Source organism: Dermacentor andersoni, chromosome 10, assembly GCF_023375885.2.
Source record: "Dermacentor andersoni chromosome 10, qqDerAnde1_hic_scaffold, whole genome shotgun sequence".
NCBI lineage: Eukaryota > Metazoa > Arthropoda > Arachnida > Ixodida > Ixodidae > Dermacentor > Dermacentor andersoni.
In genome coordinates this window covers 44,765,608-44,837,696 of record NC_092823.1, presented here as the reverse complement: position 1 = coordinate 44,837,696, position 72,089 = coordinate 44,765,608, and the positions used below count along the sequence as shown (strand labels likewise).

The following is a 72,089-nucleotide window of genomic DNA, read 5'->3' as shown; positions in this document are numbered from 1 at the left end:
AGTGATGTTGACTCGTCATTAAATGTTTCGGCATGCTTAAGTTCAAACTACTGCATTTAAAAAAAACCATTGAAGGAAATAAATACGTTTAGTTGCTCACCCTCTCTGTCTTTCTTGGAGTTAAATGTTAAATTTAGACCGAATGAGGCAGTCCGCTGACCTTTGGGAAGCGCGGAATTTAACATCCAGTCTGCGTTATCTGAAGAAAGAAATGGGAAGGCTCGTTCGAGCTATCGACTGTAAAAAGGTTGCGCCTCGAATCAGTGGTTCTGCAGCTCGTCGGAGCAGATGGGCGCGAAGTTTGAACTTTCATTGTTACGAACCACCGGAAGTGTGTGCTTCCGACACGTGTCAAAATAAAGCCTGCGGAAATTCTGTAGCAGTTTTAGTGAAGCTCCTGATTTTTTCCGTGGCACGTTGAAGAAGACGACGAAGAGCCGCGCCGTGATTGCTTGAGTGTATAGGTTGCTGGCTGACACTCACCCTCACAGACCCAAACAGAACTTTCAAGCTTACACACCACACTCCAAAGTCAGCTTTTTTTCGTGAACAAAATGTGCTGCGAAAAAGACACCGGCGGAAAAATCTTATCTCAGTTTTCAGAGACCGAGAGCAGCAGCGAAAGCTCCGTGAGCGTGGTTACTATTGCAATGTGGACATTTGGGGTACCCATTCCAGTGCTCCTTTGCGAAAAACAGCACGTAACTTCCGCCACACTCTCTCCAGTACGTTCGTGCTGGTCGGGGCCTGTCCTGGGTTTCCTTCCTCTATGTCGGATGCAGTAAACGTGTGTGAAATGAATAGCGTGCGTTTTTAATTCCTGCGTTCCGACATATGAAAGAATGAGTGGGACCACTCTAAACACGCATATACAAGAAGACTATTAAGCACAACCGCGAAGAAAAGTATCTGATGCCCTTCTTATTCTATTACGCAAAAGTGGCACACTCAAAACTGTAATCCTCTAGGCGGATCTGGATGAGTCTTTCGACGCTTCAGCATATATAATCTGACTGCCCTGGCAGATATCGCCAATAAGTGTTCTGATGTCTTGCTAAGCCACTACAGAAATACATTGTGGCTGTAGGTACCGGAAATATTTTCCCTTGAAATCTCCTTCCTTTCATTTAAAGCATATATCGTGGCCTTTTAATGCCTAAGAGACGTCATTCTAACCTTATTCTGAACATTGTTGCAAGAAGACCTCCAGGGGAAGTGCAAGCATTGAAACATGCTAGGTTTTGTGTGAAAAAAATATAATGCATCTGAGGAGGATAGGAGCGCATGTTAGGATTATAGCCGCAACCTTTTTACAGTCGATAGCTCGAACGAGCCTTCCTATTTTTTCTTCAATTACCGCACCCGGGATGTTAAATCCTGCGTTTCCCAAAGGTCAGCGGACTGCCTCATTCGGTCTGAATTTAACATTTTACTACAAGAAAGACAGAGTGGACTAGCAACTAAACGTATTTATTTCCTTCAATGGTCTTTTTAAATGCAGTAGTTTGAACTTAAGCATGCCGAAACATTTAATGACGAGTCCACATCACTCCTCTAACATCATTGCCAACATGGTCGCTAAAACACGATTGTGTTGGCTGACATTTGCTACATATTTGCCGTAACAAAGCAACAGATTGTTCTCTTATTCACAACGTTTTCGCCCATTTCTAAATCTTAGTGTACGAAACTGCACTCTGTACTCACCGGCGTAACTTTCCGATGCCGCGTGACGACGCTATGCAGGCCGTCGGTGTGCGGCGACATCCGGTTAAATGCGCTCTATTGGGGCTAGGGCTTTTTATTGACTAGGCTATTAATTTCTAACAAAACACTCAAGTAAAAGCTTGAGGAGCTGATTATCTTGCCTAGATGTCCCTCCATCGATTCAGGGAACTTTGCGTCCGCGCAAGTTCTACTTACCGCTACGGCGCTTTCCTACGAAGGGGAAACACGTGCAAGCACAGAGACCGGCATAACACGAACTCAAAAATGTTTTTCTCGTTTGATAAAAGTTTCTCAGTTTGTAGACAATGAACGTTTCTAATAAATAGACTATTTAGCGTGTTTTACCCCGGACACCTCAATACTACATTTACTGCTAAACATAGGCTGAAAATAACTTTTTTGCAACTTTGTCGCCAGCTGTACAGGCCATTTGACATTATATTCGTCCGAAGTTATTTTTCACTTACAGTACAACTTGCTGGCAATTAGTTACTATGAAATATAACCTTTCGGTAAAAGTTTTCTTTCTGCAAAAAAATCCCAATATGCACTAAATTTTGCATATTTAGTGCAGTGTAAAAAACTCACGGAAACGTAAAGATCGATAACACCTTTTTAAAGTGAAAAGCCTATCTTCATTCTCAAGGCGAAATTGTTTGCTAACCTAATTTAAGATGAGAAAAGTTTTTGACAGTGCGTTTTACAACTCATACTTTCGAGCTTTCTAAGAAGCTTAACATGTTCCTAGCGGTGCTGAAATTTTTTTCGCAAAAATGTTTTATAGTAAGACTTCTTGTTTTAAATAGATAGTCGTCAAATTGTTCAAAGAAATCGCTGATGGTCGAGCGCCAAGGTTGGAACAGTCGGCGTGGAATGACCCATGGGACAACTCTGAGGATAGCGATGATGATAGCAGTTGAGGAAGGAAGAAGTTTCAACATTCTTATTAGCAGCTGCAGTGATGGCTCGAAGCTGTATAGTCGATGGGTAGAACTGTCGAGTATTCTGCAGACTCAAAGTGATGGTACGCGCGATATTGCGAGCCTCACGTACAGCGTCATTTCTCGATAAAGGTATAAATAGTGTCGGTTCTCCAGCCTGGGCCCGTCAAGCAAGATCATTGGCGAGATGATTACAAACGATGCCGCGATCTCCCGGCTGACAATTAAAGATTATATCTCGTCCAGACACAAAGGCATATTTTGTTTATTTTGGACACCATTTGGTCATCATTTCCAAGTCGTAAAACTCGCTCGCTTTGTAGGGCTGCTTTCGAGTCCTAAAATATTGCCCATTTGCTAGATTGTTCTCTTCCAACGTATTCTACAGCAGAGCGAAAAGTGGCGAGTTCGGAACCTGCAAATGTCGTGACGTGTGAAGGCTTAACTTGATGATGACTAATCGAGATGGTATAACAATGGCGCCCGTCGAACTTTGCAGGAGTGACCCGTCCGTGCAAACATGGATTCGGTTAGCGTCCGAAATATGCAAAGCTCCAATGTGATCAGCTTGAAAGCTGCGGACGTCAGGCTAGCCTTCACAATTCCTGCAACAGCAAGGTAAACAGGAGGCTTTTTCAGGCACCACAGAGGAGACGGCGTTCTTGTTGCAGGCGAGGTTATCTCAAAGGCAAAGAGTGCTGATCTGCCACAGCTTATTTGGAAAAACGCTGCGTTGGGCCCTTTCTAAGGCAAGTGGGAGATATCGCGGTCAGGAACTCTGGATATATGGCGAACATACACCCGGAGTGCGTCGACAGCTAAATAGCTCGTTACTGGGTGGCCTCTCACGATGGGAGTTGTTGACAAAGTTGAAGCACATCCAGGTAGCCCCAGACATGTTAGAAAGGCTTGTCCTTGAATGTCCTGTAGGGCTCGAAGGTTAATTTTGTTAACAATGGACAGCACTCGTGTCCGGTATCGCAAGCATGCTAGGAAGAGCTTCCTGCGTCAGAAACAACAAAATGGGCATGTTGGTATGGAAGCATGGATAATTTGGAGCGCCAACTAATGGCACAAAAGCTAAGGCGCGAGAAAACTCAAGATACAGCGCTCTGTCTTGTCTCTTCTCATGCCTTAGCTTTTGGCCCGGTAGTTTGCGTTCCAAATTAGTCATGCGGCCTATATAGTTGAAAGTGTCGTCTTGAAAGTTTATTTCTAGTTATAACTTAGCGTAAAGTACCCATTTCTTGGCCAATCCTTTAGCGGGAGATGGTCGACTTGTATGCGCAACAACAACAAGCACTCTTCGATCGTTCTTCGAACTATACGGCGATGCACTTCATTGGTGCTGCTCAGCACTCAAGCCATCTAATGCTGAGTAGGAAGAACAGCTTCGGGCCCCACGGTCCATGAGCTCATTTACGTAGAGGAGCAAAAGGGCATGGTTATTATGGCCACACACATAAAATCTATATATTTCGGTGCCCATACCCCCGGATCAGAGCGCGTCCCCTTTGAAACCCGCCGATCCGAATAAAAATCCGGATGCAGATGTAAAACTGCTGGAGAAAAAACATGCCCTTAGTTTCACTGCCCGGAACACTGCACCAAGGCCTCAACGGATCACATATAAAGTGTTTTGAATATTAGCCGACTACCTCTGCAAGAGCTCGCGGATCTCTTTAACGAGTACTGGTAAAACTTATTAATGTTTTAGCGCGTATCTGCCAAGAAGCACACAAAGACAGGAACGAAAGAGGCGATAACTTCCAACTAACGCTATATGCCAGATGTTGTGAATATATGTAGTAAAATAGACGAAAAAGTAACGCACATATGTCGGTAAGATAAATTTATTAGTTGTGTTTGTTATTTCTAAGCCCTTGTGACCAGCTGCCCCCAATAAAACTTATTTCTTAGGCACATATGAAAAAAGACGGTGAGCTGACGCGCTCATAATCTTCACTATTCCTTACTGCAGCCTCCACAATCTCGCGCGTGCACTGATCTTTGTCTCTGAACAAAACTGCACTGTTGTCAAGATACGGAGCACACCCACAGTCAGGGCAGTGTAACACCGTGTCCCTGTCCTCCCTTTGTCACCATGCCTAAACGAGCGGCTGAAGCAGCACAGCAGGAACGTGACCTTTTTGTATTTATTGCGCTGACAATCGACAGTTTCAAGTACCGCTCCATTGAGTAGGTTTCTCTTCTGTGTGTCCCGTCAAAATGGTGCGCTATCCAACTATTACAAAACGTGAAAGATAACTTGAATTTCTCCATTTTTTTCGTGGAATAGAATCCACGTCACAACAGTTCCTCAAGAAGAGCTCGAAGCTTTAGCAAGCTGCGCCACAAATGCACTTGGCCTGTGCTACTCCTCAATAAAAGTATTTCACGCCAACGCTTTAGGGAGCAGCGTCATGAACTGCGTATATGGCGCTCGTCAGTGGACGTAAGGTCACTAAGCATGCACGACGGGGTGTGCGGCAAGCGAGGACATAGACATCGAGGTGAATCACTCAAGCAGAAAGGACTTTTTCTCGACGTCAATTCCCGTGTGCACAAATGGTAAAATGCCCGTCGCATACCTCTGACGTGTTGAACTTTAAACAAGAGATCGTCACACGACACAGCACTTCGTGGCTCGGGCGATACACGTATCCACGCCGTTCCTGACATGGACCTTTGATAATTACCGACATATCGGCGGATGAACGTGTACGACATTTGCTACCATAAGAAGCGCTATGGCTCTCTCCCTGACCGATCTGTGCACAAAGCGCTCTCGCCATTCAACTATATTTAATCATTAATGTATAAAATATGCGGTGATACTCGTAACAATTCTGACGCACGAAGCAGCACGACCTAAGAGGTAAATAAAGCATTTAGACAAGACATAGCTGCAGTAGTTAATATTAGATAGCTTAGGCCTTAAAGCTTGCGCTTAAATTTTATATATTGTATTGAGCCTCAGGAGCTTAAATGAGAATATTTTCATGGAACATCTGGTGAAGCTGAGAAGAGGCGCATGGGCACCTTGTGTTGGCATTCCCATTCCGTGGCGTTTGTTTCTGCTGCCCCCATAAAAGCCGCAACAGATTGTTAAAGCACCCGCCGTGGTAGCTCAGTGGCTATGGTGTTGGGCTACTGAGCACGACGTGGCGGGATTGAATTCCGGCCACGGCGGCCGCATTCCGACGGGGGCGAAATGAGAAAACGCGCGTGTACTCTGATTTAGGTGCAGGTTAAAAACCCGAGGTGCTCAAAATTTCCAGCGGCCCCCAATACGGCATGTCACACAATCAAATCATGTTTTTGGCATGTAAAACCCGATTATAATTTTTTTTTACATTGTTCAAGTACAGCTGCGCATGCATCCGTGAACCGCACTAAAGGAATACGCTATAAGGAGACAGAGTTTTTATTTTATAGACCTTTTCAACTTCCGTCTAAAAGCCTCATGTATAAGTGAACTTATATGCTTGAGTTCAGCGATACTTCAAAAGTACTTGCGTAGCAGCTTTGATAAAATAACCATTTTATGCGGTAACGTATAAACCCGGCCTTGTGAGTATGCGGTCTTCCTATGGACTGGGGTTAAGATAAAGTTATTTTAGTCGATAAGCATGATGACATACAACCAGCCATAAGACTACGCGTGTATGTTTGTGTCGCATGTACTCCTAATTCCTGCGTGTTTATTTGATTATCCTAGTTATGGAGCAGAGTACCATTATTGCTGTTTTACTGTAACCTGCTCTGTTATGTGACATAGGTGCGGATAACAAATAACGGTAAACGCCTTTCCAAAAAAATAAAACTGTTCCGTAGCAATATTCTTCCTGTTTGAACTTGCCGCTTTAAATCATAACTGCTTCCGAGTTGGACCATTGGCATGTACTCAAACAATGTCGCTATATTTTTTTTTATAAATGCGTGTAGTGAATGAGAGTGATGGGGCAGTTATGCTCTTGAAAGGTTCTCTTCTCGAAGTGCCTCTCGACATGAAATGTCGTGCATGCAACGCCAAATAATAGAAGCAAGAAACTCAGTTGACTGATCTATTTCTGCGCGCAGTACACGAAATGTCTGACACATTACTGTGTACAATAACCCTACACTATCAATAGCTTTCCCTGACAGTATTTATTGCAGTATGAATGCAACCTTATACCAAATCGTTCTTCCAAGAAGTGACACTTGCTGCTTTGCACAGCGAGTTCGTCGACAGTATTTAATGCAGTATGAATGCAACTTTATACCAATCCGTTCTTCCAAGAAGTTACATTTGCTGCTTTCCACAACGAATTCGTCGAACGTATTTAATGCAGTATGAATGCCACTTTATACCAATTTTTTCTTCCAAGAAGCGACATTTGCTGCTTTGCACAACGAGCTCGATGGCTTCGTATCGAAAATGTCGCGTGCGGTTCTGTTCAGCGTCAAGGGAGGTGAATGAAACAAACAGCCTCACGCGACGCTTGATAATACATAAGGTTTTAAAGCCCCGAGCATCGTCACTACGTCTCTGAGTGACATTTCAAATGCAACTAAGAACAGCAGTAAAATTCTAAAAAGAAAGTTAGCATACCGTGAATTAAATAGCATCTGACGAAGAATTAGTCGGTGGACTTCGGTAAGTGTTATACTGCTCCGTCTTTGCTTTTTTTTTTCTCCCGCAACGTTATCTTTAGAAAACAAGAGTACCCGTAAGACATGCCATGTATTATACGCTCCTAAATGATATTGAATGCTTTTGTCTATGAATATGTCAACAACGCCTTTTTTATTCCTTGTGCTGTATTGTGTTACATTATTTTTTAAGTGTTTTGTGTTCTTCCTGCGTACGCGTGACACTCTAGATATAAAGCTGCACGAGTTGTGCGATTATCTTAACAATGTTCTTTTCCGCGAAATTGTATATGTATCTATAGTATGCTTTCTCGCTGTTGGAAGTACACCATTTACACTAGAATGTGTCGAATGCAGTATTGTCTCATTTGAGTTTCAACATTCGATGTTGCTTTATGTTAGAGTAACCAAAACTGAGACCGAAGTATTTGTGTGCATGTTGGACAGAAGTTGCTTCGTCAGTGTGTATTTTCTTCAAATATGTCACTGCTGCGTGCCAATGTTGGTCAAAAGCATGAAGCATAGTAATTCTTGTAACGCGTCCGACCAGTCGTTGTGCTAACTAGAAATCGCTACGTGTCAATTTTACGTGCACAAAATTTTTGTTTTGCGACCATGACAATTATAGCGCCATTTTGCGACTGTAACGACTGTTTCTACGAAGGGGTTAGAGTATATTAGAAGTTAGCCTTACCGAAATAAATTAATTGTATTTTCGGAGACACACATCATTGGTGGTGACCGTAGGATGACGGGTTATGCGTGGTAATTGGCCGCTTATTAATAAAAAGTAGACAATTATGTTTTAAACTGTTACTTCGGCGGGGCTCCCTGTTACTGGGAAATTGAGGTGAGCTCTTCCTACTTTTGTAACGGGAAAATTGTGATTACCCACGGAAGTGCGGTACGACAAAATTTGGCTATCAAAGCACGAAAGCGAAACTGCCAAAGTCCCTCCGCTCGAAGAGACGTTTTGCATGACGTCACCCAGCAGCGCGCCGCCAGCAGGCTATGGCTCCTTGCTGTCGCAGCGCGCTGGTCGCCCGCTGCTGGGTGACGTAAGCAGAACGACGCCTTGAGGGGCGCGGCCTTCCCCCTCGCGGCGGCCTCCCTCTTTCGGTTTCAGGTGGTGTTGACAGCCGAGTTTCGCCTGAACACGGTTCTGTGGTAATCACACTATTCCTGATCCAAAATTGATAGTTCATGCACAGAGATCGCTTCAATTTCCCAATGACACTATGCCTGCTGAAATTGAACGTATGAACGGTAATTAAAGGAGTTACATAGTGAACGATTACTCGTCACCTCGTTGTCGGCAACACTGATGATATGTCACCGAGGAAACCGCCCTTTAATTTCAAAACATCTATTTTCAAATATTAATTAAGGTCTTCGTAGAAACACCCGGCATATAGTGAGCTTGGGGCATGCTAAAGGCTTGAGACAAAATTCATAGGACACTTGTATCAGCATCAAGAGCAGCGAAATCACGTTGCAGCAAGCCAACAATTGACAACTATGACATCGATTCTAGGAATAGTAGAGGAGAGATGTGGGTGGAACCCGCGAACAGAAATAGACTCGGAAAATTTAATATTTTCTTCGGAAAAAAAGCCCTAATGAAGAAACATCAAATGAAGTAGATTCCGCACTCTCTTTGAATCCCAGCATGGTGCATTACTAAGAAATGTCATGTAGGAATAAGGGAAGGAATAATAGGTTACTAAGGTATAAGATTGCCCTCAATATGAAGAAGGAGCAAATTGTCTGCCTAATGAAATCAGGGAGACGAAACATGGCATAGAACAGGACAAGACGTTTTCAGTAAAAGATAAGCAGCCTAATGTGATCAGCAATTGATCTGCACAGTACGCAGAGCAGCCACGCAAGCATCATTAGAAGTAGTGATGAACAGGATACAGAGGCTAGCGAGCAGCTATCCATCAGTTAGAGGGGCCTTGCAAGACATGCCCCGGGAAAAGCGGCAGAATGTGGAAGAACAGTCAATTTATTCAAAGGTGAAGGAGATATTATGCCTAAAAAGGTAGCGGCTCTTTACACGCAATGCTTTGCGACTTCAAAAGCACCAGACAGCTTGAAGAATGCCCAGCATTATAGTGATGCATAACAAGGGAGACGTTAACGAATTGAAGAATTATGCACCCATTAACCTGCTTTCAGTATTGTTTAAAATATTTACCACGGCAGTTTCCAATAGAATCAGGGCGACACTAGACTATGATCAGCCTTGAGAATAGGCTGACTTCAGGAAGGGATATTCTGCAGTTGCTCACCTCCATGCCATCAATAGGTGGCGCACAATGCACCTCTTTAAAGTTTTCATAGATTGATTTAGTACAGATCGAAGCAACCACGGAGGAATTGGGTAATCAAGAAGTAAAGGAGGCATACGTGAATATCTCGCAGATTATCTACGTAGATTCTACAGCTACCTGGTTTCCCCACAAGAAAAGTCGGAAATTACCCATCAGGAAAGGGATCAGATAACGGGAGGCCATCTCTTCAATGATATTTACGGCATGCTTAGAAGAAGTGTTCAGACTATTATACTGGGAAGTCCTAGAAGTTAAGATCAACGGCGAATGTCTCAACAATCTTCGGTTTGCACATTACATTGTCCTGTTCAGCAACACGGGGGATAAACTGCAAAGAATGAACGAGGATCTTAACTGACAAAGTGTAGGAGCAGGGTCGAAGACTTATATGCAGAAGACAAAGGGAATATTCAATGACCTGGCAAGCGAACAAGAATTCGTGATCGCCTGTCACCCCCTAAAGCCTGTGCAGGCGTACGTTTCACTAGGTCAATTACTCACAGGGGACCCTGTTCAGTAGTGTGGAAAGCTGGGCGAGTTGCTGATTAATCATCATATCTTGGTGGTGAAGCAGCACACTGACAAGGACGAGGTGAATACATACAAGAATACACGATACTCGCTCCACCCACAAGTACCTTATTTCAGAGCAAATACTTCACATTTATATAGCGACGCACCTTCAGACGTCAAAGATAGACAAGGCTAGATTAAAAGCAATTTCAATTTACTTGCCCGCGTGTACTGGGGCGTCAAAGATGAGCAACATGTCTATCATGGTGTACAATCCTGTCGTTGTTTGTTGCACCCTTAACCAATCTTTGTTGTGCTGTTGCAAAATTTGTTAGGAGCGCAGCAAACAGGACAGGATAGCACACCATGCTGAATAGGTTGCTCATCTTTGACGCCCGAGTATGCGCGGGCAAGTGAATTCAAAATTGCTTTTATTCTAGCCTTGCTTATCTTTGACGTGTGAAGGGGCGCAGCTATATAAATCTGAAGTATTTGCTCTGAAATAAGGCAGTTGGTAGTAGAGCGACTGTCGTGTATTTGTGCGCGTCTTCGCCTTGTCCTTGTCAGTGCGCTGCTTCACCAGCACCGTATGATGACCCTGATCATGAGAGGGAAATTTAGAGAATAAAAATTGGTTGGAATGCATACGGCTGTCGTTACCAAATTCTACATGTGATCATATAAATTCTAGAAAAGAATGTGCAATCATTACGTTCTACTGGTGCTAACATGTGGGGCAGAAACTTTCAGGTTAACAAAGAAGCTCGAGAGCAAGGACCACGCAAAGAACTATGCAACGAAAAATGTTAGCCATAATGTAAGGAGACAGGAAGAACCCGGTGTGGATCAAAGAGGAAACAGGGATAGTAGATACTCTTGTTGACATTGAAACTGGGTAGGTCACGGAATCCATGGGGCAGATAACCGGTGGACCATTATAATTACGGGATGCGTGCCAAGGGAAGAAAAGCGCAGTCGAGAAGGGCCGAAAATGAGGCGTGGTCCTGAAATTACGATATCTGCAAACGCAAGTTGGATTCAGCTAGCGCAAGCCGGAGGTGATTGCAGATCACTGTGAAAAGCCTTGGTTATGCAGCAGACGTAAAACTAGGCTGATTATGATGATGAGGAGGATAACGACGACAACTCAGAAGTATTCAAGATGTGATCCGCTGAACACAGTACAAATGTTTGGGATGGGCATCCATGCGCATTGATTACGATGACTGCAAATTAAATTATTCTTTTCAAATGGCGGCATCCGTGTGTTGTTTCCGACAAGAAATGCTTTATTCGTATTATTTTTTATTTCGCATTTCCAGAGCTATGTTTACGAGGTTTGTCCGACTTACTCAATTTATCAATTTTTTAATGTGTAATAGCGTGACTTGTTATATTTGTGAAGGAATTTTTACTATTTCTGTTCAGGCGCTAGAGAATCTTCCTGCAGAAGCTCACTTGTACTTGAGACTCGTAAGTAAGTTTCCACGTAACAAAATTATGTTTTCGTGTATATTCAATTTACAATCCGACGCTTTCATGCCTGTAGGTTGTGTGAAAGTCGCACTTAAGATTCTTTGGGCGTATTTTACCTTGAACAAATCCAACTAGTTCAGTAACTTCCTTGCGCTACGTGGAATGCTTGCGTTCTTGTCGAAAATCATTTTTACAGAAACGGCGGTCAACGCTTGACGCGGCACGTCGATGTTTGATTTTCTGCGACACGGGACTTTTAACGCTTTCGTGTTAAAGTTAATTGCACATGCGTCATTGACCGCAAGCAGAGAATTCCACTGAAATATAAGAGCTGTTCAAACGACAGTTATCACACGGGCGAGCCATTATTGCCGGCACGATTGCCCAGTGACTTCTGTTTACTCAAGGCCCTGGTAAATAGGCGTATTTATGGTTGTCGTTATGTTTAATTACAAAGCAAAACGTAATTAAGGAATCGGAAAAAGCATTTTTTTCTTGTTATATATTCCTAGGCAGAAATATACTTTTGTTTGACATTACTGCTAATTACTGCAAGTCTTAGCTCATGGGTTAAGAGGAAGCTTTAGCTCGGGCCCAACTCCGACGCGGCCTATTCATATACATGTAAAAATGCAAAAACGTTTTTCTGAGATAACCCCTGGACCGATTTTAATAAAATTTGTTGCATTTGAGAGAGAAAGTTAAATTTTAGTGACTGTTGGAAGCGGAATTTCGATTTAGGGCTTGAATTTTGTTAAAAGGATTTTCAAAAATTGAGACGTTTGAAAAAAATAGAAGCACGAAGTTTACAAGCTAATAGCTCTGCATCAAGAACAGATATCGCGATTCTGTAAACGCCATCCATTAGACCATTCAAAGCGGACAAATTTGATATGTAAGTCTACATCTTACGTGAATTTGTTACGTTGTTTACGAAGGTTCTGCAAAAGTTGTAATTACAAATTACTCCATTTTTTGAGGTTCATGTGTAACATGTCAATTTTGTCCGCTTTAGATGTGGTATCAGTTACAATTCACAGAATTGCGATATCATTTTTTCTTGCTCAGTTACGGAGTTGTAAACTTGATAGTTTCGTTTTCCGAAAATTTGCGATTTTTGCTAAATTTTTATAAAAAGTTGACGACCTAAATCGAAAATTCGAAACCAACAGTCACTAGATTTTAAGCTTTTCTTTTAAATGCAGCAAACCCCGTCAAATTTGGTGCAGTGGTTGCCGAGAAAAACGAATTCCTCTTTTACATGTATTTAGATAGGAGCACCCGAGCTAAAGCTTCCTCTTAAGTGTTAGCTGGTTTCGAGCTCAAAATTTCTTTATTGCTATTTTGTAATCATTCTGGCGCAACATATGTCCGGCCAGTGTTCCGCCAAAGTAAGCACTTGAAAGCATTCAGACTGCTGTAAGTGATAACGAAATGTTTTTTCCATTCACTATTTCTCCAGTCATGGCCAGGATGTTGTGGCACATCGTCGGTTTCGTCTCCTTCACATGCCTCCTCTTCATTCAAACTATTGGTGAGTGCTTCTCAAGTTCGCATGAAACCAAGCAGTTGTAAGTGTCAGGCAATGAATGCCTACATAGGTGCGCTAATTTTCACACGTTCAGGTGATTTTTAAGTTTGGAAAATTAGTGAAATGTGTCTTGGTTTGAGTTAGAGGAGTTACTCAATGGTGTGCCGAAAATATTAAAACAATTTCAAAAATCTGAAACTGCTCTATATCAGGGACGTTACTGCTATAGTGCTGCGTGCAGCTTTCTTATGCCGCACACCTCCGGGAACACTCTCGTACGCGGATCTCATTATAAGCAGCTGTCATCGGCCTGTCTTTGAAACAGCAGTTTAGATTTATATTTTGTTTGGCGGCCGCCAGGCTTCTGCCTGGCCACTTTCCATGCAACAACGCCCTCTCCTTTGAACTCCAGATGTCCTTCATGCAAGACGGCAACACATAGACCTGTGCGCTGAAAATGACGAAGATGGCACGAAGATTCTCTGTGTAGACACAAGAAGCGTAGCGATAGGTTCAGGCAATGCTCATACACTCGCGTGAAGTTTCAGCCGCATAAATACCTGCAAAACGCTCCTTACTTGTGACTACCGGGATCTTGCTGTCTTTATAATAATCTCACACCAATGTGCAGGCATCGTGTGGCTTAAGTTCTTTGTCGCCATATCTCGTTAGCGAAATCTTAACGCCCGGCTACGTCCTCATCAGCAATAGAGGTACACACACTGATACACAACATCAAAGTGGCCAAATAGGAAGTATTTGGTCTTCTATAGTGTCAGCCTTTAAGAAGGGCCTCCCCTGTTCAATTTATTGGAAATCAAAAGAACACTCCCAAGCAATGATTGTGATCTACGACATCATAGAGCCTGTAGAAGGCATGATCTTATGTTTGCATATTAGAAACTGTCGTATCTAGGCCCCAGCCGTATTCGCTTATAAGCTACGCTAAAAGGGCGGGTGCAAATTAGCAATTCAACGAAACTTGCGCCAATGAACACAAATTCGCGAATAAGCATTTACGCTTATTATCTTTATACCACGTGCGGTAATTGTGAAATGGCAGCTCAGAAGCAGATAGGTCGTGTCTGCTTAGCATAAATCATGTAACCAGCACCCCTTTCTAGATCTGCGAACTAAAAATGTGCTACCAGATAGGTGGGAGTTCCAGTTAACATATTAGCAAAAGTGTGTTTCTGACTGTTCAGGACAATCTTACCTGAAACGTCGAAGCATTTCTATTGCAGATTTCCGAAACACGTATCTAGAAAGGGATGCTAGCTTCAGATTTCTCCTAAGTATACAAAACTTCTCAACATCTCGGCTTTAATTTCGAGGTGACTGTACGTGCCCTAAAATTAATAAGTAAAAGCTAATTAGCATACTTAGCTAGATATGATATTTTCGTTAATTAACTAAATATTGGTAAAGCTTGTTTCTGCTTATACCCACGTAGCCACGTAGCCCACCTGCCACAGGGACCTAGATATGACATTTTCCTTTTAACAAAAATTGGTCTTTCACATAAAAAGAAACACCTCGTATAGCAGAGGCGAGCCTAGCAGCTTCGAGCGCTCCACACTCATGACATAGCGCGAGATTCTAGACCTGTCGCCATCATAATATCAGCAATACAAGAGCCGCCACACTGGTGACTTCAGATCGAATCACAATGAAGGGATCATGGTTAAGTTTAAGACGACGGCCGTGCACTGTGTCGTAGTACACTCTCCCCCTTCTCCCGTGTGCTCAGCTGACTATAGGGTATGGCCCGTGGCACTGAGCTTGAAGCTTTGACGAACGAAACAGAACTAGAAGTGGATTGGGCAGCTGAATGACGGAGGCAGTTGTGTCGATTCCGCGGGCAAGCTTCAAATTCTCTGGCTAAGACGTCAGCAAGTTGCAGAAATTCGCCTTCATCATTTCCTGCTTCACAAATAAACCGCTACTCGGAGGCGCAATGCTGGAATGGCAGTAGCACGAGAAAAGATTCTCATCTATACGACAAAAAGAATGGGGAGAAGCCAGCAACCATTAGAAATGTGGTATGAATAAAGGGAAAATCAGACATCCACCCGTTCGTAGAAATTGCTACAAAGGAAACCCATACGGGTTCCTCGAAAGAAAAGCCTGCGGGTTTCCGCAGAACTACTACGTCAAACCTTGCCTTTGCCTCGTGTGTTGTCCACAAATTCGACTTCGCCCTACCATCTGCTACCCGCCTGGTTAGCTCAGATGGTAGAGCAGCTGCCCCGGAAAGGCGGTGGTCCCGGGTTCGAGTCCCGGACCAGGACGAATTTTTCTTCAAGTATGAGGCTTTTTTTTCGAGGAACCCGTATGGGTTTCCTTTGTAGCAATTTCTACGAACGGGTGGATGTCTGATTTTCCCTTTATTCATTACTTCTCTCCACCTTGCGGGTTTCCGCAGAACTACTACGTCAGAAATGTGGTATTATAAGCATAGTTTAATATAGGAACAACCAGAAAGCGATTTTCAGCGTGTGGTGACCATAACAGAGTAGGTAGGTGGGGCTGCAAGTACGCACAGCCTCAACTACTGAGAATTTTCTGACGAGCATCGCGTTGAAGCGCGAATTTGCACAGAATAGCGAAAAGGACTTCAGAATGCTGTAGAGGAGGAAGGGCAGCTCTCTCAGAATATTGTGCGTGGTGATCAACATGAACCAAGAGTCCATTGTTTCCCCGACGCAAGGCAAGGGACGGTTCCTAAAGGTCGGTGCTGACGCTGTGAAATGACGAACAGTTCAAAAGAACGCCGCTGGAGGCCAGCGTTGTTGACACATGCCAGAGCTCAGAGGATTCAGCGATGTCGTCAAAGTAACATCAGCAGATGTTTTCAGCTCCGAAAACCGTTGTTGTCAATCATGGGCTCAAGAAATGGCAGGGACACTACAATGTCACAGAGGCATGATTCCAGCCCATCATATCTGACACACGAAGTTTGTGGATATTTATTTCAGCCGTGGCCTTTCCAAGTAGCCAGAACCCAGGCCCAACGACACAAAGCTTTAGCGCTTTTAAAAAAAACTATTAAAGAAAGCAGTTAGACTGGGAATGGTTCTGAGTGATGTCTAACGGTAAATAGCTCACAAACTTATGGTTTGTGGATGACATTGACATACTCAGCAACGCTGCAGACTATTTGCAACAAACGTTTCAGGACCTTAGGGAAGAAAGTGTAAGAGTCTGACTGAAGGTTAGCATGCAGAAGAGAAAAATAATGTTCCACAGCCTGGCGAGAGAACGAAATGTCATGATCGGCAGTCAGCCTCTAGAACCTGCGCAGAAATACGTTTGTTGAAGGTAATTACTCGCAGGGGCATCCGATCAAGGAAATTACCAAAAATAAGAAATTAGTTGGAAAGCTTACAGCAGGCCTTACTAAATCATGACCATGGAGCTTACTGCAATGATTGCTTTCTACCGTTACCAACATATGGGGCCGAAACTTGGAGGTTACCAAAAAAGCTTGGGAAGAAGTTGAGCACCGCGCAGCGAGCGATGCAATGAAACATGTTAGGGAAGACGATAATAGACGGGAAGACAGTTATGTAGAATAAAGAGCGAACTGGGATAGCTGATATTCTACATTAAGAGGAAGGAGTCGTGCTGGGCAGATATCGCAATGTGTAAGGGTGGTCTATTGGAGTTGCAGAATGGGTGCTAAGGGAAGGGAAGCACAGTCTAGGACGGCAGAGAATAAGGTGGGCGTGATGGAATTAGGAAATTTGAAGACATGTGGAACCTGTTACCACACGGCAGGGGTATTGGAGATCGCTGGACAAGCTTTCGTCCTGCGATGGACATCAAAATAGGCTGATGTTGATGATGAAGCTGTCACGACTTCTATGCTTGCTTCGTGGCATGTCATTCATGTTATGTCATGCACGTCCTGATAGCTCAATTTGCGTCGATTGCGTGGGGGGGGGGGGGGGAGGGAGTAGCGGCGTAGCCAAAGGCGGCACGCCGGGCACTTGTAACGTTCACTAACAGTAGATTTTTCGCTGCAATGGCACTGGCCCAGCTCCTTCCCCTTCTACGGTCAACTGTGACCCCCCCTCCCTCAGACGAAAAATTTTCTTGCTACGCCACCGTGAGGACACGGGTGTAAGGTTGCTCTAGACCCCTCTCCCTAACTCGTCAATGGAAACGGGGGAGGGAAGGGGAGCTACCACCAGGCCGCAAACCTTCGGCAGCCCAATTATCGGCTGCATTTTCTTTTGGTCGTGAATACTGCTTTAATGCCATTCCACAGTAGAATTCGTGGCAGTTCGAGGGCATGCGATAATAAAACAATACATACAGCCATCAGCAAGCTTTAGCTTGCGCAGGTCTTTGCGAGCTGAGCAAGACTCTCATAAAAAGAAAAGCTTCGCACCCCTTTTACATGCATTGTCAGCTCTAGATTACCACCGACTGCACCTGCGATAAAAACATCACACAGAAACTCCTCTGGGAGTTGTCTGAGCATGCGAAAGCATTGTGACACTTCCTCATCGACACGCTGTCCAATGTCGTTATCTATGTTATGAGACTTGATCCGACGTGTATAAGCGACAGCGCTGCGGCGACACGAGCTGCTGTGGTCGGCGTCGCCAAGTGAATGACACAAGCAAAGTACTGCAGGTGGCGGGGACAATTGCTCTGATGACGTTCGGATCATTTTGACCCGTTATCGCTTTTTAGCACTTCACTCATCTCCGTCGAACCGTTACCAACCGTTCTCCGGCGGCCTCTGCTTACGGCACGGCCGCGCGAACCGTATCTTGAAAGCGAAGTGCAATGCCGACAGAATGTGCCCACTGCTCAAAAGTTCAGGCGCTGTGTTCTCGCCGTTTACTTCGCTTTCAAAACAGACACGCGTACACCTGTCTTGAAAGTGATCTGCGAAAAGAGCATAGTGCGGCATGTGCTGAGAACTTCGTGAGCGCTGTGTCCTCACCGCTTCGGTCGCGTTGAAGCGAGAGCTAGCGCGAAGGTGAATTCACTCGCTGCTGCGGGTTCTATTTTGAAAGATATTGTGCGGTACGGACTGATGGACGGACGGTTTTTCTTGTTGGGTAAGTATAGAAATGCTTACGCTATAAAAAAAAACCGCAGGGCCCACGAGTTTCGCTATAACAACCAACACCAACCTACTCCCCCGTCCTTCGCTTAGCGATGCCGTCTTGGTCGCCCCCTCCCCACCCCCGCGAAAAAGGACACTACGCATCTATGTCAGTTGAAGAAACGATGAAACGCTGACGACAAGAACGGCGTTTCCTAACGCGTTGTCCCATGGCCTCCGAGATTCGCATGCGAAGCTGGCGCGCGCGAACTTGGGAGGCCATGACTGACCGCTTAATCGCATAAAAGGACAAAAAATAATGCCAAGCAACACAATAAAAAGTTTAAGCAAAGAACTAATCTTCCCCATACTGTTTGGGGAAAAGAAATAAACAATTAGCCGCCACACACGCCACTAAAGCCACCGCCGCTGGCATAACGTTGGAACCAACAGTTGGCAACAGCCATTCGCACTTTTCCGCTACACCGCTGCTTCCTCTCCGCAGCGAGAGCCGCCATCTTTTTGTGCCTTTCGTTTTGTTCTTCTGCAAGTCCGCGCATGTAGCTCATCGGTGGATGCACGGCTGCACGGCGTCGCATTGCGACCTGCATCATTTTCTCGTGTTGGAACAATCGGTGTGAGACATGCCGCATGTGAAATATTTGATAGAAGTGCCTCACGTCCCATGAAGCGGCCGTACGGGTACTATGGCAGTGTGCCCCGTTCACGGAAGCGTCCACGGGTTTTCGGCATACGGATTTCAGGTACGTGCAAATGTGTTTCGCCCTCCTATTGAGCTCCGGAGCAGAGCGTGTACTGTTTCATGTAAAATAGAACTGCGGCACTTAGCGCACACAGTGGTGGCTAAGTCAGCGAGGAAATTGTTTTACGTTGCCGTAATATATTGCTGTCAGTCTAACCTGTGGCTTGTTGACAGCTAGCCCATTGACTTTTGCTTGTGGCAGCGATAGGTATGTAAAAGTAAGCGGTAATAATTTTCCAGAGCAGACAGTTGTTTCACTCGGTGCTTGGTCTTGTTCATGACGTTATGAAGGCTAGAAAACTAACTGGTTTGATGGTGCTTAGTTCTAACTCCAAGGGGCGTAAGAATGGCGGTGTATGTGTTTGTTTTCCGTGCCGCGAGTACAACTTTCATGCTTTGGTTTGTATAAGAGTGGCAGCTGCTACTTGCCGCCTCGGCAGAATACAATAAAAGCAATTTCCTCGCTTTCATACGTATGCATGTGACGTAACCAAATTTCCAGCGTTTTATTCTGAGCGTAAATATACAGTACAGTTTAGTAGGAAACTCAAATTCTATCATAGCTTAGTAGTGGTGAGACAAGTGAAACGCACATTCCTTTCTGAATTGTTCACCCAAACCGCTGCGCCCCTGGCAGATGCGTCATCAAGGTATTTGACAGTAGCTTCGCTACGTGAATCCTTTTATGAGCAAATATTTCCCGGTTAGCTATCCCGTTAATTTATGCTGATACTCGTTCATCTTATCTTTAAGCGATTACTATCCCCGCGTACCGGACGATGCCAAATTTGTTGTGTGGTGTAGCAAACACCGGAAATTCAAAGTGGCGTGGCTGCAAGTTCCTATTTTTACATTTCTTGAATTCAAAGCCAACGCACAGAGTATCACTGATTTATTTCCATTTATGCAGTACTTGATCAAACTAATGTGACAACAGTATTTGCTCTTTAATGTTCTCCGTTTATTGTGTATTCAGCTTGGCTGCCGGAAAATGCTAGAATTTTATCAGTATCCAAGTGACCGAATATTTCACTGACGGCCGTGTGTGAAACACACAGGATGACAAAACTCATAGCAAAATGATGAGATGTTTCTTTTATGGAGTTTGGACTCGACTTATCGTGAGGATGTCGATCCACCTTGGGCCTGGTGACAGCACACCCGACATGGCCGAAGTGCAGCCTGTCAGTTGAGTGCCCCCGAATGGACCATCAACATCAGAAACTGAGGCAGAGCAGGTAGGAGCAATTTTCACTTTGTAACAGAATACTGACAGTCGCCTTTCTCTGCAGAACTAAATAACATATTTACAACAACACTCCTTTCTCTTCGTGCTGCCTACATAGAATATTTTTTGCCTGGTATAGGGAATTTCAGAAAGCAGTTCTTCTGAACACTTTTTGCATGCACAAATAAATAAAGAGGGGTGCACTTTCTCAAGAAATTGACGCACTGAAATGTTAATTCGTCACACACAGATGCACAATAACCAAAATGGTAAAGTAGTAAAAAAACAGGTTTGAAAGATGTTCTAGCAGCCTAACCCACCTTGGCATACAGAACTAAATATAACATCAACATAGGTGCATGCAGAGAAGTGTTTGTATATGTTTGCAAGATATGTAAATTGTCTAAGAAATTGTTTTTATTTACTCGGAGCTTCTTGGTGCCATGGCAGAGCAGTAAAAGCTCAAGACCATCTCCTGCTCCCAATGAAGCACCTTTAGATTTTAAAATGAAATTCTGTGGTTTTACATCCCAAAGTCACAACCTGAAGTTTTGGCTACCTGGCTTTCATTAATGTGTATCTGAATCTAAGTGCATAACCATTATTGCATTTTACCCCCACTGGAGGGCAGCTGCCATTGCCTAAATTGAAGCTGTGACGAGCATGACTGAGCAGCATGGCACCATAGTAACTAGGCTATAACACCAGGTTAGGATGAGAAATACTGCTTAGACCTAGCAACTTCTTGGCTTACAAGCACTTTGCACTAGGTTAAACGAGTATGGAGTACTGAGAGCGACCGTTTATATACCAATTTCTTTTTAGGTTGTCGACTCAGTTATTAAGGTGCGAAGCTTCAATTAGTCAAAACTACCCTAAATTACACACCCAGCTCAAAACATGCACCATGTATAGTAGGATTTGGACATTAACATGAAGTCAATTCATGTCGCCGACAATGAAGGTGGCATTCACGCTATTTCATGCATTTTGCCTAAAACATAGTCAATAATAATGAATCAATTTCTAAAATATTCTTCTCAAAATGTTTTTTAAGCCTGAAAGAAAGAGCCATGTGGTATTCAGGTACACGAGCGCTTAGTTGCACGGCACGTCTTGCATGTATTCATGGGCTTCTTTGAAGCTTGAAAAAAATTTTTGTATTGCACCTATTGAGCAGTGGAAAGCTGGATTGGGAATTTTTCAGGATGCTCTGCATTTTTCGCACTGACACTTTTGCTTTGAATATATTTGAGCAGCTAAATAATCATAATAACAAATGACCTAATTAGGCACAATGCAAAAATTGGTTTGACTTCCTCACAACGATGGCAAACGACTTAACCTTGGTACTGACCAGCTACGTGGCACTTGTACATAATTAAAGCTTGCACAAGTCACACAGACCACCTGGTACTTACAAGGCATATATAGAAGCGCCTAAGTTGTGTGAGCCAGCCATGTCTAGCGAATCATGAGAAAGAGCCATGTTTTTTCGACTTAAGGGCACGATGAGATTTACATGCTCGACACCTTGTATCAGTGTGTTCTAGGCCTGTTGGTAGTTTAGCTGCTACATAAATAATTTTTCAGCACATGTAAGCTCATATGCATCTTTCAAGTATATTGCCTCGTGTTTGCAAAATACACCATACTCGCACTTCCTTCATTATGTCTTCATCGGTTGCTGTGCAAAGTTTTCAACATGCAACTGCACAAATTTTCATCTTGTTTTGATATTTCCTCATTTGATGGCTTTATTTCTGAACAAGTTGTTTTCTTTAAACCTTGTTGCAGACAGCAGTACACAGCACTGCTTTCGAGAGTAGGAATTGTATTTTTTTTTTTGCAGATTGACATTAATACACCTTGCCTGTGCAATTTAAGGCATTCTACGTAACACGGCCCTGCCATAATGTTTTACATTACATTCCGGCATCATGCAAAATATGTTTTCTTACCATATGAGAATATGTATATGTGTCGGAAGTAACAGAACTAGAAGAAGCCTTCAGATAATGAGGCCGAGGAAAGCATACAGGATTATGTTTTAAGTTTCTTTATATGAAGTATCGATATGACAAATTCAAGGGAAATGAAAGTGGATGAAAAGACATCCAGCTGTGGGTCGGGAACAAACCCATAACGTTCGTATTACACACGTGATATACTAACCACTCTGGTACTACGGCCACATTCCAGCGATGACAAAAAATCTGAGGGGCCAATGTGGACGGTTGAATGCTGCCTTGGTAGCACATTGGTTAGAGCATCGCATGCCTAGTGGAAATGTAGGTTCGTTCTCCACTCATGGCTGGTTGTATTTTTACTATTTTCATTTCCCTTATCATTTCTACATTTCAATAGAAAATAACATAAGTTTCAATATGCGTTCTCTAGCTTCTTCCAGCTGGGATTACGAAAAATCGGGACCCTCAGCTCCCTTTCTTCTCGTTTGGAAGAAGAGGAGCCTCATTTTAAATATAATGAATTCACCCTGTACAGCATCTCAATGCGGTCTCGCAAAGAAATTTCATCACAGCATGTGTATTACTAAGTGAAGTTCTTGTTAAGATGATGTTATAGCATGGAACCTAATTAGTAGGCTTTGTATACAGAGATATGAGTAGTCTAATAAATCGGAGGATATTAAGAAGCACTTGTAACATAGTGTGATCATGTATCTAACAAACCTTTAATCTAACATGATTTCAGCCATAATTGTTGCCCCTGAAAAACATTTGGATTATCTGCATTGGCATTGTTTTTAGAGAGCACCAATAGTGCTTTGATTGAAGTAGCCTCAGGGCACATGAAGCTTCGCTTCTTACTGAGTCAAGGAAATCTTATCTGCATATCTGAGGTGCATGATTCATATGCTCGAATGCAGTTTAAAGGCTGTTAAAAGACAATTACTTCACTGGCCTTCCAGAGATTGCTGAGATTGCTTCAGTAGTCTATGCTACTCGATCATAAGCTATTTACCAGAGTGAACTTTCATCACCGTAGGCTTTCCAGTGTTTGTGCCAAATACCTCAATTGCCTACTAGACATGGGACCACTAAAACTTGGAACTAATGATCAGTAAGATTTATGGGACAGCAAAATTAGTGTATTACTCCGGAACAAAATGTCAGGCACTTCGGTTATTTCTGCACCTCGCTCGTGCAGAAGCGGCACCACACTTGCTGCTTAAACACGTACTACCTTTCTGACAAGTGCATGGAATGCTGTGAACTCGCCCTGTGCAAAGCCTGCACTAAGTAAAACGAATCACGGCGTGCAATTGCTACCTTGTTGAACCGGTGGAACGACTAGGGAAATGGAGCCCCTCCTGAACAATTTCAGGAAGTGCAGGTGAATCGAGTGGAGATTATATAGTTCACATTCACGAAATATACTTCAAGATACCTTTCCGTTTATTTCTTTAGTTATTAAGAATCCCTTTTGCATTGTTGCACAAAACTACAGCATGCCAGCATATTTTCTAGCATTTACTGGTAGCAAACATGTGAAAACTTGAGCTAGTTTCTTGATTGCCGCATTACCCTTTCATTAACTTCTAGTTAATTCCGGAAGAATGTACAAAATTTTCCAAAATTTTTTATGTACTCAATTTCTCGGTGTCATTCTCATTCTAAAATTGTATTGATTCATTGGGCTCTGGTAAAAATTAACACAAAATTAAAAGCTGCTCTTAAGGGCAGCTTTCTCTCAATGCCAACCATAACCCATCTTTGACAGTGAGAGCAGCATAACATCGGGCAGAAAGAGTGTGACTCTTGATTGCCGATATTTGTAATACCTCCAGTCACTACTACAGCTCGGGATCAAGCGTTAAAGGTTGTGACTTTGTTGCTGCCCAATTTTAATTCTGCAGTTGTTACACTTGGGTGTAGCGTGTGTATGTACGTGTGCATGCATTAAAATGACTTCATGCTCGAGAAAAGCAACTGTAGTGCAGAGAGGCATCAGTCATCTTTATATATTTTCTTTGTACAGACGCGCTAAGTTTATCTTTTGCAGTATAGACTTGGCGCTTTTGGCGAAAGATGCCCTTGTGCTATTAAAGTCTATCAATTATCTTTTTCCAGTAGCAGGTGCTTATCATTCTTTTTTCAGGATCGCTGCGCCACTTTTAATTTGTTTTTATTGAACCATGAACTTCCCACTCACAAGACTGCATGTCACCTGAGGTGTTCCTTTTTCAATAAAACATGTTGAGGGTGTTTTTGTCAAACTCTATTTCTTGTCTCGAACGAGCTTGTACAAACTGACCAAGCTGATAATTCTACCTGCTTATATATAAGATATGTTACGGTTATGAACCCTCATAATGAATTACACATAGTACAAACATTTTACGCATTAGAACAATTTCATAAAATGTCTAAATATCTTCTAAAGTTAACCATGCTTCTTTTACCACAATGCAGGGAGAAAATACAACACAAGGAGAATGCATGGTAACACCATGCATTCAGTATTGTGGTCCAAACATTGTGTTTGCAAGCAACCTCCTTCATGTGGACTGAGAAGTACCCTTCATTGTCTCGCAAAGACTTCCATGCCTTTAACATTCTCGTCTCAGTGGAATGGCTGCTCATCTATCAGCGTGTCCATCACCAAGACTGCCCGTTGTAAAGCTTCTGAACCCCTTTAAGAAAGCTTAATGATTTCTTTATTTACTTTTCAGGGTTGGCCTTAGAATCTGAACATTTTTGATATTTCTAACATTGTTACGTGGCACAAAGTGACATAATAACTTTTATACCAGTGTTTAGTGCATTTACGTGAGGCTCACTCTAATGCCTATCTGGTTGTGTTAGTGTTTAGGAAATTTGATTGTCTAATGTGTTGTAAAAGCATTTAAATTTGTCGTTGTGGCTCGTTTCAGTGAGCTGCCAGGGAATAAGACGTAAAAGTTACCACACGCCAGTTGTAGCATGTTTTTTCATTACTACAGTATGCACGTTTCAAAAGATTGAAAGTAGGAAAATAACCTCAAGAACATAATCGTCCTAGGATTGTCATGCCCGAGTAAAAAAGAGCTTTGGTAAACAATAAGCGCATATTCACTTGAGCTCAAAAGTAGTCATTCATTACTAGTCACTCTATATAAAATTATGCTGACGGCTTACAGCTCTGCAATGACTAATGCCTCATGCATCTTGGAAACACATTGGCCACAATGCTTACAGGTATATTTGATAAGAGAATAGCTTGCTCCCAGATTTGCCACACAGTTGTAGGCTGATGGCTTTTTGTCGTCTTCATGTTACTACCATGTATTCAATATCCGTTTGATTGTAAAGGACACTACAGGCAATGAAATACCAAATGGCACTTGCATTTCAGGAAACAGTGTCCAGCATGCCTGTCACAAAGCGTGTTCTAGGGGCTACATTGCCTCTATAGGTAAATGGGCACCAGATGCTCTGTGTACAATGTAATCAGTGTACTTGTCTGGAGTGCTTGAATGATGTTCTACGGGCTGTACTGGCACTGTCTGCTGATAATGCATGGTTCCAGAAAGCCTGCAGCTGAGCATCTACCCCAACACAGAAGGAACTGTCCTAAATTATTTTATCGATGAGGTTGAAGCTTCAGGAGCTACAACGAACAGTTGTGAAAGTTGCACTCTGAAAGTTTTGCTACGTGGTATCTGTGTTTGCTTCCTGACCTTATGGCACCTTTACCAGCAGTCGTAGGTGATTGCAGCTGCTGCAGCTTTGTCAACTGTCAAGGTGAAAAAAGAATGATCTGCCATTAGCGTGACTGCACATTCTGTGATGCAAGCTATGTTGAACCAGGTGTTTGGTAGATGGTACCTGTGCTGCCAAAACATGGTGTTTGAGCCCTATAGGCAACTGCGTTCACAACTGCGCACAAGTGTGCTCTCACAACAGAACGTTGAGAACCAGCAGTATTTTTACCGGTGTTTCTTCGAAATATTAGTGCTAGTCATTGTTTCACCAAGGCTGCTAATCATGCATAGGTATTTGGAAACGGGGCGTTTGTGACACACAAGAGGTTATGTGTCTAAAGTGTAATTAGACCAATTAATCTATGGGATCGAATTATAAGAGGTATACCTTTTGTTCCTCAGTGGTCTCTCTTGCAGAGACATGACCATTTCCGGCAGTTTGGTTTCACATTTTATGTCTAAATTTAGTGTGTATATTGCATCTGTAACTAACAGTCAGTGCTCTGTCCTGCCCAGTTCTTATGCTGTTTTTTGATATTTGCAATATTTTGCAGTTACTTCAGGTGAGCGAAGCCTATGTCTTTACTATTACTAGTTTTCATGTTCAACTTTTGTGCAGTGCTTACTAGTTATTACTAGTCATGTTTTGTTCACATAGACACTCAGACTTGTTCTTTCTTATGTGGCCGGTTATTTTTGTACTTTATGATAAGATGGAGTGGGTTTCGAATGAGAACATGTGATAGTTTGCAGTGAGATTATTTAAAGAAACTTTCCCGTTTAAAATTTAATTGAACAAGCCTGTACCATTATTCGGTGCTTATGTTTTTGTATTGGCATGGTTTTACTCCTTATCTTCATTTTTACATTGAAAATGTGCATAGTTTATTATATAACTATTTCCCTTTCATGAAATAATGAATACCTTTGTTCTGCCATTTCGTCGCAAATTTTACAATGATTCTGTTCAGTTAGGTAACCTTAAACTAGCTGATTGTTATTCTGATAGTTCAAATTACAATGCCTCTTGGATATTCAGTGCAAGCACAGCGTGAAAAATACACTAAATTTTTGGGTACAGGCAGGTCACTGGCTGCAAATGGAGCATACAGAAATTTAAGGAAATAATGCTGCTTCTATATTAAACAGCATGCACAGCTACAGATGCAGTTTTTTTGTACATGCGGAAACATTATCGTAAGTGGAAGCGCATTGTAGCACTTTGTTCTATGGCTTTCAGTGCTACTTTTAAGTCAGTATGTATGTGAGGGTACTAGTAGAAGCATCCCGTAGAGATATGTGACAACTTTGATGAATAGAGATATAAAGATTTTGCTTGAAACAGGGCGAAAAACTGTCTGCTTGACAGGTAAATGTATGCTTCTCTAGTATTGCACTAGTTACCGTCGCCAATCCATGCATTCTGTGCTCTATTGCATTCAATATGAGCTACAACAATGATCTGTGGTGGCTTTCCTTCCTGGTCGAGCTGGTGTGGCTGCGAAAATATTTGACCGAGAAATGTGGTTTTTATTGCTTCAGAAATTTATGTAACATCATGCTTGTGGTTGTGTGCTCTTTCCATGGAGTGGTAAGTACTGGTGCATCAAGAAGCGAGACATCGTGTGTCCTTAGTGCTGCATGCTTTGTTATCGCACTGTGTATCCTGCTGGAAGTGTACTATCACTGCAGAGGAAGATGACGAAAAGCATGAGGCGTGTGCAGTGCTGCAATCGTGAAACTTGAATTTTTTGCCTGGCAGGGCCGCGCATTATATATACTACCACATGATAGACCAGAGGCGCAATTTGGCGAAGCCTCACATTCTGGCTCATACTGAAGAAGACAGTACCATGGCTAAGGCTAGGCGGAATTCACAACAGCTAGTCTGTCCGTTAACTACATGGCTGTAGTGAACGCTAATGCTTGCAGTGATGCTACACCCCTATTGAAAGGGTGGTGTCTGTGTTACACCCATATATGAGGGGTGTTGTTTTACATCCATGTCTTAAAGGGTTGTTTTTATTTAACACCCATAGGCAAGGTGTCGTCATTTTAACACTTTTTTGTGTTATGTTACATAGCACCCTTTGCTTGGGGTGTAGCAATACACCCAAAAAGGGTGTCACCCATGGGACAAGTCATTTACACCCTTAAGGGTGCTAAAATTTTTAGATTGTACGTAGCTGGTACTTCTGTGTTATGCATTTTGGTTATGTAATGCGCAAGGCCCCATAGAAGTATGGTTATCTTCCCGAGTTCATGACACGCCCCTAAAGTATGACGGAAACTACAGCACCCATGTCCTCAAGTGCAAACATAGCTGCTCCTGCAGCTTGTACTTCACTAACACTTTGTAGCGACAGCAGACGCCTTGAACATTTTGAGAATGTTTCAGTTCTTTCTATTAGAGCTGCGGTACTTGGATTGTCGAATCGGGTGGCGAGTGACGATGCACACGTGATAAAGAAGGGCGTAACGACGGTCGTAAAGGACGGGTGCTCAGGTACGCACAAGCGGATTGTTTACAAATGAAGAACATCCAAGTAACCAACACTGACGGGTGACTCAACCATGTGATCCAAACGCGGTAGGTGGTGGTGACCGTAGCCGGCCGTACACCCATCATCCCGCGACCACGTGCTTAGCAGCCTTACCCCATGGCCACTGAGCAACCATGGCGGGTTGAAGTCTCAGTCGCAACGACGCTCTTTGCTGGACGTCATCCCCCAGATACCAAGGCGTCATTCCCGTATGGGCTTGTGGCACTATCACAGAAAGTAGCTCAGCATCGGTGTGTGATCGCAGAGTTGCCAGAAGAATATTACGTGCCGGCTAGTTCAGAGATTTTTTACTTATCCCTTCAACCTGGTTTCAGTAACAAACAACGCGTCAGGTTCACGCTCGAGATCGATGCTTTCAATATCCGCGATTGTATTCAGGAGCACATTTGCATTTAGGGTAATGACAGAGCATCTGGAGAAATCTTGGTTTTCTGTGGTTGTATTTATTGCCTGACCGACAAGCGTATAGGTTGCGCTTCCTTGATGTGCTAGCTTCATCGCAGAGATACGCATCCTTGTAGATCAAAAGCTTATCGTGAATAAGACGACCACGTACTCCATCGCTTTGCACATCACTTCTCGTGCTTTCCCATAGACACTTCCCACAGCGAATCACATGCTTCGAGAAGCCCTTGCGGACCGAAAAGGTCGTTCATTTCAACTTTGAGCAGTTCCTCAAAATCTGTCTCTTTACATGAAGTTACACGATCAAACTTTAATGTTGCTTCTTTGCGAGCCCCTCGTCATTTTGTGTAATCTTGCATATGTTTCACAGTTCATCTGACGTTTTATTCAGCTGCTCCAGAAGTTCATTTAATGATGAGATTGCACTGCTGGCGGTTTATGACATCATAAAGATTATCGGAAACTATTTTTAGTTGTTGTCCTCTCACAAACCATCTTTCACGTTATAGTGACCATTGGAAGGACAGGTTCAAGTTGAGTTAGTTTAGCTTCAAATTTCTTCACGGAATTACCGTTTTTTATTTGTTTATGTATATGTATCACAGGCTCCATCTGGAGTATTGCGTGAGGGGGGGTAAAAAAAACATTGTATAGCGAAAACAGGAGAACATGGCTAACAAATTAAACAAGTACACTAACAGTGAAGGCAGCGCGAATCAACAAGGTAAGAGAATAATAGTCACCACAAGCGCTTACTTGGCAATGTTTGTTCAGACAACCCTCTGTTTAAACGTAAGCGGAACCGACTGGGCGTTTGCCACAAGTGAACGAAATTTCACTACAGACATGAAAATCAGAAAACGAGTGATGAAAATCAAAAGGAAACCATAATGACAAAGTCCAGGCATTAAAATGCCTCAAATGAAGAACACATCAATCAGGCAGCGTACATCACGTCTCTAGCAAATTTATCTGTCTCAGCGTTAAAGCCCTTGAAGGCACACTAATGCATGTTTCGCAAGCTTTCTGGATGAAAAGCGTTTGCATTCTTTCTCGTGCCAAATTATTTTTTGTTTTTAAAGAAAACAATTGACGTGCCGAAAATGGCGACCAAATTCCAGACACAAAAGTACTTTTGTTGGTTGTTCTTTGCAGCGTTTCTTCAAACATGGAGAAAAGGCATTTTCGACACTTAGATCTGACAATGGCAAAGTACAGCAAGCAGCCCGCGGTAACTTCCCTTCTACAGCCTCGTTTATTCTACGTTCACGTGATGCGTATAAGTACATTTGTTACGGTACTTTTACCCTACGTTTGTTCCTTCGTTTTGACTTGTGCTCTTCATCACATGCGAAAACAGTGCAATAAACGTCCTTCAAGTGCGTTGCCCAGCGGTCCAATGAATGCGGCTATCCGCTACTCACTGCTTGCTGTCACCTTTCCTTGACAGACTCAAGTGGCGAAGAAGGTTTTAGCCACGTCAGGGAAACTGCGGCACCAACAAAAGAAATGAACGGAAACAAAATTCTATAAACTAGTACTCAACTCAGGAACCTAGCGTAGCAATCGGAGATCTTACCGTAACTCCAATGAAACGGCCGACTTGCAATGGTTTTTTTGCTTGTAATGTTAACCACTGCCCGCAAAGGTTCCGGCTTTCTGCCACGTGACGTTCGTCGATTTTGGCGTTTCCGAAGGTCAATTTTTGTGCACCTTGCGAAATCGCTACTCTAACCTTTTATCTATAATGTGTAATGCACAAAGAAAGACGCTCCAAAATCCCGTTTTGCTTCAAAAGCGAGATCTAAGACGCACTGGCGGGGTGGCTAGCGCTGGCACTGATTGCCTTCGCCATTACCTATGCCACGTATATTCTCCATCAGGTTTGTGCAGGACCCCATCTCTACAGCATTAATAATATTTAGTAGGCGACACAGCATCAAAGTAGAAGGGTGTATACGGACATGGTCAAAAAGGTTTTTTTTTTCAACATATGCAAAAGCACAACCTCTCCAAGATTCCGTAACTCGCGTTACCAGTTTCTATGTTTGCGTGAGTGGTCTGCATGGTGATAGGGATAAAACAGTCTTCCAAAGGAGCGTCAAGAAACTGCCTGTGGGGGCAGAGCAAATGGGTAATATGCGCGCGTTCAGGAACGAAAACTGAAGAATACTTTAAAGGTTGTCAGTGAAGCTAACTCGTCGGAGAAGTGTTGCGCTTCGAAGCTTCGGTTAGTTGACGTTTCTCTTAATTTTGGCATTGTCGTTGTTACTTCAACACGCTCTCAATTTCTATATGCTGCAACACAGACGCATTTGCACCAATGACTTGGGTGCATCGCTAGCGGAGCGTAATTGTATCATTGGTTTATATTGCACGGAGCACACGTTGCCTTAATGTCGCGTCGAGAGGCACCAAACAGAATGCATTTCTCCATCTGTGTAAGCGTGCATGACGTTATCAAAGCAGATGCGGCAGTTGTTGCAGCAGTAATTAACACGCCAATCAGCACTGGCTGAGTTCATTCAGGCCTGCTGTAACGCAACATACACAGAATTATCATTGACACGAAGGAAGCACGTATCTAGCTGTTCAGCGTGAAACGTGAAACATGCTAAAACGAATGACATACCCCATGGGAGGGGGGGGGGGGCGTACTTTAATAACACTGTCGGGTCCGTTTACCGTACTTGTAAACAAAATTTAAGGGGTACGTCCAACGTACATTTATGCACAGCCACCTTTATATGACCACTCCTGAGGCTTCTTCTCAAGTATTTTGTGAACCGGAGTGCGTACATGGCCAAGTTTATTTATTGCGTGAAGGACAACTTCTGGTTGCTGCTTTGCGCTAGCTTCGCTTTATTATGTATCTGTACCCACTTGCCCAAATATCAACCTTGTCACAGTATATTTCAGTTTTCCTTTACGTCCTTCTGAACCGCAGGCTAATCACGTTTACCTGCAGAGCCTGCCAGTGTATGTTCTTTTCGGGTTTGAAGAATTTGCTAGATGTTTTCTTCCAGCGAAGTAGAAGCATTTCCAGGATTTCGCTAAACCTCCCGAATCATGAGTTTAGGTAGCATAAAGCACCAGTCCCAAGCAAATGGGAATGATATGTTGGAGCACGGCACAAAAAATAATCCATTTGAAAGAAATAATAGTTCAGCCTCTAACAGGCAACAGGTTTACTTAACAGGCAAATTTATGCATATTAAAGGATATGGTTTGGTGCTTGCTGTGCTGCAACTGAATTCTTTAAAGTCGTGAGCATTTTTTACGAAGAGCAGGATTGCATTACCTACAGTCATTGATTTGATCACGTATCCAAGACGGAGGCTTTAGTACAAGAGGGTGGCTGTTGCTGTTCGCACTTCACAATATCGTTCGTTCGGTGAAGGGGTTGACCCACAAGCATAACTGATTTCATCACTGATTTTGTTCAGCAAATTCATCAACGATATCCACAAACAAACAAAGACAGGCGGATTTATACACATGGTTCGCTGCATGCCATGCCTGCAACTGAATCCGGGAACATCGCGATTATAAATGTCATGACCCTCGCTGATATGAATAAACATGGCCAATAACTGAATAAAAAGAAGCAGAAGTATTTAAAGCTTTATAGAGAATGACTGGATGCTCAGAATTGCAAAGGTATATGTCGTAGTCAAATCATCTTTCAAGTCGCTGCGTAAAGACGTGGCGTGTCTGAGTGCACTATGGGAAGTCGTAAATACATTCCGCGACATCGCACCATATTCAGAGGCATTACCCACATTACACAATACTTTGTTATGCAAGGGTTTCTTTACCTCATTTTGGGCATTTCGCTGCGAGTGGGTTCCTCTGTGTCCTCGATTTGATAAAAAACAATGCGTGACCGAACGTTTGCCTTCGAGCAGAGTAGCACAATGTTCCACAATCTCACGCAAACTGCTTCCGTGCCAAAACCGACTAGCCCCTCTAGACGTTTGGCACATGCGTCATGTGCCAGTATCTCATTTGCTTTCTTTTTCTTTGTGAGAGCTCTAGCTTTTAGACGCCGCGCTATGTTGCACCCGTCTTTGGAATTAGCGCACATACCCCAGTAGCTTCATCGTAGTAGCTAACAATACCTACAAATTCTGTCACGCTATACCACCTTTATGATGGTTCTGGGTAATTCGCATTTGATTATTTCATCGCTGGAGTGCAAATGCCTTCGTCATATTAACATAGGCATAGGTACGTAGGAACGTATAACACCTATACTCACAGATCACGTTCCAATCCGTCTATCTCTCAATTACGCCCGCTAACTACCCGCGTAAAACCACACATTTCGCTTGTCATTATAAATTCGCGTCGAACAGATGCGTAAACAATCATGCCCTTGCCATCATACGTTCGTTGTTAGCGCCGTCCACGTCTTTCGGCGGTAATCACATGCACGTATGATGTTGTCACACACGTACTTGGTCTGTTTACACAGATACCTTGTAACGCTTTGGTACTGGTAGCCGTGACATGCGGTACGTTAGCACTGGTAACTAGTAACAACTGGTAATGCTCTGGTAAGCCCGGAACTGTACTGCTTAGGAAGCTACCTGGAAAATGCTTCGTATAACATTGATTGCAACAGCGTGAAGGATTTCGGCAATTTTTCTGTATAGCAAAATATAACTTGATGCATACTGCCGCGGGTCATCCACTGCACTCTAAAATAGTTTGTTTAAACTTATTCAATATTCGATTCCATTTCCCTGCATGACATACCGAACAAATCACAACAGATCACCAAACATTTTCTTTTTCAATTTCTATCTCTTGTGTATTGTTTCTCACTATTGTCCAAAAGACAAGCTTCCGAGATCAAGATGCATGTCATTTTCTGTCCATTTTCAGAATCGTTGGACTCGACCCGGATAGTAAGAGAGGTAAGCCCGACTCTCGCCTACATTATTTCTAGAAAGGAACAATGGTGACCCTAGAGTCCCATATAAATTTCGTAAAAAGCATACATTATCTGGTTTTAGAGAGGGAGGAAATTTTGGTGAGGAAGACATGGAGGGTAACTGCAAGAGCTTCTTGTATGCTACCCTGAACTGATGGATTAGTGTGTGTGGAAGAGTGACAGCACAAAAATTAAACCATTTTTAGCACTCTTTCCCGCTGATTGCAAGGTACAATCTTGTCCAAGTAGAAGAATTACTCGAACGTTTTATCTTCTCTGTGAGAGGAAGTGGCTAGCACACTTGCAGCAGAGCATTTATGAGTTGTCGTTGTCAGAGGAATGGAATAGGACGTAACAGTAATGCTGATTCTTGGTATTGGTGTTTTGTTAATTGGTAATGGAAACACAATGACAAAAAAAGAACGAACACACCACGATGTGCCAAATCCTGCTGCCGATCTCGCATATTCTGGTTAGCTGCTGCTTTCAATTCACTAAATGCAACCTTCCCAAAATATTTCAGAGAGAAATGGCTCGGATTCTGTAGGGGCAACGGAACGTCGTTAACATGACTGAGAACATCCTGGTTCTCGGCAAACATCGAGAAGAGCACGACAAGCAACTTGTGGAGGTTCTCGAACGCCTGAAAACAGCCGGAGTTAAACTCAACAAGTCAAAGTGCTGCTTCGGTCAAGACGAAGTAGAGTTTCTGGGTGTGGTGATCGACGCCAACGGTATCTTGCCAAGTCCCAGCAAACTCGAAGCACTGCGCAACTTGGAGCCACCCAAGGACGTTGCGGGGGTTAGGCCATTCCTCGGCATGGCTAATCATATTGGTCGCTTCCTGCCCAACCTTTCGCCGGCAACCAGCCCTGTTCGCGCCTTGCTAGACGAGCAAAATGCGTGGCAATAGGGACCGCTTTATTAGAACGCTTTTAATCGGGTGAAAGCGATGCTTACCTCGGACCAGTGCGTCGCTAAGTATCAACCCAGTCGTAATAGCATTATCTCATGCGACACGAGCTCATTTAAATTGGGCGTGGTTCTTCTGCAGGAACAACCATCAGGCGAGCGAAGCGCGGTAGCGTTCGCATCCAGCTCGCTTACTCAAGCGGATCAGTGCTACCGGCAAACAGAGAAAAGGGTGCTAGTGGTAGCACGGGCAGTGTACCGTTTTGACCAATACGTGCCTGGCCTAAACTGCACCGTAAAAACCGATCACCAGCGGCTGGCTACTGTAGTTACTGTAGTGTAGCCGCTGGTTACGGTCACAGACACGAAGCTGGTTACGGTACATGAAGTTCGCAGGCACCAAGAACTTGACTGGGAATGCAAACAGCTCGTCAAATATTGCACTCAAAGCTGGTCTCGTCGAGACAGGCTTCCGTAGAACCTCAATAAGTACTGCAGCCATGAGATGATCTCTCTCTGTGCAACGGCGTCCTTCTAAAAGGTAATCGCTTTGTCATCCCGGCTTTGCTGCGAAATGATGCGCACGAACTTATCCATGAAGGCCACCAGGGAAATAGCCGATGCCGCCTAAGGACCCAGGATTCTGTGTGGTGGTATGGACTTTCGCAGCAAATACTTGACAAAGAATTGAGCCATTGGTGGCAATGAAGACTCCAGAACTAGCGTGGCATGAAGTAGGAATGGTGTTGTTTTGTTACAAAGGACACAACTGCCTATTAGTAGTTGATTATCGTTCTCGCTACCCTGAAGTCATCTACATGCGAATCACGAAGTCTGAGGTGGTCATCATTGCAATCAAAAGCAGTTTTACTCGTTTTGGCATTCTCAAAATAGTACGAAGTCGTAATGGAACGCAATTTGCTTCACATGCCTTTGCAGCTTTTGCGAAGCGCTATCGCTTCCAACACATCCCCTCAATACCAAACTACCCACAGTCAAACGGGGAAGTTGAAAGGATGGTGCATACGATCAAAGAATTCTTTGCGAAAGCAGAAGCTCCTTTTCTGGCTTTTCTGTCATACATAGAGACTGCAGGCGTCACAGGGTTGAGACCAGCGCAGTTACTGTTAGGTCGCAGTTTGCGAACCAGGCTTTCCAAGACAGTCGATAGCCTTGAACCGAAAAGGCCAGCGCCAGACGATGTCAGGTACCAAGAGGAAGAGGTGAGAAGGCGGCAGAAGAGGACTTCGATCATCGTCATGCCGCAACCGTCCTTCCTCCGATGCAGCCGGGAGATATGGGGCGGGTTCAAGACATCAAGGATACGGCGGGTGTCCTTAGCCCAGCCTCCAAGCCCCGCTCGTGCGTCGTGGAAACACCCAACGCGGTTCTTGTGCGTAATAGGATGCTTGTGAACCCCACTTCGTGCACCCGCTTCGTTTAGCGGGTGCACGAAATTCTAGGTGAACTTGCTTTTAACAACACTGTAGGACTGAACTCATTCGGCTGACAACTTCTAAGACGCTGGCTTTGTCGGTATTGTCTTGCGTCGCTGTCAGCCTCGGCGCGTGTTCACGTAAAGAGTGACGTCAGAGTTCAAATGTGGCCAGTAATACTTCTCCCGAATCCTCGTCAACGTACGTGAAAACCCGAAACGTACTGCGATTGCGTCTTCGTGAAAATCGTCGAGAGCCTCTCACCACAGTGGTGAAGGCACGACCAGTACCTAGTTGGCGCTGACTGGGGAGAAGTTTTTCTTTACAAGGATGTCGTTTTGCAAAGAAAATGAAGGAAATCCGCGCTTAAATACCATTGGGGCAAAGTAGATCTTTACTTCGAAGAATTATACTCTTAGCTCTGGGCCTGCTCGGTGCTGTTCGGCGAAGTCGTTGGCACTTGTCTCTATAAAGGAGTCGCTATCCTGGTCGTCTTGCGGCGATGGGTCAATAGGAGTGAGGGAGAGGCATTCTGCATCAGTCTTTTCGTCCGGACATTTATATTACGGTGATGTTGAATTCTTGCAGTCGGAGGCTCCCCCGTGCCAGGCGTCCTGAAGGGTCATTTAAGTTGGCTATTCGCCACAATTCTTAATGGTTGCTTAGGACTTTCCACAGCCTGTCATATGGGTAGGGCCGAAATTTCGTGGTAGTCCAAATTATACAAGGATGGCTTGGCGGTCTAGTTGCTGAAGCATCTGAAAAGGTTAACAGCGCACACAGACGGGGACAGAGTGAAGAACAACAGGACATAGCGCTGAACTATAACTGATACTTTAGAGGAAGAAGCAACACGTATGTAGGCTGAGACAGCCCATACGAACGCAAACGAAGCCTTATGCCAAAAAATAAAAGGAAAAAGGACTCTCATCATACTGCCCTCTGCCCTTTACATATCGTGATTCAGATATTCAATTTCCTTTTAAGAAAGCGTCACTGTAGGCGTGTTTACGCAAATATGTTTCTCACGATCGATTTAATATTCTTCGATCCCTTCACGCATCAACTTGTTCTTCTCTTAATCGCTCTACACTCCCCGTAGACCGCTTTAAAACTACAACTTCTACAGTGTAATGACAGATGACCCGATACTATCTTCTTTCCAACCACATTCTAGTGCTCTCTATCCCCGCGAGCTTTTAAACGGGTAGGTGATGTGGTCGAGCAGCATTTCGTCGACTTGTTTCCTTATAGCTTCATGTTCTCGCGTCGAAACTGAGTAAGGGCTGTGGTAGACTGGTCGAGCGCATCCTTCCGTTATTATGCGATGCTTAGCAAGTGATGTTTGTCGAATTCACAATGATGACGAGAAACAGTCCTTGAATTGCTGGAGGAGACCTATGAGCTGTGCTTGCCTATGCTTTGGAAGACTTTGATTATTATCGAAAGCTTGTTCAGTAACACGGACCATCGTCTTAGGCATGGCTGAATCCGAGAGGGCCAACGTATCCCTGATTGCTGTAACTTCTTTCATGCATGCAATCTCTGTGCCCTTGTTCATGTGTATACATTCATGACTTAAGTTTCTGTCCATTACCGGCGCTTTCTTCTGCGCAGATTTACGGTTCCCATTGAGAAGCCGATGAACAGCAACCACACCTCCATCGATTGCTCTCTTCAGTTTTCCGGTAGGGGCTTACGGACCAGCCCCGGGCTAAGCTACTGTATGGTCAGTTATGCGGTGACCTGGTAGCGCCCTGGTGAAGGCGAACTGGAACGACATCTAGTTCTCTACTGCGTGGCTGCACCGTAATCAGTGATGTCACATGGTCGTTAGCTTTGCTGTGGATGCGGTGCGTTGACGGCGAACCCTCGTAGGCCCATCACGTGGTATGGGCATCGGTGGTAGACGTAGCTCGCTTCTCCAGTGTGACAGCACAGTGGGTGGTAGTCCAGGATGCGCCAAATGCCCGTCTTCCTCAGGGCAATCCAAGGATCGACCTGCAGCGGCGGTGACGGCACTGTCTGGCGACAGAACTGCGGCGGGGCCTGACGTGTGCGAGAAGGGCGATGTAACGGCTGGCGGCAGCGACGTAGCTCAGCACCTCTGGCTGGGGCTGCGGTGGTTCAGGGCCTCTTATCGATAGCTCGATCTCCTCACGTGCGAAGTCAGTAGTCGAAGCCACTTGACGCTGCGGTGAAGGGAACTTGCGAATCTCTTCCCGTACGACTGATGTCGTGGTCCCGCGCAGGTCGTCGGTTCACAGTGATTGAACTTCGGTATAGATTGTCCTGAGTGCGCGCCGGTTAAATTGCCTGTTTCGCGTTTCCAGTGTTTTCTTGCTGTTGTGGCCTTACAAAAAACTCTTCGGTGGTCGGAGGGTTCTGTACTATTCCCGAGAAAGCTTCGTGCTTCACACCATGAATGAGTAGGCGAACTTCCTTCTCCTCGGACATTTCCGGGTCGGAAGCCGTAAAAGACGGGTCATTTCTTCCGTAAAGATGACAACGTTCTTGTTCGGTAGCTGCACTCGTGCTTCCTGTAGAACTTCAGCCCTTTCTCTTCGGACAATGCTTGTGGAGATCCTAAAGAATTTATTGCGGAATAGGTCAAATGTTGTAAGAGTAGACTACCGGTTCTCGATCGAAGTCCTCCCGGTATCTTCGAAAGAGAAGTATACTTGGCGCAATTTATCTTCATAGGTCCAGTTGTTGAAGGCTGATATCCTTCAGAAAGTCTCGAGCCAGCTTTCTAGGTCGTCGAACGAAGCTCCACGGAAGGTGGGTGGCGCCCTGGGCTGCTTCATACGATGGCTGCAGGGGATGCTGCATCCGTCATCGTCGCAATTGACTTTCCCACGATCTTCCTAGTCGTCTCACGTAGAAGTTCGTGTTCCGGTGGCAATTTTTATAGCGTGCGGTTCGCTCGATGGTCCGTAGTGACGTCGGTCATATACTCGTGGTTCGGGTATTGGTCGGGGTTTCTCGGGGGCGTATAGCACACGAACGCGGAAGCAGCTCCACCAAATATCACGTTGTTGTGCCGGTGTAGGTAACACACTGTCAAAAGCCTGACTTCAATACGATCACTCTTTACTGGAATAATCTATGCCCTGAATGACAAGTGGCACTCAAAGCCCAATGATAGAGTCGAGCCCAGTCGGCGATTGTCGAAATCTGACCAGCCGGTTAACCGCGTCGGCTTTTATACATGACTTGTCGAAAGTTCTAGCGTGACCTTTCGTGCCCGCGTGTCTTCCAGAAAGTGCTACACAATTCGCGTCACGCGTACACTCACATTACACAAGATTCGGTGAAAACTGACAACTAATAGAATCATCAATAAACATGCGAGAAACTTCCGGTAGACGCCGGTGCGTCCTGAGCCGCGCGATAAGGTTCACCATTTGTTAGCCGGTTAAAAGTTGTCACCGCAGAAATATAAACTAGTACACGCGTTAGCATAATCAAGAAAAAAGCACGTGTACGTTTCAGTACACAGGGGATGACCTTTGGTATTGCTAGAGAACGACGGCGAGGTGATGGTGTACGAGTATTTCTTTTTTCGATTGTAATTTTGTCCAAAAGAATTGGCGAGCTGCCCTTAATAAAACTGTTAGTTGAAGGTCAGCACTCTGTCCTGTCCTTTCTTATACATATGCTTGGTATGAGCTGTAACACTGCTATAAAAATACATCCTCTTCTAGCCCGCCAGAAAACATTACTGCAGTCGGAACGGTCTGCAGAGGCCTTAAAATGTATTTTCACTTACTCATATACAATTCGTCCGTAAGCTTTCACCCCAAACCAAGAATCTTGTATCGAAATTTCTGCTTCATGTGTAAAGAGTGGCAGGACGAGAGGTGCTTCAATTCAAGGTCGGGTCACTTCCTATTAACTGTCAAGAATGAGGCGGGCAATCACGCAACAGCTCAAACATTTCTACCTATACAAGCTTACCTACTTTTTCCTTGGCTGTTGCTGCACCACGGTAATATATGCATATTGGAGGTAGCATAAATTTCAAAGGCTTTTTCACTATCATTCTAGTGCTTGTTTCATCTCTTCTAGATTCATGGAGAATGGTTGTTAACACCGACCAAAGTGTTTTCTACACCAAAAACACGTAAAAAACACCTCTGTCTTTTACTTAAAGACTTGGCCCATCGTCATTGAAAAAAGTCGACAGTTACAAGTACTTAAGTGTTACATTAACAGCTAATTCATCCTGGAATATACATGTCAGCAATACTTGTTCATCTGCCTTACGAAAGCTCTGCTTCCTGAAACATAAACTTCAAACCACCCCTAGCAATGTTAAACTACAGTGCTATTATTCGTTAATCGGACCCAAATTAGAGTACGCCAGTGCAGCTTGAGACCCATGTACTCAAGTAAACATTAAGTGTCTTGAAACAATAGAAAGGAAAGTAGTCCGGTTTATATATAACAAGTTCTCACGAACTGACTCGCCATACGAAATAACGTTAGAGGCTCGATTGCACAACATTTGGACGACACACACAGAAGACACAGATTTTCTGAGTGTGTCGTCGAAATGTTACGCAATAGAGCCTCTAATATGCTATACCAGTACGCCCAGTCCTCAACCTTGGCCGAGATAATGACAGCCAATGACATTCCCCTTCTTAAAACGCGTCGAAAACAGTTCTGAATCGAGTTCCTTTCACTGCTTCTTAACCGCGAACTTGCGATAGATCCATCACCATATTTATCACCCTGATTAACTCGACCCACAAGGCACCATCATCCTAACTTTTTAACACCTTATTTTGCTAGAATTAACACATATAAGTATTTCGATTTTCCACTCACGGTCTTAGATTGGAACGAATTAATCCAGACATCTTCTTAGTCTCTCCTACCACACTGAAGTATCACTGTTGCACCATTTCACATGTTATTGTAGCACAATTCAGAAATTGTAGCACTAATCTAGAAACAGATTCTGTTGTTGTTTTGTACTCAGTTGTGTTATATCGTATACACTATTCTTGAAACAGATTCCATTGTTGATATTTCGTGTTTTATTATCTATGTTAGTTCTTCAAAGAGTCTGTATTGTCGTTTTTTTTATGATTACTGTTTTTTTTAAAGTGACCCACCTGCTTGGACCCGAGGGTGTGTTGTATGTAATAAATAAAAATAAATACATAATAATATCTACGTCGAAGATTGCAGGTGCGCTACTGCTGGGCCAGAAAACCCCTTCTAGCGTTTCTAACAGATAGAAAGAATTCTAAAGAAGCCTTTCCTCTCTAAGGTTTCCAGCAATACAAAAATTTCAGAATAATAATGAAATGGAGCGATCAACAAAGGCCAAATAAGCGAAGGCTCAACCTGAGATACGATGACTTCTTAAGGCCTAAGACAAGTGAAATTGCAGAAATATTGGCTTGAGGCTGAGGCATTTGTTGTTAACTCAATGCAGGTCACTTTGTGTGCTTCGCTTCAGTTTTGTGCTTCTTTTACTGCACCTCTGTTCCTTGTATTCCATTGCATATATGTTCCAGCTTCCAAATAAACCTTCTGTACCTTCTAATAAACCTTCTAAACCTAAGTCTGCATTACGCTTTCGTTCCCTTAAGGTGCGCAATTTGTTTAGGTTTTATTTTGCAATACGCTCTCGTACTGGCATAAATTATGTTATCCTCTGGAAAGATATCTGTACACTCTGGTAGTGACAGGGACCTTTGAGAAAGACAATAAAAGCTGTTGCTTTATATAATTCACCTGCTTTCTTTTCAAAGAACTTCATACTTATAGCATTGCCCATGTGAACGTCAGCCTCTTAATGAAGGGTCCAACTCTGCTTACCTACAGTTGCTGAGCCAGAAGAAAAGTCTCCTTCTGGGCCTGATGCCACTAGACCCCTACAAGAAATCACCATACAGGTGCTTCAACTCCACCTTCGTGGGGACCGATGGCGACTGGGTATACCGTACTATTTTCTACAGAAAGCTTGAAAATGTGAGTTGCAGATTCTCAAAATTGCGGCCTCCGAGTACCGTTCATATTGCTTCGAAGTCTTCGTAAATCAGGCTGCATCGTATGTTTTCATGTTGCTGCGAAACAGTTCATTGAAGAGGAAGAACGACGAACGTGTTGCTTTTTGTACCATATGCAACAGTTTCCGCTGAATAATAACCTAAATGCACGCTCCGCCATTTGATACAACATATGATGCACCAGCAAAATACCTAAGAAATGAGTATGTGCCTAATGTCTACGTGGCTAATTGTGTGTCATATCGATCATGTTTCAATTCTAGGTTACAGTATGCCTCAAAGGTAACCTAAGTTTTAAAATTGAGACTTAAGGTGTTTTATAGGTTGCCATATAAAAAGCAGCAGTTATATATAAACCCACAGCATTGTTTTCTCAGAGCTCCCCACTATAATATCTCCAGAGCACGCACTTCTCAAGATATTTTGCAATATGTGTGCCTGCTTGCTAACTCAACATTGATTCCGCCTGATATGAAGTCTTTAAATGTTAAATATATTACCATTTGACTCTTTCACACAAACTATTGAACGAAAGTTTGCTAAAATAACCGAATGGCCAAGAAGAGTTCTGTTGCTGGACCAGGCCTCTTTAGCATATATTACAAAGACTGCCCTGAAAGGTCATGCCGTCATTCAGTAAAAGAGTGTGAGTGTGTAGCGGAGCCGCTATATTCTCTTTGTACTCGAAATCGCCCGGTTTAACTCTAGTATAAGGTTTACTGCTGCAATGCAAGGCAGAATTTTGTGCCTCCACTTGTGCAACCAATTTTTCGTCTTTTAAATATGAACAGCAATTTCTTGTGAAACTGTGGGAAATTTCATGTTAAGTGAGAAAGAATGATGCAGAAATTCACCAGAGGTTGCAAGAGGCCGATGGAAATTATGCCTTCAAGGAAAGGATTGTGTTCAAGTTGCTCGAGTGTTTTTAAGCCTTCCGCTAAAGCCCTAAGGAAGAAGCAAGGTCACGGCGTCCCTCAATCTTGTGCGAAGAGAAGAACAATGATCGTATGCATTCTATTGTGGTCAGTGACCACTTACTACATGTCAGCAGAAACACTTAGTTTTAGTCTTTCGTTCACCAGATATTAACCGACAATTTCTAAATGAATATGTTTGCGCTGACGTCGTGCCGGAACTGCTTCTTCAAGGTCCTATGTTTTGACAAAAAGAATGTTGCATTAGTTGCAAAATTTCAGACGAAAACTATGAATCCTTGCGAACAATTTCTACGGGTGACAGAAGGTGGATTTTAGAACAAGCCAGAAGATGTAGTACAGCGGGAGGGCGTAGAGGGGTGGGCGTGCCCATTGTGGTCCATACCTGGCTACGTCACTGCCGTGGATATCTTAAGTGCATGGGTCAGCAGCAAATCATCAAGGCTGACGAAAATAGGTTATTTCGCTCACCATACTTCACCACCATTGACTACAGTAATGTACGGAGGAGACTGCTTGCAAAGCAAATCAATTTCTAATATTAAGCTTGTTCTTTACCCTCCATGGTTGCTTATGCTTAGTGGCTACGGTGTTTGGCTGCTAAGCACGAGGTCGCGAGGTCGAATCCCTGCCACGGCGGCTTGATTTCTATGGGCACGAAATGCGAAAACGCCCGCGTACTTTGATTTAGGTCCACTTTAAAAAAACATGGGTTGCAAAAATTTCCGGAGTGCCCCAACTACGCCGTGCCTCATAATCACATCGTCAATCAGTGCACTAAAATGGTCAGGAGGGGAGAAACTAAGTAAACGTTTCCTCCTATAGGCAAATCACTGATAGCGGTTGCTAGCAAGCATTGATGGCAAGGCTTGTAGTTTTATTGGCCGTAAAATTACCGATGACGTTCGCCTTAAACTTAAAATAACAAGCATGATGTCGCGCATGCATAGACCAACATGAAGAGATTTCACTCGGTGACCTAAAGCCCTCGCTCTCGCAACCACGTCGTTATTAAGTGTGCTGGCTGCGGGAAGCGAACCCTTCGCGCTGCCTTTCGCTTCACCGCGTCTCTGAAACTTCATATTGCCCGATCTTGGACAATAAGCGCGCGGGAAGGCCGCGCACACGAAGCCACCGGTCCTCTGAGCTCGACTGTTGAAGTACTTGTAGTATACCTGTTCAAGTACACGCTGAGTCTCCAGACCTTAGCACATTACTCAGTGTAAGCGTTGACGTGAGGAGTGAAGTACCTCGTTCTCTTCTTCAGTTCCCTGGTCGACAACACCATTTCGCATTATTATTTAGAGAAGATTGAAGCGCTCTCTTCAGCACCACACAAATAAACGCGGTCTTTTCAGGTGGCTTCTTGTTTCTCTGCGTCCCAACATTCATGAAACGCATGTGTAGGAGCAGTGACTCAAGGGACATCTATTGGTGCCATTTTCGCAGTCCTTCAAGCAGTTTAAGGCAAGAAATAAGCCGTCAAAACCAAACTACAGAAATCGTGCGACGTTGCTACGTCCAGCGTAGACAAAAAGGGCATTGAAGATCGAACCGTTGGCGTAGAAGGTCCAGAGGAGCGCAAGGCAGGAGCAGCTCTCTTACCCTACGCACTAAATTTGTCGGCAAATGAAATTATTTCAGTGAATTCTGATGCACACTCATCGAATATTTAATCAGTGCCTATAAATATACAATTTCTAGCCGGGAGCCCCATAAATCTTCGCGAGAATGACATGCATAATTGGCATTTAAAAAGTGAGTACCATAAGAACCTCTTGTAATCTATCATACACACGTGCTTCATTTCATTCGTAGGCCCCGGTTGCGTGATTAAGTCGAGGCAAGCATTATTCCATGTGCAGCAGACACAGCTGATTCATTCACGTTACAGGCCAATGTGAGCGGCACTCTGCCCTTGGTAGCCTATTCTGCATTACACATATTTATAATTGTTTCTTTTGCTTATTGTGCAGAAATTCATAATTGCAATCTGTTTTTTTCACTAGGCGATCATTTCAGGCAGGCACTTTCACTCTTATCTTGCGATCACAAATTGGCGTCATCGCTACGATGTCTAGAAAGCCGGTGCCTGCATTTATTATTCAGTAGGCATGTCGATTCTGCTTCGATATATGAATATACGTATATAATTCAAACACATGGGTTTTTTTCATTCGTGCAGATAACAGATGAGAGTTTTGCGTGGCACCAGTTCAACCAGCCAGCAGACTGCTGTAGTGAAGCAAGATTTTGTCGTTGGGGAGCGCACTCAGTTAGCATACTGCTTACCACTACGAAATGTGAAAGTCTGTAGTATGCGTAATGTCTGTAGATAATTACTTAAGGCATAAATTAGAGGCGTTCACACAGAGTCACAGAAATATTCCGTGACCGACATTGCTTTTGCATTCATATGCTTACACGTCCATTTAAGACTTCAAGATACCTTTTTTTTTTCACAGTAATTTAACTAATGTAAAGCAAACTTAAAGAAAATAGGTCCTTGTGTAATTTGAAGTTCCGTCTGTAATAAAAAAAGTTTTATAAAATCAATCAGAAAAAGAAATCACTTTCAGGCCCATCTATAATAATAATTAAATATTTATTATTCGTATTCATTTGGCAGATGCTGAAATACATGAGTTGTCTGTATTAGATTTCTAGACGTTTGGTTCCACCATAACATGTCCTGGAACATACAAATTTCCAAAGCTTGAATTTTGGCAAAATAATGGCTATCTCTCCAAAGTAGCCAATCCTGGTACCTGTATGGTTAAGACTACGGTTGTGTTACGTCCTTATTTACTCCCGAATAAACGTTTCTATATTACAATCGATGACCATCGTAACTACTAATCGCCATAGACTGCTAATCCTCCGTAACAGAGCTTTGTGGTACATTCTGTTTATAATGACAAGACAAAGGGCTGTTCCTCACAAACGTTATCTAGCATGTTCGGTTACATTAAATTGAATCACTTTAACTAATTTGGTGTGCTGCGGGATATTAACGCCAATAAGCTATTTACCCATAAGAAGACTGCTTCTAATGAGATATATATATGTAGTCTATAAAACTCGTGCTGATTATGGCAAAGAAAACTTCAGCTTTAATGTAATCGTAACTCTCAATAGGGAGTCAACGGATCTGCAAATTGGTGTCTCTTGGAACGTGTTCAAAAACAGGACTAAACAATAATTGCGTCGAGGTAATGTTGTTCACAGTTGAATAGCATCTTTATGGCGCTACCTTCTGCTTCTTAGCTGCTCCTATGTAGTACTTACAGTGCAGTTGCCATATACGTGTGTATATCCTGGTGGTCATACTATTTATTTTGTGATCTAACAAGTGAAATTGCAAAAGAGAGCTGAGGCTTTCATCAGGCCTTCCAGCCTCTAACCCCGGCTTACTTCTTTGTAACAAAGAAAAATAATACATCGCTTACCTTAAGCTAACTTTTTGTTCGAAAATACCTGTTTTATCTTAATACGATCAATATGCGTTCTTTTTTTTCCTTTAGCACCGCTGGAAAACTTGGTATGTATTACTGCATTAAAATTTCAATGAGTAAAAAAATACTATTACGAGGATATTAAAAATTGTGGCGTGTACAAGAAAACCGGTCGTAGCATTTTAAACCTCACTTGCAGCGCGTACATAGACAGGGGCCAAAAGAACGACGAAGACAAGCGCTGACTTCCAACTTTTTTTTTATTTTGAGTAACTCGCATATATACCGAGACACCAAGACAAAAGCACCCCCCCCCCCCCCCCCAAAGCACGAAACCTACATGAGTATGCATTCACAATTCAAAGGGTCCTTGACCGCCGCCTTCAGATGAACGAGAGCGCATGGGCGACCTAAAAAAACAAGTAATTTATCTGTTAGTACAATTGACTACTTACTAACCGAGTCCCCTTCAGTGATCGGTGCTGTTTCAATGATAAGTCTAGTGTATTAATCAGGATGCCTAAATAAGATTGTGTTTATTTTTTTTTTTTTACAAAGCGGAATACAGTCGCATTGTGCGCAGTGGACACCTACAACCCTTCCCGCCCTTTGCGCACTTTATTGCTATGTTCTTGCATCCTAACATTGAGACATCTACCTGTCTACTCTATATAAGACCGACCCCGCATTTCAGGGGTATCTTGTACACAACACCTTTCGAACAAACTGTGTACTTTTTTCTATAATTGATACTGCAAGATCTACATCCCTTAGCAACAGAATTAGTTCATACTCAAAGCTGTGCAAGATATTTGGAGCAGGGAAAACGACATCGATACCTGCTCTTTGTCTTACTTCTTTAAGTTTGTGTGAAATCCGATGAACGTACGGGATAACAGCTGTTTTGTTTCTTCGATCATGTACCTGAGGCTCAATGCCGCGAGGATCAGTGCTTAACTTACTACGCAAGTTCTCCGAGGTTGAGACAAGAAGGTTGCTAGGGTACCCTGCCACCCTCAATCGAGCGATCTGCAAACTGAAACTTGGTTCTATCAACTGATAACAGGATTTTGTTAGTGCATTATGCAAGCAAGCATGAACGATACCTCTCTTAAGCAGCTTTGAATGGGCGGATGCATAGGACAATAGAGGCTTACTGGCTCGGGGCTTATACATCCAGCATACGTGTTGTCGGGCAAAAGATACCTTCAAATCTAACACCTGAGGGATCCATTCTCCTGAAGCTCATGTGTGAGTGTGAGCGGAGTTAAGCATTCTTCAAACAGATCCAACGTCCGACGAACAGAGCCAGCCACACAGCTGTCCTCACAATTAGAATAAAAAATCATCCACATAACGAAAGGCTTTTTAGATTTTTGTCTTGCCTAGCCGTGACATGACGTTCCTGTCTAGGTAAGCCAAAAATAAATCAACAATATCGACATAACAACACCGCTTTGATTTTCAGATAAATGACGTTCCCGCAAAAGTCTAAATAGCCCAAAAGGCAAAGGTCCTACTAGTTGTTTTTAAACCGGCAAGTGTGTCACCGCAGATGTTGCAAGCTTTCATAAAATTAATGATAAAAAATATGTGCACTGTTCGAAGTAATTGTGCCTGAAACAAACTGCTTCAGAAATTATTGTTGGATGTTACTGAAATGAGTGACACATATATAAATAAAACCAAAGAGTTCAACTTCTGTTAAGAAGCTAATAATTAAAAAAACAACTACGCCAAAGAAGTTACAGCCGTAATTAAGTGGATAAATATTTACAGGTGAAGGTTAGGTATGTAATAAAGCTGACGTCAGCAAATGCCGGAAGCGTCAGTATTCTATGTTTTGCACATGGGATGTACCTGTTTTTAACGTCTGTTTTCACCATCTTCAATTAGCCGATCCCGAACATAGTGCCTGAAGATGTCGGACAATAACGCCAGTGAGTACTATGATAATGATGATGATAAATATTACTGTGGTGATGATGATGCCTATTACAATTATATAGACGAGAACTGTGATAATTGCGACCACCACGACGGCAATGATGATGATGATAGCGGCCGGCAAGAAGTTGGAAGGCGATTTAACATCGAGTGGCGGTTGTTAAGTTGTCGCTTCAACGAGGCTCTCACAATGACTTATACGACCCATTAACCCGCCCAGAAAGGCAATGTCTTCCACCGACTCCACAGGAGGGCCGTTAGTCTGTCTAGCGTTTGTCTAATAAAACACAAATTGCAATCACATAAAGGCAAGGGCAGCCTATATTTATTCAGTAAGGTCCGCTACACCATAGAATCCAAAAAGAAACCGCCATAAACCTTTCCTACGAACTTTGTGGAGCCACCTCATGAAGAAGTCCCTACGCCTATTTTCAGCAAATACGAGCTCAAGTTTATAGCTCGCGACGGTGTTGGGACCGCTCTCCTCGACGTTGCAGCGAATGGTAAGAACTAAAATTAACCTGTGGCTTTAAGGAAGCATTGCTTTAGTGTAGTCACATTTCAAGTGAGTAGGTTTATTAGGTGTTAAAAAAATAAATGCAGAATTGCAGAATTGCAGTTCTCACTAGTTTCGCGCGTTACACAAGGACCCCAGTTGGTTCGCCTAGTCTCCTCAGCAAACTAAATGACGCTTCTTGTTTATATTGATTTGAAGTGAGAAATATGTTCTTTGTTATGCGCGATAAAAGTTATCTTAGTTGAATGCACGCTTATAGAAAATATCAAAGGCTGCCAGACTGTTGGGCCCCCTTGAAATCGCGGATGATTCGACAAATACCTTCACATGATTTTGGGTACTACAAGGTCCACATTTCGAGCTAAGAAAAGAATTTTGATGACTTCTGCATGGGGCAAAGGTTGAAGAGCCTTGGTTATTTACGGCCATTGCAAACAATTTCGTTGAACATCTGTTGAGACAACTATAAACGTTATTGAGAAATATATTGGAAAAATGGGAAAGGTTACTTCAAGGGCGCATGCGATGTTAAATGTATGTATATAAATTCCAGCCTTTGTAAAAAACTTCCTTCAGTAAATGCTCAAAAGCGTTACGCAGCTGTTATCCGGTGTTTCTCAGTGCCCCGCGAGAACACTGCGCCTCACTGGGCTCACATTTGGCGTAGTAGAAAGCGCGTTAATTTGCGAAATTTTAACGTTGAAGGCTTAATTATGGACCATAATAATGTTTACTCAGTGCGCGTTTTCAAGAAACTTTCGTGCGTTGTACACGAGGCACCCACGGTGTCGTCCACATGCTGAACAGGCCACCTTCTCCATGTTTTGTGGAAATCGGAGCAGGATATGGGCCACGTGCAGGCAGAGTTTTACGCGTACTGAATAATTATGAACTTTGCAGATAATTACTTATATGAACGAGCACTTTGTAGCGAGATACTTGATTCAAGGACAGTGTCGCACTTCGCTAGCTCTGCCGGCAGAAGTATGACAGCCACTGAAATCAAATTTTGCGAAAAGGAGGGAACAGTATGGCTAACGTGCATGCGAACTTAAAAGCCGATCCATATCCGGCCAAAGTAAAGTGAGGATTCTGCAAAAAACTCTTTATGCAGGCACTGAAGGATGAGGACTACGTTCTAAATGGTTGTCATACCCGGCCAAACTTTTGAAATGTTTGCTGTAATTGCCAGCTAATTAGTTCCTAATGCAATTGCTCGACGGAAGCAGCGTCGCTGGAAGGTTTAGTGTAATTCAGAAAGATCGCCCAAGTATGTGAGATCGCTCTCGCCCAACTTTCAGTGCTATGGAAGAAATTGCTTATCATAGTAAAAGAAGATATTCGTATCCGTTATCGCCGTCATTCTTATATTCGGTGTTTCATTTTCAGATTAACCATTCTTTTTATTTCCTGTAGCATTTAGCTCCATTCTACTTATTGAGCTGCAATAGTCAAGCAGGCATACATTACTTACACTGGAAATTAATACGCAAAAGCAAATTTTCACTAATTAGCTTTTAAACTGTAGTTACGCTCGTGCACATATTACAAAATACGCATGGAAGCGTGTCATTTCACAATGAACATTAATTTGAAAAATATTTTGAAACTATAACCAGTTTTGAGATAAGTACAGTCAGTCTTGTGAAAATTCACTGTTGTTCTACTTACTTTTTTTTACCAAAACACGTTTTTCCGCATTGAAGCTCCACAGTTACTAGAGCGGTGATGCATTTGCTCGAAACAGGTGTAATCCTAAGAAGTAGTTCCAATTGGATCAGGCTTTAATATGCACGGGCTACAAGCAGTGTTTGGCGTACAGCAATTAGTTTGAAAGCTAATTAGCAACAACTTATTTGTTCAAGTATTCGCTGTCAATTTTTGTGCATATGTTGTCTGCCTGTCAGAGTAATCTAGCTAAAAAAGTACAATTATGCTACGTGTAACGGGTGATTCTTTAAATATTAACAATAAAATAAAGATCACAGTATATAGAACTGACTGCACTGCATTACGTAGGCTCGCTATTATCCAGCAACTGCATTTACCTAAAGTATTCGACAGCATCAATCGCTTGTTTAGGTGTTGAGCTTGATAACACACAAGAATTGCGAGCCCGCTCTTATATAAAGTTGTTAGAACGACTACAAGCACTCAAATACTATGTATAGTGGATCCCACGCTTTTTCTTGAGAAACCTAGATTACTGCCGAAGTTTACACTTTGAAAAAAAAATGTTGATACTTCAAGGGCAAGCACGCACACACATCTTGCAGTGTCTGTGATAATCAGAGGTTGAATGAAAATTCGTTAAACTTCACTACTAGCTCGCTTAAAGGCGCTACATAAAACCCTAACAAGTTTTCCCGCTTCGCTCACAGGGCCAAGAAAGACAAATTTCTAATTTAAAGGAAACAGCGTTACCCTACGGCCGACACGTACCGAAGTCTTTCTGTTTATTTTACGCACAATAATTGTTACTTTTGTGTAAAATTACTTGTTCAGCGTTGCGGAGTATCACACTCACGTTTTCCGCAAGGTTTCCCAAAGTCAATGAAGAATTGTAATTCATTGGAAGCAGGGGCATGTTAAGTGTAATGTGTGACGAAACATCAACTTTCTTGGCCTAATTAAAAACATTGCAACTAATTACTGAACCCTCTTCTCGCGCCTATTTTCATGCGTTACACCAGCTTTTTATTGGTTTCCCCGGTTTCCTCAGTGCATTGAACAAGGCACCATCTTTATTTGTACAAATTAGCGGCGCGTTATAGACAATGCTAAAGTTGAATTCATAGCGCGGGGGTAATAAATTATTTGCAACATGGTACGCACTTACGGATAACGTAGTACGTAGTTACGGCTCAGAATTTAGCCAACTGTCCTCGCCGAACTACGAATGCCACGGAGTAGAACTTCGTGAACTGTTCTACTGTAGAAATCAGTCCGCGAGGCGAAATGCGTGTGCATGATATACAGAACGTCCAAAAAACACTAAAGGGCGGGAGCATCGTCATGCATGAACCCTTGCAAAACTGAGTGGCGGGGAGAGACAGGGAAAAGGGGGGCGCACTGTGATTCTGTGACTCGCTCGCTTGTTCGTCCCCGGAAGCTGGGGAATGGCATGTGCTCTTAGGCGAGAGGGGAGGAACCAGAGGGACGAGGACGAGAGCTTTCCGCTCGCTCGTTGGTTCGCTTACATTGACAATCACTGTCGATTGTTTCTGCAGAATATTTATCTGGAATGAAGTAATGCGATTGTTGACAATGTTATCGGCTAACATTAGCTTTTTTCTTACTGACTTGCTTATGCTGCACCATTTCTTTTGGCTGTTTCCCTGTCGCAGGGAAAATTATCAAATTGTTAGAATATAAATTGCACTGCTTCTTTCGCTAAATTCTTACTCGTGGTGTTTTCCTGGCAGTGAATAAGGGAGCATACTTTGCTATTCCGTTCTCCCACGATTTGTCGCAGCCGCTACAGGAACGCCTGTGAGTACCTGGAGATGAGTTCGGAAAACGTTAGACATCTTAATCTGGTGTCAGTACTGACTACACCACTGCTTGCAGTCAAGCTATATCATTTATTCGGACACTACATCTAGGGTATTGTTCATCAAGGGGTCACCTACTACAGTAGCTGTACTACGCTTGGCATAGCTCACCGAGGTGGCACGCAAGCCCTTCCATCGCTTCGAGATAGCGATATCCACAGAGACAAGAAAATGACACCTTACTTAGGTTACAGATGAAAAGACTCGCGGACAGCAGTAAGAAAACAGGGTCGTCCCTTCTTCTTTACGTATCATTGTATCTTAGGCATCTTTAGGCGTGGAACATTCAAGGCATTCGCAATTTTGCAGGTAGTGAAGAACTTCCCCCGACCGTGGATCCAAGGTACACAGTTATATTCGTCACGAATAGTTGCATTATATTGCGTGACGACAAAACGGCATTCTCTGGTAAGCCGCTCTTGTTAAGTATATGCCAGGCATTGCATCAGTTGCAAATTTTAAGATGGGCTTTCTGACAGGGTGCTTGACTTTTATTCATCTTTACCATAAATCCTAAACATAATAACTTTCGAGGCTGTGGCGATTTATGTCTCCTGAAAGAAGATACCTCTACGCAGCGATAACCTGACTAATATGTCTCATAATGACCAAGAACCACACGATTATCAACTATTTGCTTGAAAGTGGCCTACCTTTGCAGTTCTTCCTTATCAAGCTATACAAGTTACTATATTCTTGCTCCCTTGAAGTCCTACCTGAGAAATACGCAGTTTCGCGTACGTATTTTCAATGTTCTTCTTTTTTTTCAAAATACCAGTTTTGATCTCAAGCAAAAAAAATCTAATAATTTCAAAGAGCAAGCTTTTACTGTTTCTTCCCGCAAAATTGCCTACGGTATTCTAGAAATCGTTTTAGCTTGTCTCTACCTTCACATGGGATGGACAATCACGTTTTAACTATCCTCCGATCGAAAGAATACCAGCTCAAGTATGGTTGTATTTGAGCAGAAGCCCAAGTACCATTCGCAACGTACCTTTGCCAACTTGTCAGATGTTTTGTAAAAGTGTAATGAGTTCACGCATCACGGTGTTTCGTTACGTTGCTTAGATGACACTCGTGAAATTCGAGAAAATTTTAAAAAGGCATAGAACGAGAAAGTTTCAGAAGGGCACCAGCCTTAATGGAAGCTTCGTGTGAACATTTGTAGCCTAACCAATAAGGGGTTGTGCTACCAATGTTTGCACTATTTTAGCATAGCCACAATTTAGCAACGTCTCAGGAGATTCTTCTTGGTTCAAGCGATGAAATAGGGTGTGACGAGGCTTGAAAGCGCATTAGCTGACTTTGCTTCTATAATAGTTTAACAGCATATGTGCGTTAAAATCACAGGGAGCAAGAACCTGTGCCAGGCCTCACAGCCTTGGCTCTTCTTTTTTTTAACGAAAGACGCAACACTAACTTTCAAACTTGCTTTCAGGGAGAAAATTACGCTTCATCAATAATTTTTGTTTCGCGACAGTAAACAATGACATACATCTGTACAATAGCGAACTTGCTACAAATAACTGCCATTTAGAGTGCGGCCTGTTTGCAGCTCATCGACGAGTTTCTCCGATCATCCTTTGCATCGCCCTTTGCAGTGGTCGGGAATGTCTGCTTTAAAAAAACATGCGCAGGTGGGGAGTACAGGAGGCCGGTAGAAACTTCACGCATCAGTGTACGTGCTACTCGCGTTTTCTTTAAATACAGCTTGATAAAACTAATTGAGAAATCTGCGCTGAGTCTTGAGAGAAAGGGCGAGTGAGAGGGAAATGAGATTTCAGACATTAGGTACACCTATGAAGACATTAGGGAGTGTCCTAAATCCCAAACATTGTAATTATTAAAGAAACTTAAATAAACATTGGTTCAGTGCGGCGGTAGTATCTCAAATTGTTCATGCGTCCTGTGCCTACAAAGATTTCCTATCTTCTTGAGCTTTTGTCGTGCTCATGTTACAAATCTGTTTATTTCTAGTTGTTGTTGTTTTAAATTTATCGAATGCTTCAGCAAAATGGCCACTAGACTAACAGAATTTTTCCTAATTGACACTTCTTGGGCATGAAGTTACATATAACCAACTATAAAGCAGCCATTATCAGAAGCGGTTGCGAGGCTCCTAGCAACCTTTCCCAATAATCGAGCTTAAACCTATTAAACCCTGTCGTGAACTAAGTAACACAGAATTCTCCATCATGCATTTCGATTTAGTACGATTAAATGGATGTGCAACTGCTCTGATACTTGTGGTGTTTAAGGCATCGTGAAGTGCTTGCTAGAAACTGTATCGGATATGCCAGTCGTAGGGTAGCAGTATTTAAGGAACGTAAAAGGCAACTTGGGGAAACAAAGACGCTGTTCTATGTTCGCGCGCCGAAACGTTCTTATTATAGATGTTACCTGATATGCCCGTATTGTGTATAAGACTCCCTAGATTGTCGCCAATGTGCGACTTTTGGCGTCCATTCAGTTGCGCGGCTTCGATTGAGCTGACGCCCACCAAGTATTGCGCGCTAAGCGTCTCAGGCGCCTAAAGCTTGACATTCCGTGCATAGTACTACCAAGTAGCCCATATTCAAAAACAGTTCAGTCTAAAAAATAGAAAAAGTAAGTAATGTATGTGGGATTCGTAGATAAGCACTATTAGAAATTATAGGGTAAAGTAAGAATTGCTGGTTTACGCCTACAAAAACAAGAAGCAGCGGGGATGAGCGATATTAGGCCCTACGGTATGAAGTTTGGTGATCAGTAATTCATAGCGAACGCAGCCCGCTTTTCGAAACCACTAATAACCACGAGGCGATACGGCAGTATGTGTGCAACTATATGCTGAGACCTTCCAAATGAGAGGCCACAGAAGCGACACGACACTTTGAGTGATGATCGTCGCGGGCCCGTAGAGACCTTTGCTTTAACCCGATGCCTCCAGCCTAGCGCTGTCCATGGCGATGCGCGTTCGATTCAACATTCGGCCAGTCAGTTCAGCAGATGAGCACACGTCTCTAAATACGAACAGAGAGCTTTCTAAAGGAAAATCGATGCATCTGATAGTGAAAACTGTTTGCTTCTGTCGCGGGGCTCTTTGTTACGGCGCAGCTGTTGGCGTGTGACGTTTTAACACAGGTTGACTTTACAACGCGCTTCCCTGCCTGTGAAAGAGCACAGGAGAAGTCGACGGTGGCTGCTTATTATCCGAGTTGATGCCGGCGCACTTAACGCAGAAGTCTTTTCTTGGACCCTAAGGCGAGGCGTGGAAGGCTTTCTAAGAGCCACGAGGCAGTGGTGCCGATGTGGTATTGCCACTATTTAACAGCCGCGTAACATAACATTGTTTAGCGCTTCGTCACCCTTCTGCATGCAAATGGGCAAAATCAAGGCTTTCGAAACTTGAGTGCGGGCAACGTTTCAATTCTTTGATATGACAATTACCACGGCTTGGGAACTTTCGATAAGATTGTTTCAAACCCTGCAAGCGATCACAGGCGTTGACTAATTTTCTCTTGTTTATGGCAAAAAGGCGTTCGTGTTTGAAAAAGAAGCATTTTCTTTGGAGACTTCCTTACGTCAACAATTCGCTTTTTTGTACATCTATAGTAAACAGGCTTTAGGCAATGCTTCGTCAAGTTTTATGTGCGCACTAAAAATGTTTTTTACGTATATAGAATTATTTATTTATTATTAGAACTTTTGTATGTGGGAGTGAATAAATAAAATCAAATATATGCCATATTTTATTGGAGATTCGTCTCTAGTTAACAGTACGGTATAATTTTAATACATGTTTGGAATAGGATTAAAGCACGCATAAGGCTGGGACGCAGATAGGGAAGTAGATAGGATGGCGCTTGTCCTGTCCATTTGCCTATCTGTCTGTTGTGCGCTTGAATCAAATTTCAAACATGAATGTCAACCAAGTTGCCCAACTCGCTATCTTATTCATCATAGTAATTTTGGTTCTTTTTCAGATAAACCTATTTTCTTCATGTGGCAATTAGAACAGACATACGACTACCCCTATTACGACTGTCTAGAAGTTTATGAATTCATATCTAAGAGGCCTGGTTTCGACTCCCGCGCAGAATGCAATAACTGCTGTGATAGTATGCCTCAAATAATGCACATGACCCACCGTGATTGTGGCTTAGACATGAGCAACATTAACGTACCGTGACACAGGAATTTCTCTGATATGTCAAGATGCTGCAAGCCACGATTTGTGTGATTTTCGCCCTAACAAGTTAAAACCAACTACAATAAATAAATTTCTGCCTAAATATTTTTATTCAAGTGGACTTACAATCATTGCTTTAATGAGGATGAATATTTAGCAAAAGATATTTTGCTCCAGCTTTGTTCGAACCGTGTTGCCTGTCTTTTTTTCTTCTTTTTTTGCTTGACTGCTTGTTCATTTCTTTTTTTAAACTTCTTGTAAATTTTGTTTTCGTAAATGTGACCTGATTGCTATTCTCGCCGCATTTAGCAGCTGTAGTTACAACTGTGAGAAGATTACTCTCTATGGTGAACGCCTATTAGACCCTCCCACCATAATAAGAGCGCACTCAAATACGATTAAAATAGGCGACATAGACAGTTACCCATGCTAACCATGTAAGAAACATTCTTGGTGCAGATTCCGTCGAACGTAAAAGTAATTTCGGCATTTAGGGGGGTATAAAAATGCAGCTGATAAGAGTCAACAGGTAAGGCTATTATGTCGGTTTTGTCTATGAAATATAATGTGAAGTATATGCGGGAAAGATATGCTCGAAGATGGAAGGTCGCCAATAATATGCATTTTATTTACGTGCATGGGTTGGAATGTTTCCCGAACTAAGCAAGTTGCTTGAGGCGCTCAAACGCGGACAAATTGTCATTTAATCAATTGTGGAGCAGACAAGCAGTGACGGGGATAATTGTCAGCTAGCATAAAGCAGGGAAATTGTAGAGATTATGAGTTCCATTAATCTGCAGAAAACTAAAGTAATGTTTAACAGTCTCGGAAGGGAACAGCAATTTACAATAGGTAGCGAGGCACTGGAAGTGGTAAGGGAATACATCTACTTAGGGCAGGTAGTGACCGCGGATCCGGATCATGAGACTGAAATAATCAGAAGAATAAGAATGGGCTGGGGTGCGTTTGCCAGGCATTCTCAGATCATGAACAGCAGGCTGCTATTATCCCTCAAGAAAAAAGTGTATAATAGATGTGTCTTACCAGTACTCACCTGCAGGGCAGAAGCCTGGAGGCTTACTAAGAGGGTTCTACTTAAATTGAGGGCGACGCAACGAGCTACGGAAAGAAGAATTATAGGTGTAACGTTAAGGGATAAGAAACGAGCAGATTGGATGAGGGAACAAATTCGCGTTAATGACATCTTAGTTGACATCTAGTTACGCCAACTTCAGGTCAAAGGCCTCTCCCATACTTCTCCAACAACCACGGTCATGTACTAATTGTGGCCATGTCGTCCCAGCAAACTTCTTAATCTCATCCGCCCACCTAACTTTCTGCCGCCCCCTTCTACGCTTCCCTTCCCTTGGAATCCAGTCCGTAACCCTTAATGGCCATCGGTTATCTTCCCTCCTCATTACATGTCCTGCCCATGCCCATTTCTTTTTGTTGATTTCAGCTAAGATGTCATTAACTCGCGTTTATTCCCTCACCCAATCTGCTCGTTTCTTATCCCTTAACGTTACACCCATCATTCTTCTTTCCATAGCTCGTTGCGTCGTCCTCAATTTAAGTAGAACCCTTTTCGTAAGCCTCCAGGTTTCTGCCCCGTAGGGGAGTACTGGTAAGGCACAGCTATTATAAACTTTGCTCTTCAGGGATAATGGCAACCTGCTGTTCATGATCTGAGAATGCCTGCCAAACGCACCCCAGCCCCTTCTTATTCTTCTGATTATTTCCGCCTCATCATCCGGATCCGCCGTCACTACCTGCCCTACGTAGATGTATTCCCTTACCAGTTCCAGTGGCTCACTACCTATTGCAAATTGCTGTTTTCTTCCGAGACGGCTAAACATTACTTTAGTTTTCTGCAGATGAATTTTAGACCCACTCTTCTGATGTGCCTCTCCAGGTCAGTGAGCATGCAATGCAATTGGTCCCCTGAGTTACTAAGCAAGGCAATATCATCAGCGAATCGCAAGTTACTAAGGTATTCTCCATTAACTTTTATCCCCAATTCTTCCCAATCCAGGTCTCTGAATACCTCCTGTAAACGAGCTGTGAATAGCATTGGAGCGATCGTATCTCCCTGCCTGACGCTTTTCTTTATTAGGATTTTGTTGCTTTCTTTATGGAGGACTACGGGGGCTGTAGAGCCTGTATAGATATCTTTCAGTATTTTTATACACGGCTCGTCTACACCCTGATTCCGCAATGCCTCCATGACTGCTGAGGCTTCGACAGAATCAAACGCTTTCTAGTAATCAATGAAAACTATATATAAAGGTTGGTTATATTCCGCACATTTTTCAATCACCTGATTGATAGTGTGAATATGGTCTATCGTTGAGTAGCCTTTACAGAATCCTGCCTGGTCCTTTGGTTGACAGAAGTCTAAGGTATTCCTGATTCTATTTGCGATTACCTTAGTAAATAGTTTGTAGGCAAGTGACAGTAAACTGATCGGTCAATAATTTTTCAAGTCTTTGGCGTCCCCTTTCGTATGGATTAGGATTATGTTAGCGTTCTTCCAAGATTCCGGTACGCTCGAGGTCATGAGGCATTGCGTATACAGGGTGGCCAGTTTCTCTAGAACAATCTGCCCACCATCCTTCTACAAATCTGCTTTTACCTGATCCTCCCCAGCTGACTTCCCCCTTAGCATAGCTCCCAAGGCTATCTTTACTTCTTCCAGCGTTACCTGTGGGATTTCTAATTCCTCTAGACTATTCTCTCTTCCATTATCGTTGTGGGTGCCACTGGTACTGCATAAATCTATATGGAGCTTCTCAGCCACTTGAACTATCTCATCCACAATAGTAATGATATTGCCGGCGTTGTCCCTTAACGCATACATCTGATTCTTGCCGATTCCTAGTTTCTTCTTCACTGCCTTTAGGCTTCCTCCGTTCCTGAGAGCATGTTCAATTCTATCCATGTTATACTTCTTTATGTCAGCTGTCTTACGCTTGTTGATTAACTTCGAAAGTTCTGCCAGTTCTATTCTAACTGTAGGATCAGAGGCTTTCATACATTTCATAAATAAAGTATCGAAGTCTGAACTGGGTAAAATAAACGTTTTTTTTTTCGCTGGCACCATCTTTCAAATGAACAATGAATGGAAAAAAATATAGATTATTCCTACGAGAAGTCGCGGAAAATGGGCTGAATCGCCTGTACCACTTACCTAAGCAAAATATTTTTTGTGAGATAACTGGGACCGATCGCTCTGACAGTGAGACCCTCTTGCGTTTGCTGCGGCAAGAGAAGCACCCCAAGATATCCTGCTAAAAAAGCAATCAGCCAATCGTGTGGAACAGCCAGTTGCGCGAAACTCCAACGAAGAAGCATTACAACATGCTTAGTTACACGACTTGGGTGAATCTCGCAGACACAAGATATGAAAAGAAGAAAGTGACACAAACTCAATCTTATACACAGCTTTTTCTGAAGACAGTGGTAAGTTTGACTATCGGTTCCGAGTCTCATTCTATAGTCTGCGGCGGAATCCAAACTTGCGCGGAGAAGCATGCTTTTACTCAAGCTGCGCGACATGCCAGACGCTCCAGACATCTGCAAGAGCCACCTTGCGTTGGTGCGACAGAAGTTTCCTTGTTGTCTGGTAATCCCAAAGGAGGCAATTCCGCAACTTTCCAAAGCTGCACAAAACGATAAGAATATTCTAGGCCATATCTTGTATATCGCACAGCCATTGGTGGGAAATAAATTTGGCAGTTTTGCCCGAAGGATGCAGCATTGAGAGTGAAACCAAGATTTAACGTAGAACTTCAACTTCTCAGACTGGGCTTGTTAACGCAATTCAGCACGAAAGGCAACTCTTTATAGGCAGAAGAAAGAACGCCCTGACAGTTACCAGGCGTCTCACACTGCTAGCATGTTGAGCGCCGCCAGTGGCGTTGCAGTCGTCGCACATCAATAGCGTACAAAATGAGACCAATGGGAAATTGTCGGAGATAGTCGAGATACCTTACGCCATTGTCAAGGCTCAGTGAAATATCGGATAACGTTACTATGGTTACGGGTAGTAAAAGATACGACAACGGCACTCGCGAACCAACAGGGACACAGCTGGCCATCGAGATTTCAATTGAATTCTGGAGTTTTACGTGCCAAAACCCCAATTGGATTCTGTGGCGCGCCCTTGTGGGCGACTGCAGATTAATTGTTTCCACGTAGGCGCTTAACGTGGCCTCAATGCACGGGACACTGACGTATTTTGGGCGATTTTGAACCCATAGAACTGTGGCCGCCAGGGCACCACGGAGATCGCAGATGCACCGACATCCAGACGGTCTTGGCACTCCGCGCTCAGAGCGGCACGAGCCTGGAACCACACCTGCCGTCTATCAAGCTGATTATTGTTAACAACAGAGATGCGCTCCATACGGGCTGTGGTTGATTAGGTTGAAGCTTCTGGTAAAACACACAACCGGCGTTGGAGCGTTGTCGCGTTTTTCCCGCTAGTCTGGAACACACCAAAACACTTCATTACCAGCTGCTTTCTGCAGCTGCAGGCAGTCGGCGACGCATGTTTATGTTTGCGCCGTCGCCCCCTGCAGTAGCTCGAAACTCCATAAGCGAGGCAACTTTGCACTTTTTTCTTAAGACACAGACAATTTTCCTTGCTTACACTCAACGACGGGAACTCCAAAATGTGATTTTTCTGAAAACGTTTGAGCAATGACCGTGCATCGGTAAGCAAAAAATATTTTTCGAACACTTGAAGGGAAATATGTGCGTCCCTCTACAGTTCTTTTCTACTCTGATATTCCAAACGCTGATGCATAAATTGAAGATCACCGCAGTTTGCTAAAAGAAGGTAATGTCATTTTGATCTCCCCGTTGTGCTCGTATGAATCTTCCGCAGGCTCGTTTAGTTTATTTTCTAATTACACTCGAACTTTATAACCCCTTCAAAAAGCTAGGGTTGGTCGTCTCCCGAAAGTGTTTTTAGCCCAAGTCATCGAAGCTTCTCGTAAGGACCGGTTGGTTATGCCGTCCTCTGGGCGTCTCCCTAAGTGCTAGTGGCGAACGTTGTCGTCCTTCTCTACACGCTGAGGGTGTCTTGCTGTTAATAAGCAGTAAGGAAAGAGGGAAACAAAGTATTCGCAAACGTTCAGGACGACACGTGATGTCTCACTACATTTCGTCGTCTGGTTTGCACACCCCACCTCGTTAAGCCGGAGAACTTTGCAATGTAGTGTAAAATCAATGTGTGAAGTCGTAGTATCCGTGGGACACATTGTGCTTAAGCATATTTCTCGCTAAGCCAGACTTTGAAGTGTAGTAGCCAGTATAGCATCCGTCTTAGGGGGCGAGAAGGGGGTAACTGTGCAAAACGAAGCCATGTTTTGGAAGCAAGCATCGCTAAAATGGGCCAAAGAATGAAAGGACACAACACGCTGCGCCTATGTCTTTTTGGATGTCTATATTATAGCACTCTTTTCTTCCGGAACATGTACTCACGAGCTTTCCTGGTGACCGTTTTGCGAATATCGTGGTCTATGTGAAGTAGAAAGGGCAACGCAGCAATAAATTGGTGATAAGGCAGGGATATTGTTCCGGGTTGTCTTTGTCAGTGCCAGGTGGTTTTCCCCTGAACACTTGCAGTTTCCGACCTTTTTGGGCAAAAGTAATCATCGGCTCGGGCTGCTCCCTGATGCGTCAATTATGAGAACGTTGTTACACGTGTACAATCTTTCCAGATTTTTTTTTACATTTTGCAGATGGTGCACAAATCAGGTGATCTTCCATGGTTGACCTTATATTGGGAAGCCATGAAAAAAATTACCGCTAAAATGGCCTCGAAATTTTGATTTCAAGGCCATTTTAGGGGCAATTTTTTTCAAGAACAGAATGAATGAATTTCTATTGAAATTTGTTGCATCACAAGGAAATGTGTAGCACATAGCTTAGGCTGAACATTAAAAATCAAAACGTAACGCCTGTACATTGAGCATTTGTGAACAGCAAATGAGTGTGTCATCATTATTGTGTGATTCCAATCATAAATGCCAATTTCTATTATGTACAGTGCTCAGTGATTCAAACGCAATAACGGGCCCCAATCGCGGTCATCGCTTTGTGCACCACCGGTTGGCTGGGAAGCCAAATGCCGTCCCAATGCAAGACGAAGGCCCTGGATTTCATCGTATACCACAAAGCATGAGCTGGGTGAGGCACTGTGGCATACATACCGTATAACGTCCAGTAATGGCCACACCTCTGTATTGCCCACACCCCAATGTTGGCCGCCCAATACTTGCACAACAAAAATTGCAACGACGAAGCAATCGCGTTCGGGGCGCTGATACCATATGCGCGCAGCGGTCAAATATCACGCGGACCGTACTTTTGCACTCTGCCAGTAGAGGGCGAGTGCTCCGCTTTGACCTCTGAAGTGCTGGACTCGGCAATGACCGGCTAGGCACCTTCGTGTTCCTCGGGAACAGCATGTAAGTAACCATCGCCATCGTTTCATTGTGCGGTTGGTTTTTTCAGCCAGCTCAGCTAGCTCCTTCGGTTCCTCTGTCAGATGTCCAGAGTCCGCTATGCTGAACGAGCGTTTAGTGGCCTACGACACTGCATTTACGCTCAAGGTTGTCGCATACGCCGAGGAGCACGGCAGGTGGGCAGCCGGGCTGAACTTCGTCACCGGCAAGTGCGTACGTAGGTAACTCAAGAAAGAGGAGCTTGCTGCAACGAACAAATCGAGGAAGGCGTTCCATGGTAAAGCGTGCAAGTTCTCGGAGCTTGTAGTCGCAAAAATAAGACTAAATTGTCTTGTCTCATGTAAGGGCCGCACCTCGTCAAAACCACAAAAAAAGCATGACACTTACACCAGCTATAGGGCATAATAAATATCTATGTATAGTGAAAAGAGAAGAGTTTCTGGCAATTTCATAGGTGTTTCAATTTCCGCTTCGGAAAGACAGTACAATGTCTGCCAAAGAAAGTAGAGACAGAGCTAACCTTTTTATTAATTACTTCTACACGATTTTCACTGCAGACGACATCCCACCGAATGTTGAGATTCGTTGTGTCAACGACATAGAACCTCTTCACATAGACAAAGCTGGTATTTTTAACGTTTTTCTAAAAATGAAGGGCAAAAAGCAACCAGGGCCTGATAATATACCGAATAAAGTTCTCACCCACTACGCCGAATGGGCAGCCAGATATCCATATATAATCTTCAACATATCATTAACATCATCTTCCTTGCTTTATGGGTGCAAGATTGCACAGCTTATATTGATTCACAAATCGGTCAGCGACGGTTATGTCGGCAATTGTCGCCCAATATCATTAACAAGCACAATATTCATATTAGCATATTATTCAACAGCGTGATATTCAATATTCTATTCAATAGCATATTATTCTTCAACATATGGCTACTTGCCTTGAAGAAGAACGAATTTTATCACTGGCTCAGCATGGGTTTCGTAAAGGTCTTTCCAAAGTTACATAATTAATCGAATTAATAAACGACATCTCTTTGGCCATCGACGAATAAAAGCAGATCGACCTTATCTCACTTGGCTTTTCTACAGCATTTGACCGCGTACTACATCAAAAATCAATACACAGGTCACAATAGAAGAAAGAACCAATTACAGAGCGAACTAGTGTGAACCTAACCAACCGGACACAGCTTGTACAAATAAATCAGCAGAAATTCAAATAAGTTCGACCACACGGTAGCGTCTTGGCTCCTACTTTGTTCTTAATTTTTAATAAGGATCTACCCTCATTCATCAGAAATAATATAAAACTTTTCACCGATAATTGCTTCACTTACAAAGAAATTAACCCTCCTTCCGATCAAATGGTCCTCAACGTTGCCTCAATATCAGTTTCAGAATGGTGCGCAAAATGGCAGATGACGTGAAATGTAAGAAAATCTTCTTTGCTAAGAATAACACGCAAAGAAAACATACCAAATTTTTTCTACGCTATTGGTGACACGCAACTAACTACAGGCAAGCAGCCCAAGTACCTCGGATTACCGATCACAAATGACTTTAGATGGGAGGCACACGTAAACTAGATCAGATCGTCCCCTTTAGAGAGATTATTCTTCCTTGTAAGGCGACTCCAGTCTGTACCACCTAGAACAAAGCTCATAGCGTACAGAGCATTTATTCGACCTACACTAGAATATGCCAGCGTAGTTTGGTTCCCGGTCACAAAAAATTTAGTTAGCAAGCTGGAAGGTGTGCAAAAGATGGGTTTATATACAACAAATATGATTTATTCGATTCACCGTCGGAATTCATTAAAAGATCTAGTCTCTTAATATTAGGTAGTTGCGATAAATTCACCAACCCCGAAAAAATTCTGTTCCAACTCCTTCATAAGCCACTTAACATCGATAATTCATGGTTTATATCTAAAGCAGTCACGCCACGAATATCCTCTAAACTTACAGGGATACCGTTTCAACACAAACTTTCTCAAATATTCCTTCTTCCCACAGGCAATTAAAGAATGGAATAGATTACCCTAATTTATAACTACTTGTAACGATTCGAATCAAATTGATTGCGATAGTATTTACCTGGACAATCTAGGCGCATTTGTGCCGTCGCCGTGAGGTTCCGTATAAAGTCCTAGGTCGATAACATCGTCGCCGCGCGCAGCATGCTGTATGTGAAGGTGAGCCGGCGAACGCGGCTCATTCTCGCGTGCGCGAGCGATGAAGGATGAGCGGAAGCGCGCCCTTTCGCATCGCGCTCGAAGCACGGATGCGTGGTGAGGAAGGGAGAGGGGGGGGGGCTTATTCTACTCATTCTTCTATGGCGGTTGCTGCTTACGGTGCCGCCGTGCGGGCGGCTTATCTCGAAAGTGATCTGCGAGGTGGCCAAAGTGCGCGCCCGCGCGGGCCTCGTCTTCGAAGCCATCCGCAATGTTTGCAGAGTGCGCGTAGTGCCGCAGCTTCGTATGCGCTGTGCTTTCGCCGTTTACTACACATTGAAGTGAGAATTGCATGAAGGTCAATTGGTTCGTTGCTGGCTTCAGCGCTTACTCAATCCAGCGCTTTAACAGCGTGTTTCGGCGGTCATCGAGTAAGATGTGTTGACGTTTGCTTGTGCGCGCGTGACACCATGCTTGCTAATTAGTATGCCTTTGTTCACAATTTTAAGCGGCCCACAAGACGACTATCCTTGCTTTGTATAGCAGCTCACTAATTTCCTATCGCAACCGCTGCTTTGGTTTTCGGGAGAAACTGCCAGTTTCCACCACAATTAACATCCTGAGTACTTTTCATATGTACTAGTACAATTCTTGAATGACATCATTAGGTGCTGTGCATCTGTTCGCAGTGTTTTCACCATGTGACCTTTGCTCCCTCAACCCCAAATAGCATTATGTAAAATCTGTAAATGTGTATTGACACTTTCCTTATCTGGGTAATTGTTTTTCTTGCTTTTGCTTCGCCCTCCCGCAATAGTCCCATTGGGATTGGCATTAGGTAATAAATAAACAAGTCAATATATGTACCCTTGGCTGCGTGGCGCACAAGTCAAAGATATTAACTAGTGAAATTTCAAATATAGCCATGTGACCGACATCTGCCAACGAGAACATGTCTACGGCTTTCTTACGATCCGTTATAGCTGAATGGCAATGGCGCTGTACAGCTGAGCAAATATTCAAGTTCTCATTCTTGCTGTGGATAATTCTAACATTGACCCGGGTGCGGCGATCCTGTGGTCGGTGCTTCGGTGATGGCGACGGTGTGGCTACATCTTGGCCTGTGTAGTGATCCTGCTACTTTCGAGAGCATGATGGACTCTTCTTCGAGGCACCAAGTGGTCCTTATGCATTGCTACCCGGACGATGTTATTTCTTTTTCAATTACTTTTCAATACCGTATCACTCGCACGATTCATGCTTTTCGCCGTGCTCACCTTCCTTTACCTCGAAGAAATGTAACCTTGGGCATCGTGAAACCTGCGTACGCGGCCACCTCGTTGTCGCTGCAAGCGTGTAGGCAGACCCTGACAGAGCCCGCCCGGTTAACCAATAATTCTACGGTCGGCTAAGGATGTTTCGCAGTTTTCTTGGCCTGTGACCTTAGTTCCGCTAGTTTGTCCAAAACGTCGCCGAAGTGACCTGCTCAAGAATGACGTCATTTTCACTTGGGGCCGTGAACAAGCGGACGCCTTTTCATCGCTCATTGCTATCCTAACGAACCCACCTGCTCTTGCAAATTTCAACCCGTCAGCCAACACGGACGTTCGCACCAATGCTAATGGCCATGGCGTAGGCACCGTCAACGTACAACAACCGCACGGCCTATAGTGCGCGGTCTCCTATGCAAGCCACCTTTTCTCGTCGTCGGAGCGAAATTACTCCATCCCAGAAAGCGAGGGCTTAGCTCTCGTCTGGGCCGTCGCAAAATTACGACCGTACCTATTTGGCAGGCTCTTCTCAGTTATTACTGACTACCATGAACTTTGTTGGCTTTCTTCGCTCAAGGACCCCACTGGTCGCCTTGACCATGTGTATTCTTGCACTATGCTTGCAAGAATGCACATTCTCTGTGATTTACAGTTCTCGACGGCTGCAACAAGACGCTGAATGCTTGTCTCGATACCCAGTCGATTCCCCTGATACACTGTAGAATGCACCTGAAGCATTCGTTCTTTCCATTAGAGACTTAGCACACATAGCAACTGTACAATGATGCGTCTGCTCTTTGTGGCGTATTATAGATAATCTCAGCTCTCGACACTCTGACCCTTCCCTACAATTGTTTACACCTCTACAACGCCCGTCCTGACGGCGTTGAACTCTTGCTTGTTGTTCCTGCGTATGTCTGCTCTGTTGCTTTGTCCAGCTTCACAATACACCCACCACCGGGCACTACACAACTTGGTACGCTGTAACACAAACACATCCCACCGGTTGTGCTACCCATGCATATGATTTCATTCCTCACAATGTTATCCTGGGTCACGGTGCTCTTCGTCAGTTAATCAGGGACCGCGCCCGCTGATTCCCCTCTAAAATAATGGAAAATAGTCTTTGTACCTGCTCGACCAATCACAAGTTCACCACCGCGTACTATACTCATGAAAGGCGCCACAACTAAGCCACGAGTGTGGGCGGTCAGCGATAATATCGTCGCTTATGACTGACGGCAGCGGTGACGTCAGGAACCTGGACGGTGCCAACACCTATAAAACGAAGAACCAAACGATGCTGGTGTGCAGTCCGGTGGAGCGTCGACCAAAGTGCTGATCTTTGCTGCTTATTGCTAGGGCCTGTTTCTCCGATCGCCAACTGCCCACCTGTTCACCTTGCGGCCTGCTAGCTTGCTGGCCGGCTGATCAAGGAGCGGGTAACGGATAGCGTACGGCGCAACAACTAAGCCATGAGTGTGGGCGGTCAGCGATAATATCGTCGCTGATGACTGACGGCAGCGGTGACGTCAGGAACCTGGACGGTGCCAACACCTATAAAACGAAGGACCAAACGATGCTGGAGTGCAGTCCGGTGGAGCGTCGAACAACATGCTGATCTTTGCTGCTTAGTTCGAGGTAAGAGGCGCCTATTTGGTGGGATCGGTCGTTTTTCTTTTTGCTCCACTGGGCTGCTATCTTGTACACGTTCGAAAAACCGACGTTTGATTTCGCCTCGCGCGATGGTCCAGGCTGCTCTGATATCGCGGCCTAGACCAATCTAGTCCAATCGCATGAGGTGAAACCGAATGTCGGCTTTTGTACAAAGTGTTGAAAGTTGTTTGAAAAAGATCAAGAGAGTATATCTTGTTCCAAATGCAAGAAAGTATACCACGCGGGCAAATGTCCGGGAATGAGTAAAAAGGCTTTCAAAAACAGGGGACCGCGCGATATCGACGGCTGGATGTGTGATAGTTGTAGAAACAGGAATCAGAGGAAGAAACGTCAGAAACCAGTGACGCGGAACGCAGAGAAGAGGAGAAGGAAGCAAAGAAAAATCAAATGAGTCATGTTACGAAACTGATTGAGGACATTAGCCAAAAGATGGTGGCAGTCTTAGGCCGACTAGAAAAGATGGAAAAAAAAGTAGAAATACAGTGCGCGACCACAGAAGGAGTAGAAAAATCTATGTAACTGCTGTCGCATAAATATGACGAAATTATGGCCACCACCTTAAGGCAAGAAAAGGACATTGCAGAATTAAAGTTAACGTCAGCAGAGCTGACGCGAAAGATGGCAGAAAAAGAAAATGAAATTGCAAGGCTGAAGGATAACGTCGAGAGTGCTGAACAGTACTCGAGGCGGAAAACCAACGAGTTACATGGCGTTCCGTACAAACAGGACGAAGATCTGTAAAAGGTTCTAGCAGGGCGTAGCGCCAAGATGGAAATACAGACTGTCGAACGTCACTCACTGAAGACCATTCACAGGCTAAAAGAGAAGAAAGATAAGATACCCCCCAATCATTGTCAGATTTAAGGAATTCGCTGATCGTGACCTGTGGATTTCGAAGAAATACGCACTCCGATTAGATGGCATATACATAAACGAAAACTTGACACGAGCGCAAAAGTTGTTTTGGCTGAGTAGACAGGGGCGCAGACAACAGGGCTGTAAATTTGTCTGGATGCGCAGTGGCAGAATTTTCGCGAGGCGCAACGAAGGAAGTCCTGCTATGATCATTGCAACAGAAAACGATTTGGAACCCTCCGTGGTTGCTCAGTGGCTGTAGTGTTGGGCTGCTGAGCACGAGGTCGCGGGATCGAATCCCGGCCGCGGCGGCCGCATTTCGATGGGGGCGAAATGCGAAAACACCCATGTGCTTAGATTTAGGTGCACGTTAAAGAACCTCAGGTGGTCGAAATTTCCGGAGTCCTCTACTACGGCGTGCCTCATAATCAGAAAGTGGTTTTGGCACGTAAAACCCTATAATTTAATTTTTTTCTAAAACGATTTGGAAGAAATAAACTAATGGCAGAGTTCACGTCTTTTTCTGAGTGGGAATGTCATATAAATCAGTTCATTAAGGAAGAACAGTCAAAGCAGGAGCTTAGCTTATTACATATAAACATACGAAACATAAAGGAAAACTGGGACCAGTTGTGTGCTTATGTGAACACTCGGCAGACAAGAGAAGATGTAATGGTCTTGACAGAGGTTAATCTCGATGCAACTCGACAAAGCTTTTACAGCCTTGCTGGGTACTCTCGCTACGCATGGTGTCGAGAAAACAGAAAAGGAGGAGGGGTGGTCGTGTTTGTGAGCGATGCCTGGTTGTCATGTGAAATTCACATATGGTGGGATGCTTTTGTAAAACTGCTCTAGACACATGCATTCAATGATCTTGTCTCTGCTCTCGTACGCTTCCGCGCTTTTCAGCCACTCGACTAGGTTTGCCTTTAAGCTATATGCAAACTCCGGATACCTCTCGTTATATTTCTTGCCTGGGCTCCTAAACCTATGCTGAAAAGCTTCGGCTGAAAGGCAGTGTTTCTTCAGGAGACTAGCCTTAACTTTCGCATAATCATATGCGTCTTGTGCACTGAGTCTGGCGATTACTTCCGCCGCCTCACACGGCAACATAGACAGCAACCGCTGTGACCGTGCACTCGGACCAAGGTTCATTTTCTCGCAAGTCCTTTCAAAATTGCCTAGGAAGAAGCTTATCTCGGTCCCGACCTCAAATGACTTTAATAGCCTGTCCACGTGGTATGATTCTGCCTCACTTGATCGTCCCAGAGCTCCTTCACTTACTTGAGACAACTCCAAACATTTGCTTTGAAGTTCAAGTTGCATTTTTCTTAACTCGCGATCTTTGTCGCGTTCCTCTCTCTCTCTGTGCCGTTCTTCTCTCTCCCGTTCTTCTCTCTCCCTGTCCCGTTCCTCTCTTTCTTTCAGAAGATCTAACCCCATTTCAATTTACTCCTCACTGACCTGTTTGGAAATTAGCTCCAATAATTCCGCTTTTAGCGTTTCGTTACGTACATCTAGGCCCAGTTCCTCCCCAACACTCAATTCGTCACTCAGCAGTGTCCTTAACTCCATGAATGCTGCTTTACTGCCTTGGTCCTGCTCGCTAAATCTACCTAGGAACACACAACCTAGCTAACAATCAAGTCTAGCTTCCCTACAGTTCTAAACAGAACAACCACAAAATGAAGCCTAGACAGTCAAAGCAAGAACCAAGCACTCACCGCAGACACAGCACTACGTCGCAAAGTCCGTCTCACCGCTGTGAGCCAGTTGTAAGGATTGGGAGGTCAGTCCCACCACTCGTAACCGGTTGTCAAGATTGGAGTCGGGCATGAATTAGATGGTAGCTTGCCCATGCAGTCGTCCAACTTATCCACGCTGAGGACGTTGTTGAAGGGAAGGACTGCTTCTCATCGAGAACTAGGAATATGGGTTTATTTACAGTATCTAAATAAGGACGTTGCAGTTCATCAGTCTAGCATGACTGCGAGAGAAAGTACACTGAGCAGCCCCACAACAGCGGTTTATAAACACTCGGTCCTCCCTCGATCCCTAGGTGAGGGAAACGTTCGACCAGTCATCGTAGACGAGCCGCCTCTCTGAGGGAGGGCTTACACACACACACACACTTCCGCACAGGTTCACGGTCCTCACTGAGGTCAGACAGTCTTCGCAGAACTCGGGGCTTACGTCAGGAAAAGCGCATATTATTCCCCAAGGTGACCCCCGCAGCGTGGCCGCCGGTTCTCCATTTTCTTGCGTGTTGAAAGGCGCGTGGGACGTTGCCGCCAAATACGTTCCCTCGGCAACTGCCCCCTCGCTGCAGACCAGATCGGCGGTGGCGTGTTCAGTCACAAAGCCTGGTTCGTCGAACTCATGTCGGCAATCCCGCGACGCAGAGTGGCGGACGCGGGGCATTGTCCGGCGCACACAGTAGACTTAGTGACGCCGTTTGGCTAGAGGGTGACGGTTGCTTTCCAGGAAAAGTCGACGCCGCTCTCTCACCTGGCTGGCAAAACTTGCACCTCAGCTCGCCGTTCTTAACAGCGCAAGAACAACTCTTCGGTCGCTCTTCAAAATAAACATCGATGCGACACATTGGGGTTGCGTAGCACTCAAGGCTTCTACTGCTGGGTAGGAGGAACAGCTCCCTGGCCAGACGGCCCATGAGCTCTTTACGTAGAAGAGCGAAAGGGCATGGCTATGATGGCCACACACATAAAAGCTTTATATTTCGGTGCCCATACCCCCGGATCCGAACGCGTGCCCTTTAAAACCCGTCGATGCGGACAAAATCCGGATGCACATGTAAAACTGCTGGAGAAAAAAACA

At 43.8% G+C, this 72,089-nt stretch overlaps 1 protein-coding gene across 4 annotated transcripts; it reads left to right on the top strand.

The window, feature by feature from the left end:
• Positions 1-18,161: 18,161 nt before the first annotated feature.
• Positions 18,162-56,901, top strand: LOC129380632 (uncharacterized). Of its 4 annotated transcripts, XR_008608810.1 has the most exons (8): positions 18,162-18,241; positions 33,786-33,817; positions 42,027-42,173; positions 46,671-46,687; positions 48,498-48,541; positions 48,984-49,051; positions 52,929-53,027; positions 56,585-56,901. XR_008608810.1 is itself a non-coding variant. In XM_055062233.1 (7 exons), the coding sequence occupies exons 1-7, from the start codon at positions 18,217-18,219 to the stop codon at positions 56,788-56,790; spliced, it is 594 nt and encodes a 197-aa protein (XP_054918208.1). In that variant the 5' UTR covers positions 18,168-18,216; the 3' UTR covers positions 56,791-56,901. The 4 variants fall into 4 exon arrangements, 3 of the variants coding, with proteins under 3 accessions (XP_054918208.1, XP_054918209.1, XP_054918207.1); XM_055062233.1 differs by lacking the exon at positions 48,498-48,541 and having other exon boundaries at positions 18,168-18,241; XM_055062234.1 differs by lacking the exons at positions 18,162-18,241; positions 48,498-48,541 and adding an exon at positions 28,772-30,126.
• The last annotated feature ends 15,188 nt before the right edge of the window (positions 56,902-72,089 follow it).

What these genes read in the sequence shown, in the direction of transcription:
- LOC129380632 (XM_055062232.1), top strand. Translation starts at nt 33,758, where the DNA reads ATGCATGTCATTTTCTGTCCATTTTCAGAATCGTTGGACTCGACCCGG. An exon ending in CCTCGACGTTGCAGCGAATG is followed by an intron (nt 49,052 to 52,928) that starts GTAAGAACTAAA and finishes GCAATTTTGCAG; the next exon opens with GTAGTGAAGAACTTCCCCCG. An exon ending in CGACAAAACGGCATTCTCTG is followed by an intron (nt 53,028 to 56,584) that starts GTAAGCCGCTCT and finishes GTTCTTTTTCAG; the next exon opens with ATAAACCTATTTTCTTCATG.